This window comes from Ahaetulla prasina, chromosome 3, assembly GCF_028640845.1.
Source record: "Ahaetulla prasina isolate Xishuangbanna chromosome 3, ASM2864084v1, whole genome shotgun sequence".
NCBI classification, from domain to species: domain Eukaryota; kingdom Metazoa; phylum Chordata; class Lepidosauria; order Squamata; family Colubridae; genus Ahaetulla; species Ahaetulla prasina.
This window is the reverse complement of record NC_080541.1, coordinates 16,128,254-16,200,342: the sequence shown is the minus strand read 5'-3', so window position 1 is coordinate 16,200,342 and position 72,089 is coordinate 16,128,254.

The following is a 72,089-nucleotide window of genomic DNA, read 5'->3' as shown; positions in this document are numbered from 1 at the left end:
ATGCAAGCTATCTTGAACGATTAAAGCATCATGCATGTCTCCTGCAAACCATGACTGGAATTTGAAGAGGGAATAATTAACATTATAGCCTTCCAGAAGGCAGAAGCCTCTGAACATTATGACATGTTAGAAGAGGACTGATTTATACTGATCAAAATACAGTTTCTAACATTCCATCGTGCTTGGCTGTGACCGAGAAAGCGAAACTCACAATGTGTCTATTCAAGGAAGAGAAGATTTGATTAGTTATGGCAGGAAATAATTTAAGCCGCTCAGCGAATCCAAACACCAAGGCCCTTCTGTAATTTCCCCAAACATCTACATTTGACCATTGCAGCGATAAGATTTTGTCTGATGCAGCATTGTTTCACGAAATCGTAGAAAACCGTGAAATCGTCGGGTCTGATTCCTGAAGCAGAATAAGAAGCTTAGTGGTCATTTTGAGAGTTTTGTGTTATGTGAACATGTGTCCCAAATATCAGCCAACACTGTTCTGCATTTTCCTGCAGTTATTCTGGAGCCTTTGTTTATTGAGACCAAAATAATAATAATAAAAAACTACAAACTGCTTACTGGCAAAGCAGAATGTTGAATCTGTATAGTCCTGGTCTTTTGCTGAATCAAAAATTGTATGTGCTTTTTCAACGAGGTGAGCTGGCTTTTTCCCTTCCCTGAATCCCTAGCCACCCACATTGGATGGAAATTCTGGACGGCTTTTCAAACCTAAGCTAATTCCTCCAAATTTACACCAGTCAGGAACTTATCCTTACATAACAAGTGAGACACAGAACAGTTCCAATTTTATGAGAGTGGGTTTTGTGCATTTCTTAAAGACATAAAATTGGCAGTTCAAATCTCACCAGGCTCAAGGTTGACTCAGCCTTCCATCCTTCCGAGGTGGGTAAAATGAGGACCCAGATCGTTGGGGAAAATAGACTGACTTTGTAAATTGCTTAGAGAGAGCTATAAAAGACTGTGAAGTAGTATGTAAGTCTAAGTGCCATTGCTATATTTGCAGTGGAAAAGTCAATACCCCTCATTCTGGTGACTATATTGAACCATGGTGGCACAGTGTTTAGAATACACTACTGCAAGCTAACTCACTGTTCACTCCAGGAATTCAATTCTCAGCGGCTCAAGGTTGACTCAGATTTTCATCCTTCCCAGGTTGGTAAAATGAGAACCCAGATTGTTGGGGGCAATACAGTGACTCTGTAAACCGCTTAGAGAGGACTATAAAAGCACTATGAAGTGGTACATAAGTGCTATTGCTATATTGTTGGAATATAGCCCGTTATCCAGTGGTGAAATCCAAATTTTGGGCGTGGCTCGGTGGGCTCGGTGTGGCTTGGTGGGTGTGGCTTGGTGGTCATGGCAGGGGAAGAATACTGCAAAATCCCCATTCCCTCCCCAATCCTGGGGGAAGGATATTGCAAAATCTCCATTCCCACCCCACTCCAGAGGAAGAATACTGCAAAATCCCCATTCCCACCCCACTCTGGGGCCAGCCAGGGGTGGTATTTGCCGGTTCTCTGAACTGCTCAAAATTTCTGTTACCGGTTCTTCAGAACCTGTCAGAACCTGCTGGATTTCACCCCTGCCATTATCCCCACAATTGGACATGGTTTGAACATAAAGCATTCCATAAACCATGACGTCAGAACTGAAAAATACCAGGGCCACTTAAAATTGTTTCTTCAAAGCCAGTTGCCAATTGTACTTTCTCCATTGTTTGCAAAACGAACACCAGAATTTAAATAAAAGCCAGAGGAAACCTATTACCTTTGTTAGGATGATGGCTTATTATTGCAATCTGGAGATTATGGTTAGAATGAATGCCTGTGACAGTCGGGCTAGGAAAGGAAGGTGGGTTTTGCTTTTATTCCTGGAGGAAAAGTTCTCAGGAGAAAGTGGAAATAATATCCCTTCCAAAGCCTACTCCTTTTCTTCCGTTCCCACAACAGAATTGTATTTTAACCAAGTACCACTTTTTGACCATGAGTGAACAATGCAAGCTATCTTGAACGATTAAAGCATCATGCATGTCTCCTGCAAACCATGACTGGAATTTGAAGAGGGAATAATTAACATTATAGCCTTCCAGAAGGCAGAAGCCTCTGAACATTATGACATGTTAGAAGAGGACTGATTTATACTGATCAAAATACAGTTTCTAACATTCCATCGTGCTTGGCTGTGACCGAGAAAGCGAAACTCACAATGTGTCTATTCAAGGAAGAGAAGATTTGATTAGTTATGGCAGGGAAATAATTTAAGCCGCTCAGCCGAATCCAAACACCAAGGCCCTTCTGTAATTTCCCCAAACATCTACATTTGACCATTGCAGCGATAAGATTTTGTCTGATGCAGCATTGTTTCACGAAATCGTAGAAAACCGTGAAATCGTCGGGTCTGATTCCTGAAGCAGAATAAGAAGCTTAGTGGTCATTTTGAGAGTTTTGTGTTATGTGAACATGTGTCCCAAATATCAGCCAACACTGTTCTGCATTTTCCTGCAGTTATTCTGGAGCCTTTGTTTATTGAGACCAAAATAATAATAATAAAAAACTACAAACTGCTTACTGGCAAAGCAGAATGTTGAATCTGTATAGTCCTGGTCTTTTGCTGAATCAAAAATTGTATGTGCTTTTTCAACGAGGTGAGCTGGCTTTTTCCCTTCCCTGAATCCCTAGCCACCCACATTGGATGGAAATTCTGGACGGCTTTTCAAACCTAAGCTAATTCCTCCAAATTTACACCAGTCAGGAACTTATCCTTACATAACAAGTGAGACACAGAACAGTTCCAATTTTATGAGAGTGGGTTTTGTGCATTTCTTAAAGACATAAAATTGGCAGTTTAATGCTTTGCACTCTTTGACATTCAGAAAAAGTGCCTCTCTTTTTTGTCTCCCCCCCCCCTCCGGGCCTTTGAACAATCTCTCCACAATTGGAAAGGAGAATATGAACCTACTGCAAGAACATGGTGTAATCTAAGCTCATTGACTTTAGTTTCACCAGAAGACAGGCTGATAAGAATGATAAACATCCTCCTTAAAGCAAAAGTGGCTTAAGGAAATACCAATTCCGTTGGTTTTCAAGACTTGCTGATTCACAGGGCTAAGTAGTTTGGATCAGAACAGTCCCTGAGCTCATGCTTGCCTCACACATCAAATGATATGACCCATACATTCTGCAAAACCTGAGGGAACTATATATTTCTGTATATATATATATATATTTATAGAGGGCAATTTGCTGCTTTATTAATCTCCCCGTTATAAAACTGGAATGCCAAACTCTGTTGGGGACTGGAATAAGGAACACACTGCTCCTGCGTTTTAAGGTCTTCTTTCTTTTAATGCTACATATATTTTGGGATAACTGAGGGCTGAATAAATTCATCTCCAAGTACTTACTTGCTCCAAAAGGATCCACTACCGCAGATTTTGGCAAGAAAGATGCATCAAATGTATTTGGCATTCGATGCATCTTTCGCAGAGGTGTTATTCAGCAGGTTCTGACCAGTTCTGGAGAACTGGTAGCAGAAATTTTGAGTAGTTCGGAGAACTGGTAAATACTACCTCTGACTGGCCTCACCTCCATCTATTCTCTGCCTCCCGAGTCCCAGCTGATCGGGAGGAAATGGGGATTTTATTTATTTATTTATTTATTTATTTATTTATTTATTTATTTATTTATTTATTTATTTATTTATTTATTTATTTAGATTTTTATACCGCCCTTCTCCCGAAGGACTCAGGGCGGTGTACAGCCAAATTATAAAACAGTACAATATACAAATTAAAACAAAGACTTAAAATAAACATATTCAATAAATGGCCGAGATTTAAAATTTTGCAGTAACTTTCCCCTGGAGTGGGGAGGGAATGGAGATTTTGCAGTATCCTTCCCCTGCCACGCCCACCAAGCCACACCCACAGAACCGGTAGTAAAAAAAATTTGAATCCTACCACTGGGTATCCGCTAGCTGACTTTGTCTCCTTTATAGAGTGCAGGGGTCTCCAACCGTTGTCCCTTTAAGATTTGTGGACTTCCAACTCCCAGAGTCCCTCAGCCAGTTTTGCTCTTCAACTCTGGGAGTTGAAGTCCACAAGTCTTAAAGGGACCAAGGTTGGAAACCCCTGTTATAGAGGATTGGGTTCTACAAAGGAATCATCATTTTTGAAATACGTAGCTTAATAACCCATCGCTGATCAAGGATGTTAAATAAGTCATTTGTGGGATTTAATGTTCAGGATGTGAGCATAGCAGTGGTTCCAGGCTTCAGAACTTAAGGGAGGGTGAGATTCTCTACTGTCTAATCCAAGGGTGGGCAATGAATTTTCCCAAGGAACTGTACGAGAAACTGGGATTGTCATGGAGGACTGAACCAATAGGGCTGTGAAGGTACATAGGCACACATGTATGCACATACTAAATTAAAAGTATGTTTAATTAAGGGCCTCTGGTGGCTCAGACTGCTAAGACAGTCTATTATTAACACAGCTGCTTGCAATTACTGCAGGTTCAAATCCCACCAGGCCCAAGGTTGACTCAGCCTTCCATCCTTTATAAGGTAGGTAAAATGAGGACCCAGATTGTTGGGGGCAATAAAGTTGACTTTGTATATAATATACAAATGGATGAAGACTATTGCTTAACATAATGTAAGCCGCCCTCAGTCTTTGGAGACGGGCGGGATATAAATGCAAAAAAATAATAATTGCTGGAACGAGCTTAATGAAAAGAAGGACTAGGGGAGACATGATAGCAGTCTTCCAATATCTCAGGGGCTGCCACAAAGAAGAGGGAGTCAAGCTATTCTCCAAAGCACCTGAGGACAAGAAGCAATGGATGGAAACTAATCAAGGCGAGAAGCAACTTAGAACTAAGGAGAAATTTCCTGACAGTTAGAACAATTAATCAGTGGAACAATTTGCCTGCAGAGGTTGTGAATGCTCCAACACTGGAAGTTTTTAAGAAGAGATTGGATAATCATTTGTCTGAAGTGGTGTAGGGTTTCCTGCCTGGGCAGGGGGTTGGACTAGAAGACCTCCAAGGTCCCTTGCAACTCTGTTATTCTATTCTAAAGTCCTCGGTTCTCTGGGCAGTGTTGAGCTTTGAAAAATCAGGGTTCAAAATGATACTGGCAAAGTTAAACAAAAAGGAAAAGTTATTTCTAGGTGGGCAGCAGTGCTGGTTAACACAGGCCATGTTGTGAATTTGGAACCCTTCCAAATGTTCAAGCGTTTACATTTTCCAAGGTTGCATTGCTCTGCCACCCAGCATTGCTTATCTTAAAAATCAGGAGACCATGTTGAAAGATTACTCTCAGAAAACTGAGAGTCCAGGTAACTCCTGATCTCTTGCTTCCACATCTCCTTCTTCCTAGCAACTTATTTTGAGGACTAGGAACTTGCAAAGAGGGGGAAGTTAGCTCTACTTTAAAATGGTCAGAAAAACCAAGGTAATTTTATTCTGTCTCTTTGCTTCTTTTTCTTCTTCTTCTTTTCTTCCAAGAGGAAGAGAAAAAGAGAAAGAGAAAGAAATGTATGTGGGTCACGTTTTCTGATCTTGCTTTGCCTCTTCCACATTTCACTAAAAGCCCAATAAAGATTGGGCTTTTGTAAACAGTTTCTGTTAAGGATAATCTTGGCTCACAACCAAATCCCCTTTGAGATTATGCATGAAAGTGACTGAGAATGATTGTGGACAATAACAGTTAATATGCAAACAAACTGGGGTTTGATAATATTTTACTTTTAGGGAAAAAACAAAACCATCGTCCAAAAACAATCCAGGTGATACACATATAAAGTCAGTCCAGGGATATTTCAAGTATCAAGTCTTCTTACCAATCGTAGACTTGCACAACAAACCAGATCTTCTTCAGTCCGTTCAAGAACACAGTTCAATACACAACGGTCAGTAAATATTAAATAATCAGTAAATAGCCATGATCAAGCCATGATCATGCAAATATACAGTTGCAGCATATCAACTGGTAACAATAGTGTAGTGTCCCCACAAACCATAATTCAGCTTTCCTTAAGTACAATGTCTACAGAGCTCAGCCAATCAGGATGCATGATGATGCAATACAGCCTTAAAGCAATATAATACCTTTCTTACTGCAAACATACATAGTTGGTTTATATATTGCCTGACCAACTAGTCAAACAAATAGCCATTTCCTAACATACTCCCCTTTGGACAGGACAATATATAATGGCTTGCAATCTTAGCCCATAACTTTCACAACATGTTCTATGTTTAATCGCATCCTGAGGTTTAGTAAAATTATCAGCAGTATTATTCTCCGACATACAATATTCCAATTTTATCATCTTACTCTGTGTACTTTGCCTTACATTTAAGTATCTAATATCAGTGTATTTAGATCTCGTTTTCACAGCCAGATTCATTGCATTTTAATAGCAGCTTGATTATCCTCAAATACTACAATTGGATCATTTACATTTAAACCAATATCTATCATCAATTGTTTATAATATATTAGTTCTGTGCACATTAAAGACAGACATGAAAATTCAGCTTCCATCCCGAGCACACCATCCCAGGAGCTGATAAGTTCCTGCTCCTTCAAAAGGTCACAGCTCTTAAAATGCATTCCACTTCCTTAGGTTATGGAAGTGTTTCCAAAAGTAGAGACAACCTGGATCATTGGGGGGAAGGAGGAGAGAGGATGAGGATGAGGAAGAAGAAGACAAACAAGAGGAAGAAGAACAGGAACAAGAGGAAGGAGGAGGAGGAGGAGGAGCAGAGGAAGAAGACGAACAAGAACAAGAGGAGGAGGAGGAGGAGGAAGATGAACAAGAGGAAATAGAACAAGAACAAGAGGAAGAAGGAGGAGGAGGAGGAGCAGGAGGAAGAAGATGAACAAGAACAAGAGGGAGGAGGAGGAGGAAGATGAACAAGAGGAAATAGAACAAGAACAAGAGGAAGAAGGAGGAGAAGGAGGAGGAAGACGAATAATAAGAAGAAGAACAAGAGGAAGAAGAACAAGAGGAAGAGGAAGGAGGAGGAGGAGGAGGTGGAAGAGGAAGACAAACAAGAGGAAAACTAACAAGAGGAAGAAGAACAAGGAGGAGGAGGAGGAGGAGGAGGTGGAGGAGATTGTAGCATTTTAGAAAAACCATTCAAGGCCAACATTAATCAATTGTATTCAACCAATAATGTATTCTACCATTTCTGAACCAAAAGGAAGAGCATATACAACTGTGCCACTGGCAAAAAAAATTTGAACATCCACAGAATGCCACACTCACTGCATCCCAGGTTGAGTCTATTAGCAAGGACAAAGCATTTGAAACTGAGGAAATTCGGGGAAAAGCTTCTCTGAAGTTTTCAGGAGAATCAAAGATGTGCAAACATCAACTTGGTTGATAACTATCAAAAGGATCTTCTTTCCCATAGCCCCTTCAGCACCACTTGTTTGAGTAAGACATGGAGCCTAGCTTTATACTGCAAACTGTAACCAAGCTTTGAAAGAGATTAGAAGATGGATAGATATGGAGATAGAGATAGAAAGATAGAGAGAGAGTGGATAGAGAAATAGAGAGATTATTGGTATTGCTCTATCTCTATCTATGAATCTAAGAATCAGAATAGAGCTGGAAGGAACCTTGGAGGTCTTTTTTTTTTTTTTTAATAAAAAAGTTTTATTTTTACATTCATATCAAATAATTCATCCAATGTACAATTATATACAATTAGTCGGGCTTGCCCAGTCACCACCCCCCTTTTTAACTCTCTTCCCTCTTCTACCTTCTTCTGCCTTCTTTCCAAACCTTCCTCTCCTTCTCTTATCTACATCCTCTCCTCCCTCCACCCTCCACCTTCCTTCTCCCTCTTCTACCCCTCTTCCTTCCTCTTCTCCTCTTTCCTACCTCCTACTCTCTCTTTTCTCCCTCCTCACCGTTCTAAAATGGTAACTGACCTTGGAGGTCTTCTAGTCCAGCCCCCCCGCTCAAGCGGGAGATCCTATAGTACAGGGGTATTCAACTTTGTCAACTTTAAGACTTGTGGACTTCAACTCCCAGAATTCCTCAGCTGTCCACAAGTCTTAAAGTTGTCAAGGTTGGAGACCCCTGCTATAGTACCTATTGTCAGCATTCCAGAAAACCATTTTAGACAAATGACTATCTGTTCTAGAGATAGAGTGAACTCTATCTCTGTCTCTTTACTTCTCTCTCCCTCTCTCCCTCTCCCTCCATCTCTCCATCTCTCCCTCCCTCCCTCCCTCCCTCCCTCTCTCTGTCTCTCTCTGTCTCTCTCTCTCTCTCAATTTAATCTCTTCCAAAGCTTGGTTACAATTTGCAGTATAAAGTTATGCTCTATGTCTTAGTTTCTAGACAGACAGACAGAGAGACAGACAGACAAACAATTATAAGAGAACATACAGGTAGTCCTTGACTTACAACAATTCATTTAGCAACTGTCTGAAGTTGCAACAGCCCTGAAAAAAGTGACTTGCAAGTGTCACGACATTCTCCATGATCACATGATCAAAATTTGGCCAATGGGCATGTTTTTATAACACTTGCAGCGTTATGGGGATTACCCAGTCTTTATTTGCCACCTTCCCTGCTAGTTTCTGATAAGCAAAGAAGTCAGATTTGCTTAATGACCTCATGAGCCATTTCACAATTGCAGTGATTCACTTAACAACTGTGGCACACCAAAGGTCATAAAATCAGGCATTTTACTTAAGAACCTCCTGGCTTAGAGTCTAAAATTCTGCTCTTAATTTGTGGTCATACCAGATCAAAGGCTACCTGCAGTCCTTTTCATTTCGTCAAGGTTCAACAAAAATGCAGATTATTTTTATCCGTCTTATTAAGCAGAAATGACAGCAATGGATCCAAACCAATGTCTGAATACCCTTAGGTAGGACAAGTAGGATTAAAGCCATAGAGACCCACTCCCTTTAGAATAGAATAGAATAGAATAGAATAGAATAGAATAGAATAGAATAGAATAGAATTTTTTATTGACCAAGTGTGATTGGACACACAAGGAATTTGTCTTGGTGCATATGCTCTCGGAGTACATAAAAGAAAAGATACGTTCGTCAAGAATCATAAGGTACAACACTTAATGATAGTCATAGGGTACAAATAAGCAATCAGGAAACAATCAATATCAATATAAATTGTAAGGATACAAGCAACGAAGTTACAGTCATACAGTCATAAATGGAAGGAGATGGGTGATGGGAACAATGAGAAGATTAATAGTAGTGTAGACTTAGTAAATAGTTTGACAGTGTTGAGGGAATTATTTGTTTAGCAGGATGATGGTATTCGGGAAGAAACTGTTCTTATGTCTAGTTGTTCTGATGTGCAGTGCTCTATAGCATCGTTTTGAGGGTAGAAGTTGAAACACTTTATGTCCAGGATGTGAGGGATCTGTAAATATTTTCACAGCCCTCTTTTTGACTCGTACAGTATACAGATCCTCAATGGAAGGCAGGTTGGTAGCCATTATTTTTTTCTGCAGTTCTAATTATCCTCTTAAGTCTGTGTCTGTCTTGTTGGGTTGCAGAACCAAACCAGACAGTTATAGAGGAGGTGTAGATGACAGACTCAATAATTCCTCTGTAGAACTGGATCAGCAGCTCCTTGGCGCAGAAAGAACATTCTTTGTTGTGCTTTTTTGATGACATTTTTTATGTTAGCTGTCCATTTTAGATCTTGCCATATGGTAGAACCAAGAAATTTGAAGGCCTCTACTGTTGATACTGTGTTGTTTAATATTGTGAGAGGTGGAAGTATGGAAGAGTTTCTTCTAAAGTCTACCACCATTTCTACGGTTTTGAGCGTGTTCAGTTCCAGATTATTCTGGTTGCACCACAAGGCTACTTGTTCAACCTCCCGTCCGCATGCGGATTTATCATTGTCTCGAATGAGACCAATCACTGTTGTGTCATCTGTGAACTTCAGTAGTTTAACATATGGATTATTAGAGATGCAGTCATTGGTATACAGAGAGTAGAGAAGTGGGGAGAAAAGGAGTAGCCTGGAGGAAAACAATAAAAATGTTCTTCTCAACTCTAAAATTCTAAAGTCCCAGTTAGATCATTTGAAGCCCTGTCCTAGATCCTTTAAATATGCATCCTTCTCATGCATGCGCCAGACGTGTCAACTAGCCAGGCATCTAGATAAAGAAACCAATAAAAAGGGTTTTGATCTTGAACTCATGAAACCTGGGAGGTAGGATACACCTGGTTTCTCTCTTACCCCACCTTCCATGTTTTAATGTCCTTTAATAGCCTGCTTGCCTATACCATAGACACAAAAGCTCATTGAATAAATAGAATAATAACAGAGTTGGAAGGGACCTTGGAGGTCTTCTACTGTAGTCCAACTCTCTGCTCAGGCAGGAAGCCCTACAGCACTTCAGACAAATGGTTGTCCCACATCTCCAATGTTGGAGCATTCACAACCTCTGGAGGCAAGTTGTTCCACTGAATAATTGTTCTAACTCTCAGGAACTTTCTCCTTAGTTCTAGGTTGCTTCTCTCCTTGATTAGTTTCCACCCATTGCTTCTTGTCCTGCCTTCAGGTGCTTTGGAGAATAGCTTGACTCCCTCTTCTTTGTGGCAGCCCCTGAGATATTGGAACATTGCTATCATGTCTCCCCCTAGTCCTTCTTTTCACTAAACTAGACATAACAAATTCCTGCAACCGTTCTTCATATGTTTTAGCCTCCAGTCCCTTAATCATCTTTGTTGTTCTTCTCTGCACTCTTTTCTAGAGTCTCAACATCTTTTTAACATCGTGGTGACTGAAACTGGATGCAAGTATTCCAAGTGTGCCCTTACCAAGACATTATAAAATGGTATTAACACTTCACATTATCTTGATTCTATCCCTCTGTTTATGCAGCCTAGGACTGTGTTGGCTTTTTTGGCAGCTGCTGCACACTGCTGGCTCATATTTAAAGAGTTGTACACTAGGACTTTAGTAGCCTCCAGGCCACTTCTTTGCAGTACTTAAACCAGGGGCATCCAAACTTAGCAACCTTAAGACTTGTGGACTTCAACTCCCAGAATTCTGGCAGTTTTGTTTGTCTCTTTGGATTGGTGTGTAAATGCTGTTTATCTCTGTGTCCAGTGATGGCCAATTTGTCTGAATGCCAAACTTCCAGGAATTCCCTTGCATTTCTGAAGTTGCCTTCATCTAGGATACCCAATTGTGAGTTCTAATTCTGGTTTGGCATGAAAAGCAAGCTGGGGGACTTTGGGCCAATCATCAGGAAACTTTGAATTCTAGTCTTACCTTAGGCATGGAGGCTGGTGGGTGATTTTTGAGCCACTTACTCTCTCTCAGCCCAACTCACCTCACAGGGTTGTTTTTGTGGGGGAAATAGGAGGAGGAAAGAATATTACGTATTGTTCTGTCCCCCTTCGCCTCCGTCCAAGCGATGGCTTAATTAGCCGGCACTATCAGCTCTGGCAGTAAAATAGCGAGTGTATGCCAAGTGTCTCTGTTATCTCCCTCGACGTCGATGAGTCAAACTGTACTTCAGCTCTTAGTTAAGCAGTTAATTTGCCTGCTGCGAAGAGGCACAGCAGCTCTTTCTGCCTTTATATCCTGTGGGGTCTGGATCCATGACTCAGCACTTCCTAGGCCAGCCCTACCCCTGCTTCTGTTGTTCCCGCCTCTCCTGCCTACGGAACCTAGGGTCCAGCCAGGCCAGATTGCCATCAGCTGGGTCTGGAGGCGTGGCCTGGGGGGGGAAAGAATCAGGGGACGGAGGCCTCGTTATCTCCTCCACCTGGCCTGCCTCTGGTTCCTGGAGCTGAGCCAGGGAAGCCGGTGCTCCTGAGGTAAGTCCTGACGGCCCTTCCCCCTCACTTTCCAAGTCATTTTCTGGCAGCAGGCCCAGCTCCAAGTCACTTTCTGGCAGGAGGCCTGGCTCGGGGAGCGCAGACACAATATATATGCTTGCCTCCTTGTGCTATTTAAAAAGTAATAAAGGCAGGATAAAAATCCAATAAACAAACAAACAAATAAATAAGAATATTACCTTAAACTTCCTACATGGCTGCTCTGCCTTTTGCTTTGAGTAGCTGTATAATTATATTTTCTGAACTCTATTACTGGGACCCATTGAATTCTTTATTTAAAGTATGTTATGGGGAAAACTCTCTAGTGTTATCCCTTACAGTTCTAATCTACTACTAAGGTAATGAGCAGCTGTGGGTTTATGAATAGCCTGGATCATTCCCAAACAAACAAGTGATTGTCATTTATTTGTCTGAAACTTGACACACCTGTTTTGCAGCAAGTTAGATCTGGGTAGATTTTGGATTAGAGTTTGGGAGACTAATAGAGAACCCCAGGGCTACTGACTACCCTGGAACATCAGAAATGCATTGGTTGGGGTGGGGGGAATGGTGAACCACTTCCATACTGGCATTAAGGAAACAACACAGATATGTCATGTAGTAACCAGAAACGGAGCTTAGCGCAAGGAAGACTTTTATTCCATGATGTAGAGCAGGAGTCTCCAACCTTGGTCCCTTTAAGACTTGTGGACTTCAACTCCCAGAGTCCCTCAGCCAGCAAATCTGGCTGAGGAATTCTGGGAGTTGAAGTCCACAAGTCTTAAAGTTGCCAAGGTTGGAGACCCCTGTCCTAGAAGACATTTTGCTTCTCATAAGAAGCTTCTTCAGAACTGAAGAAGCAAAACATCTCCTAGGAAAAACGAGAAAGTCCAGTTGCCTTTTGAAAAAACAACTTTGGGACATTAAAACAGAAGATTAAAATCAGGGACACATGGGGAGGGTCATGAGGGAGGAGTGACGGGAAGTAGGATCTGTTGTTACTCGATCAACCAACTCCATTGTGCTGTTTCCACTTTGGGGCCTGAAGCCAACTGGCACAGCATGTCTTGAGACCTTTACCAAAGGATCATAGGAGGGTTTGGGGCCAACCTCACATTGGAGGGGCAAGATGTTTGTTTGTTTGTTTGTTTGTTTATTTTATTTGTCAAGCATATATAAGATAACAGGTAAAAGTATAAACATAATTTGAATACATGAAAAGAGTAAGAGTAAAAAGGAATGTTAGGACAGGGACGGTAGGCATACTGGTGCGCTTATGCATAGCCCTTACAGACCTCTTAGGAATGGGGTGAGGTCAACAGTAGACAGTCTAAGGTTAAAGTTTTGGGGTTTGGAGGAAGAAACCACAGAGTCAGGTAGTGCATTCCAGGCATTGACCACTCTGTTGCTGAAGTCATATTTGCTGCAATCGAGTTTGGAGCGGTTTACCATGAGTTTGTATCTGTTGTATGCTCGTGTATTGTTGTGGTTGAAGCTGAAGTAGTCATTGACAGGTAGGACGTTGTGGTACAATTTTTTGTACTCCACTTAGGTCAGACTGAAGTCGGCGTAGTTCTAAGTTGTCTAAGCCCAAAATTTGGAGTCTGGTGGCATAAGGTATTTTATTACGGGTAGAGGAATGGAGGACTCTTCTCGTGAAATATCTCTGGACTCTCTTGATTGTATTTATGTCTGATATGCAGTGCGGGATCCAGACAGATGAGCTGTATTCAAGAATTGATCTAGCAAATGTTTTGTATGCTCTAGTTAGTAGTACAATATTACCAGAGAAGAAGCTACGCAAGATTAGATTAACAACTCTTAGTGCCTTTTTGGCAATGTTGTTAACAATGGGCTCTGGCAGTTAGATCTTTAGAAATGAGTACTGCAAGGTCCTTGACAGAGTGACGGTCATCTACAAGGTCATGTAGGTACATAATTTGCAAGAGAGCATTTGTTGGTTGAGATTTGAAGTTGCCACAGCAACAGCAAAGAAGGCCCTCCTTCTGGACACTCACCCCCCACCCAGAACAATCAGACTGACGGAACCAACAGCCTGTCTTCTCCCCCAGCAAAGGTGTGATGGGCCAATCCCAGTGCGATGAGATGGTCCCTCAAGCAGACCCATGCCATGGAAGGCTTGAAAGGCGATCACCAACATCTTGAATTGCACCCGGAAGCACGCTGGCAGCCAATGCAGCTTGCAGAACAGTGGTGTTACAGGGGCTATTCTCGGGGCGTGCAAAACCCACACCGCCACACTCTGCACCAGCTGTAGCTTCTGGATGCTCTTCAAGGGTAGCCCCATGTACAGTGCATTACCATAGTCCAACCGCGAGATGACCAGGGACTAAACGACTGAGCACAGGGAATCCTGTTTTAAAGGAATGTAGTTCAAAATCCATGGTATCAATTTTCTGTGCCGTCTGGTACTGTGCACTCCTCTGTTCTGGCTTCAAATTTCTTCCTGTCCTGGTGAGAACTGAAAATCAATGTCCATTTGTGTTTTCCCCATGTCAGATAGATGACGATGGAGCTTAAGACTTCTGAATATTAGTCTGAAATCAGAGCTGAATCCGATCAACTTGTCTTCGTATTGGATGCGATTGATTCCCAGATATGAACAGACATCATAATCCTGAATTGTGTATTGAATCCCCCAAAGACATTCTAACAGCAGATAGCAGCGATGTCAACATTGCTAAAAGAAGCTATCAGAATATACTTTGCTGATCTACCCAAAAGGTACAATATTATGAAATTTGAGCCATTTGCAGTTGAAATCAACATTGCTTTTTTCCCCCAGCTGATTGTCCTTTCTTTGAAGGGGCTTTCTAGACAGAATCAAGCATTATTCTAATAATTCGCTCTAATCTTGATTGTAGGAAATACGACTTTTGCAATAGAGTAGTAAATGTCTGGAACACTCTACCTGATCCTGTTGTTAGTCTCTGTAATCCCCATACTTTTCACCTTAAACTCTCTATCGTGGGCCTTTCATGTTTCTTAAGAGGTCCCTAAGGGGGCGTGCATAAGCGCACCAGCGTGCCTACCGTCCCTGTCCTACTGTCCCCAACTATATGTAATCATTCTATGTGTTTATGGCTATGTTTTGCCTATTTATATCCTTTTTTTTGTGTGCCAATTTTTTCATGTGTCAATGCCTATCTCTATACTGTTACTTGTTTCCTTGTACTTGTTGACAAATAAATAAATAAAATAATAATAATAATAATAGTAATAATAATAATAATAATAATAGGCATAAGAGCACCAGCCTGCCTACCGTTCCTGTCCTAATGTTTCCTCTATTTTTTTTTATTGAAAAAGTTTTACAAAAAATTTCCTGCCCCTTTCCCCCCTCCCTCCCCCCTCCCTTCACAAACCCCCCTCCCCCGACTTCCCGGAACAAACACAAGGTATAGTTAAAAATAAAACAAACATATGCTAAAAAAAATTTCCCTCCCAACTCAGTTATACTCCTACAATTCTCATCAGTTCCTAACTGATGTATTCAATTCATGCTTACACTTATATATATATATTACCTAATAAGTTCTTGACAAATAATAAATAAATAAATAAATAAAAATTATGTGCCAAATGGCCTTTAATTTGCGTTATATTTTCACTTAGAACGGTGTTTCCTTAACGCATGTGGTAATCCACTAGTGTTTATTTCAAGTATGCATCCTCTAAATCAGGGGTGTCCAAAGTTTTTTGAGTGAGGGCCAAATACAGAAAAATAAGCAAAGGCCCGGGCCACGGGGCTAAAATTTTGTACCAGTTCTGTGGGCGTGGCTTATTTTGGGGTGTAGCTTGGTGGTCATGTGACTGGTGGGCGTGGCTAACTCCTCATGTGACTGAGTGGATGTGGCTATGGGCATAGAAACCTAAATACATAGAGACCTAAATACTGACAGCGGCTACCAGTAATCCTCGGCTTGCAACCACTCATTTAGCGACCAATACAACAGCACTGAAAAAAGTGACTTACCACCAGTCTTTGCATTTATGACCTTCGCAGCATCCCCAGTTACATCAAAAGTCAAGCTTTTGGCAACCAGCATGTATTTACTGGGATTTTCCGTCCGTCGCGAACTCTCTTCCCACTGAGGGAGACACAGCAGCCAATGGAGGGACTCCGGGAGGCCCAGGCGAGGCCCGCACCGCTTCCTCGCAGCCACTCAGGTGTGCCACGGCTCCACCCAGGCCAGAAAGGGACGGGGCTAACTAGGGGGCAAGAGTGGGCGGGCACCGATCCCTCCTCCGAACGCCGAGTGGCGGTGCGTGGCGGCAGGCGCGGCGGCCAATGGCAGCGGGCGAGCTCGGCGCGTCACGGGCCGCACACGGGCCCGCGGCGGGGGTAAGGCGGAGCGTGTGGCGGGCCGCCGCGGCGGCTGCTTCGGCGGCGCATGGAGGCGATGCCTTGCCGCGACCGGCGAGTGGTGGGCCCGGCGGGGCAGAGGCCGGGATGCCGGCGGCGGCGGGCCTCGGCAGCTGCGCCGCCGACCCGGCCCGGGCAGCGGTGACAGCCTGAGCCCGGACAGCAGCAGCAGCGCCGGCGGCAGCCGATGCTGCTGCGCTGGCGGAACGGCTGCTGTGCGGCGGCAGGCGCGGCGGCCAATGGGAGCGGGCGAGCTCGGCGCGTCACGACTGGCGGGATCGGCGGCGGCCCAGCTCAAACTCCTGCCCATGAACGACCAGATCCGGGAGCTGCAGACCATCATCCGCGACAAGTAAGCGCCCCTGAGCGTGCAGAGCGCCGCGCCCGGAGAGGATCCAGCGGGGCTGGGAAGCAGAGCGCCTCGCCCGCCTGGCTTCCGGGGCTGCAGCCCCGCGTGGGGACGATGGGCGTCGCCGCCCGCCCGCCTCTTCCTCTGTCTGGTGGGCCGGGCTGGAGCCATGGGCGTCCTGGGCGCCCCCTATAGCCCAGTGGTGGAATGGCCGGCCCGCAGCCCCGGGTGGGCGGGGATCGCCTCAGCGGAGCCACTCCGCATCTGCAACCGGGCGAGCGGCGGCTTCCTTGGGGGCCAGGACGGGGGCCGCACCCCACTGTCCACTGAGAATTTGCTGCGGGCCAATAAAAACTGACCCGCGGGCCGCAGTTGGCCCGCGGGCCGTAGTTTGGACACCCCTGCTCTAAATATTTCTCAGACACAAATTAGCATGAATAATTGTCAGCAAAGGCGTGCATGCAGAAATATTGGGAAATTCAAATTAGAAGAAGGAATTAAAATATTGGAATATGGAAGCCTTTTTCTATCATGGATAAAAAAGATGTGATGACGCAGTGGTTAGAATGCAGTATTGCAGGTTAATTCTGCCGACTGGCCAGCTGTTCGATTCTCACTGGCTCAAGGCTGACTCAGTCTTCCATCCGTCTGAGATCGGTAAAATGAGGACCCAGATTGTTGGGGGCAATATGCTTAGAGAGGACTGTAAAGCACAATGAAGTGGAATATGAGCATAAGTTCTATTGCTGTTGCTAAAAATAAATCAGTGCTATGATTTTGACAGGTGCAAAGGATCAGGACTATACATTAAGTTGCAGTTCGAAGATTTATTGTTCCAGCCTATCCACAAGAAACTAGTTGACTAATGTTCAATACTAAACTGGTGCCGGATAAGGGTCAATGGAATTCAAAAGGGGCTGGGCTTGGACCATTTGTGGCAACGTAAAGATGCTAAACTGATGACATGCTTAACTCCTTCCCCCCAGCTCTGTTTGCTTTTCTCCTAGATATTTTCTGCCTCTGCCATCTAGTAAGTGCCTGCCTTGGCTGCATCCTGAAATATCCCAAACTTTCCTGCTGAAGAATTGCTAACTACTAAACCAAAAGACTCAAAAGCCCTAAAAGAAGAAGAAGAAAAAACCAGAAGTCAACTACAACATACAATGTAACGATTATAACAGCCACTATGTAGGACAAATAGGAAGAAGACTAGAAGAGTGCATCCATGAACACCAACTACTATTCAGAGGACATGATGAAAATTCTTTAATTTCACAGCATATGGACAGACTTCACCATAGTTTCAATAGGGAAACTATGAGCATCCTACACCAAGCAAAACACCAGTTTTTAGGGTTTTTTTTGGCTCTTCATGTTATTCTCATTAGTCTTCTCCAACACTAAAGTTCAAAGACATCTATACTCTTTCTATTCTGCTTCTTCACACTTCAACTTTCACTTCCATAGAATGTCACAGGAAATTCCATGGCATGTGTGATTCTGATCATGAACGGTGGTGGTGGACAGTGGTTAGAATGCAGTATTGTAGGCTGATATTGCCCAATGCCAGGAGTTCGATCCTCACTGGTTCAGGGTTGACTCAGCCTTCCATGCTTTTGAGGACAGTAAAATGAGAACCTAAATTGTTGGGGGCAATAGGCTGATTTCTGTAAACCACTCAGAGAGGACTGTAAAGCACCATGAAGTGGTATATAAGTACTATTGCTATCTTTGTAAGTATAGACACATTACAACATTACAACATCTGTCTGGAACCCGCATTGCATATCGGACATAAATACAATTGAGAGAGTCCAGAGGTATTTCACGAGGAGTCCTCCATTCCTCTACCTGCAATAAAATATCTTATGCCACCAGACTCCAAATTTTGGGTTTAGAAAACTTAGAACTATGCCGACTTCAGTCTGACCTAAGCGTAGTACATAAAATTATCTACCACGATGTCCTACTTGTCAATGACTACTTCAGCTTCAACCACAACAATACACGAGGCAAATAATAGATACAAACTCAAGGTAAACCGCTCCAAACTCGATTGCAGAAAATATGACTTCAGTAACAGAGTGGTCAATGCCTGGAATGCACTACCTGACTCTGTAGTTTCTTCCCCAAACCCCCAAAACTTTAAGCTTAAACTGTCTACTGTTGACCTCACCCCATTCCTAAGAGGTTTGTAAGGGGCATGCATAAGTGCACTTGCATGCCTACCATCCCTGTCCTAATGTTCCCTTTTTACTTCCTCTTTTCATGTATCCAAATTACGTTTATACTTTTACCTGTTATCTTATATAGGATTGACAAAATAAATAAATAAAATAAATAAATAAAACATTTGAATAACTATTCCATGGTCTTCATGGCTGTTCTACCAAGTGCTAGTCCACAGCATAGTTCTTCACTGCTTCTTCCTTTATGGTTGGTGGTTGATCCTAAGAGGCGGGAACCATTTTCTACTTTAATGCCTTCACTGTCAGTTCTAAGGCTGAGTGTTTGATCTGTTGCCATAAGTTTGGTTGGCTTTAGTCCCATTTTTTCAATGTACTCTTTGACTTTTAGTACAGGTAATTCTTGACTTATAACCACAATTGAACCAAAATTTCTAGTGCTAAGCGAGAAAGTTGTTATGTGAGTTTTGCTCCATTTTACAATCATCTTTTTGCCACCGTTGCTAACTGAATCACTGCAATAGTTAAATTAGTAACATGGTTGTTAAATGAATCTGGCTTCCCCATTGACTTTGCTCATCAGAAAGACGCAAAAGGGGATCACATGACCCCAAGACACTGCAACGGTCATCAGTATGAACCAGCTGCCAAGCGTTTGTATTTTGATCATGTGACCATGAAGATGTTGAAATGGTCACAAATATGACAAAGTCATATTTCACTTTTTTCAGCGCCATTGTAACTCCAAACAGCCATGAATGGTTGTAAATCAAGGACTACCTGTATTAGAGCTTGGAGATCCTTTGTAGAGTCATCAGCAACCACACTTGGTAAGGCCACACTTGCAAAACTGCATCCAGTTTTGGTCACCACGATGTAAAAAAGATGTTGAGACTCTAGAAAAGAGTGCAGAGAACAACAACAAAGATGATGAGGGGACTGGAGGCTAAAACATGTAAAGAACAGTTGCTGGAACTAGGTATGTCTAGTTTAATAAAAAGAAGGACTAGGGGAGACATGATAGCAGTGTTCCATATCTCAGGGGCTGCCACAAAGAAGAGGGAGTCAAACTATTCTCCAAAGCACCTGAAGGTAGAACAAGAAGCAATGGGTGGAAACTAATCAAGGAGAGAAGCAACCTAGAACTAAGGAGAAATTTCCTGACATTGATAACAGGGGTGAAATGCTACCGGTTTACACCAGTTCGAGTGAACCGGTAGTAATAAAAGCTACTGGTTCGGGAGAACCAGTAGTAAAAAAAATGCTACCAGTTCATCTGAACTGGTATTTCCAACGATCAGCTGTGTCGTGCGATTTATATTCTAAATCTAAATCATGCGGCACAGCTGTTCCCACCCTCGCTGTTCTACTGACTTTCTTAAGCCTCCTTTTCCCGTGTGAAGTGCACATTTGGTGCGTACTGCACGTGCATGTGAAGCATGTGTTTGGCATGCACTGCACATGCATGAGTGCAGTGCATGTTTGATGCGCACGGCGCATGCGCGCATGGTGAACCGGTGGCAAACCTCAGAGGATTTCCCCACTGATAGAGAACAATTAATCAGTGGAACAACTTGCCTCCAGAAGTTGTGAATGCTCCAACACTGGAAGTTTTAAAGAAGAGATTGGACAACCATTTGTCTGAAGTGGTGTAGGGTTTCCTGCCTGAGCAGGGGGCTGGACTAGAAGATCCCCAAGGTCCCTTCCAACTCTGTTATTCTATTCTATTCATTTTGTACACCCATGAGATGTCTTAATAACTTTGAATAATCTTACAGGACTCCTCACCTCTAAATTTTCCAGTGGGACACCCACTTCCCTACCGTATTTTGCCTATTGCTATTCTGAGGAAAAATGCACTCCTGGATTCATTTTCCTGTTTATACAGTCCAGGGTCATTTCAAATAATGAAACAGACCATGGTGGATAATTCCACCTAGGTCTCGTAAAGTTATTAATGACGCACAGCTGCTTTTAAACAGGGAGCAACCTGACTTCCTTTCTTTAATCAGCATCTTTTAAATGGAAGAAGCCAATAACATCTTTTGTCCGTTTTCACATCATAGAGTCACACCGTATCCTTTCACTTCAGAGTCAGACCTATTAATCATGCAGATACTAGCCAGCTTCAGGGAGGCCCTCTTTTTTTTAAAAAATTAAAAAAAAAATAGAGCTATTAAGGTGGAGAGCAAATGCTTTTGTGGCAGATAATGAGAACTGCAGACGAGGAAGTCTTGTGTCAGTGTGATTAATTCTAGGTTTTAATAAAATATTCATGAGAGGAAATGAGAATTATTGCCAAATCAAATGGCTGTGAGTTTGTGGGTCTATGCTTCTCTCTCTCTCTCTTTCTCTCTCTCTCTCTCTCCCCATCTCCCTCCATCCCTCCATTTCCCCTCTCTCTGTGGGGGGGGTGTATGTGTGTGTGTTTGGGAGAATCTGCCTTCAAAATAGTTTGGTCATCGCTTGGCCCTCTTTATATTTATTTCCAAAAAGCTATTTTAAAAAATAATAATAATGATCTATAAAGGGATCTTCAGTGTTTTCTGAGCTTGGCTGTTTTCTGGCAGATGTTTCTGCAAATGTCTGTTGATGTCACCTAGTTTGGGGAATGAAACATCTGCCAGAAAACAACCAAGCTCATAGAGCACTAAAGAACCCTCATTTCAGGGGTGAAATCTAAAAATGTTCCCTACGGGTTCTGTGGGCGTGGTTTAATTGGTGGGTGTGGCTTGGTGGTCAGATGGCTGGATGGGCGTGGCCAATAACAATAAATAATAAAAATAATAAACAAAGTATAAATTTAAGTATAAAATAAAGTATAAATCAAGTATAAATCAAGTATAAATCAAGTATAAAAAACAATAAGAGGTACCAAAAACCAACTTTCACACTTTACACACACACACCACAACACAACACAACACAACTGACTCACATACAATGTAAAAGCAGCTGCACTTCACACTTCACACAGCCACAAAAAGCTCTAAAACCAACTTTCACACTTTACACACACACAACACAATTGACACACACACACACACACAGAAACACACACACACACACACACACACAAAATGCCACATACAGCTTTCTGAGATTTTGTGTGTTTGTGTAGTTAGAGTGAAACACTACAGAAACACACCAAATGTCAGAAAGCGGCACAAATATTTTATTTTATTATTTTATTTTATTTTATTTTATTTTATTGTGGACTTCAATTCCCACAGTTCCTCAGCCAGAAAAGCCAGACAGCATTAGTTGATCACTGAGGAAATAGATTAGCTAAGCAATTGATTCTGTCCAGGCTGAAAGTGAAATTGCTTTCGGGCTGGGAAAAAAGCCATGCGTTTATCAGTAATCAGGTAAGTGCATTAGAATCTCTACTCTTACTGGTAGAAAACATGTTTTCTACAAGTAAGAGTACAAGTAAGGTTCTGCTGATGAGGAACTCAGGTGAGATTGCCAGAGGAGACTTAATTTTTTTTTTTTAAGTTTAAAGGCTCTGCCGATCTCAGCTAAGGGACGGGATCCTCAAAGGCTTTTTTTTTTACTTTTAAAGTCTGTTTTCAGCTGAAGAAAAAACGGCTTTTAAAAGTTTTTTTAAAAAAACCCTCTGCTGATGGTGCGGCTCAGCAGAGGCGGGGAAGCAGGGCCAAAGATTTTTGCTACCAGTCCTCCGAACCGGCAGACATCATCGCTACCGGATCGCGCGAGCCGGTCCGAATTGGGAGCATTTCACCCCTGCCTCATTTCAACCCTGAGCTACTTATATTCTCCTTTATTGATAAGGATATATGCCATCCAGGGTGGGCTTCAAAAATTTTAGCAAGGAGTTCACTGCCCAGTTGCTGGGTGGGCATGGCCATGGTGGGCGTGGCCTACTCGGCCTCATGCACCATGGCAGGTGGGGAGGAGTGCTTTTGCCCTCCCCGGCTTTCGTCAAGCCTCCTGGTGGGCGAAAACGGCCTCACCAGGCTCTGGAGGCCCTCTGGGTCCAGATACAGGCCCATTTCTGGCCTTCCTGAACTTCCGGTAGGCCCGTTTTTCGCCCTCCCTGAGCTTCTGTGCACACCTTGCACTTACTTGCATCCAAAACGGGCTGCATGGGGTCTCCTGGGAGGGATGGGGTGGGGTTGGGTGGGCGGAGCCAGCCAGGAGTGGGATTTGAGGGTTCTCCGAACTACACAGAATCTTAGCTAGAGGTTCTCCCAAACCCCCAGCAGCCCACCTCTGATGCCATCTCCATTCAAACATCTCAGAAGAGCTTCCAGCCTTCGTTTAGAATTCTGTACAGCTTTTCTTTTCTTTTTTTGTCACACAGTATATATAAGCATAACCATGTAATAACTATACAATATATTAGCATATATATAAGTATGAGTATGTAATAACTATATTAATTGGATATAACAAAAGGAAACAATAGGACAGGAACGGTAGGCACGCTTGTGCTCTTATGCACGCCTCTTAGGAATGGGGTGAGGTCAATAGTAGACAGTCTTTGGTTAAAGCTTTGGGGATTTTGGGAAGAGACCACAGAGTCAGGTAGTGTATTCCAAGCATTAACAACTCTGTTTACTGAAGTCATATTTTCTGCAATCAAAATTGGAGTGGTTCACATTAAGCTTAAATCTATTGTTTGCTCGTGTATTGTTGCAATTGAAGCTGAAGTAGTCTTCGACAGGAAGGACATTGCAATAGATGATTCTATGAGCTAAAATCATTCTTTGCAATGCTGGTTCCACAGCTACTGGTGGAGAGTAGAATGGTGGGTCACTCCCAGCTGGGATGAGAAATCCATAGCTCAGGAGCTCCATGGGTTTCTCAGTAACCATTTAGCATCTTTTAGCAAAGCCACGGAGAAGACAGAACAAGAAGCAAAGTAATTACGGAAAGTAATCAAGGAGAGTAATCCAAACTAGAACTAAGGAGGACTTTCCTGAGAGTGAGAACAATTAATCAGTGGAACGATTTGTCTCCAGAAGCTGTAGATGGTCCAACACTACAGGTTTTCAAGAAGAGACTGGACAACCGTTTGCCTGAAATGGTACAGGATTTTCTGTCTCAGCAGGGCTTTGGACTAGAAGATCTCCAAGGTGCCTTCCAACTCTGTTAATCTGAGGAGCCAAACTATTCATAAATTTGACAGAGAAGTTCCTTAAGTCTTCAGCAGAAGCATTTCATTTACCTCCAGAAGCCCACTAACGTTAGATCTTCACTGTGGCCTTAATAATGGCATCTAGAGCAGCGGTTCTCAACCTGTGGGTCGCGACCCCATTGGGGGTCGAATGACGATTTGCCAGGGGTCGCCTAAGACCATCGGAAATATGGGAAGCATACTTGCGAGTCGAAGAATCGCGAATTCGGCTTCAGGCGCGATGAATTAAAAAAGAGAGAAATCTTTGCTCTGATGTCTCCCTCTCAAGCCAGCTGCAATCAGTCCCAATCGCTAGCCTAATCTGGCTTCAGGCGCAATAAGTTTAATAGGGGAGGAGTCTCCGCTTTAATGCCTCTGTCCTCAAGGCAATTGCAAGCAGTTCAGATCGCTAGCCAATACGGCTTCAGGCGCGATAAATTAAAAAAAAACAGTTTGTCGCTTTTTTCCCCCTTCTGCGGCTGCTCAGGCGGCTGAGATCGCTGCCTAAAAAATAATAATTTTACGGTTGGGGTCGCCACATCGTGGGGAATTGTATTAAAGGGGTCGCAGCACTATAAAGGTTGAGAACCACTGATCTAGAGGGAAGGGAGTCCACAAGGCAAGAGGACAGCTGCAATGTCCTGCTTGAAGGCCCACTCTTTTTAATGTGCACTGCATGTAAACCGGTGAGCGTGTGATTGTACCACCACAGCTAATATTTTTATTTGGTTTTTTTTCTGACCCTCCCATTCCTTGAGCTTAGTTTCTTAATGATTTTGCCTGTTGTGATTGATCATGCTTTGTTATTTTAGCATTGCATTTTAAGCTTCTTATTTTAGCAAGTGAAACAAGCCATTCCTTTCCTACTGGATTGGGACAGTACGTGAATCCAGGTAGCACTCTGTGATGGAGAAGGGTGGTAAAGAGAGAGAGGAAAAAGAGAGAAGAGAGAGAGAGAAGAGAGAAAAGAGGGGGGGGGAGAGAGGAGAGGGGAGAGAGGAGAGAGGGGGAAAGAGGAGAGGGAGAGAGAGAGAAAAGAGAAAGAGAGGGAGGGAGAGAGAGGAGAGAGAGGAGAGAGGACGGAGGGATAGAGAGGGGGTAGAGAGGGAGGAGGGAGGAGAGAGGAGAGAGAGGGAGAGAGAAGGAGAGAGAGGGAGAGAGGGACGGAGGGATAGAGAGGGGGGTAGAGAGGGAGGGAGGGAGGGAGAGAGAGAGGGGGGGGGGAAACGCACTTTCCTGGCCTGTGTAGTTATTTTAGGGTTTCATGTATCATGGTAAGCTTAAGCCTGCTGTTCCCAGAGGTGAATTTTAGAAACAGGTTCCTTGATTGTGAGCTCTGTGCCTTGCTTTTTTTGGTTTTTTTCTTCAGCCTCTGAAAGCCTCCGAAACAGAACTTCAGAAAAAAAAAGCCTCTGAAGCTCTGTTTGGAGGCTTCTTTTCTGAAGCTCCATTTGGGGCTTTTTTTCTGAAGCTCCGTTTCTGATGCTTTTTTCAGCCTCTGAATCCTCCCTTTGAGAAGCTGGGTGGGGCTACATTCGGAGTATCAGATGCACCCAGATTTTCACCCTCTTTTTTGGGGGAAAAAGATGCATCTTATACTCCGAAAAAGACGGTATATCAAGGGTGTCAAACTGGTGGCCGCGGGGCGGATGCGTCATGCGCAGGCCACGCCCACCCCAGTTCCCGCGAAGGGAAAAAACATCACAAAACATCACGTGACGACAATGTGACGCCATGAGTTTGACACCCATGAGATATATGAACCAAACTATGGATGCGAAATAAATATATAAATCTATTTTTACAATGACAGCTGTTGACAGTGCAAAAATCCCCATGATTTCTCCCTGCTGCAAACCTCTGTTTTTTTTAAAAAAAAATTCTTTTAAAAAGTAGCCATTTTCATTTGCAGGCATTTAATGTTATAAACGGATGTGAATTTTAATGTAGGCCTAGTACAGTCTGATAGAAAAGCCATCCAGGCAGTAAGAGGCAGAGCTAAGGCCTCACGTGAACATTTGGTGTTTGCCGTCCAATTAAAAACATGGTGGATAGGCAGCTATTTATACAGGATTAGTAATGAAGTACACAAGATAGCGTGAGAAAATTTATCACGATCCTCATTCATTAAATGTGGCTTAATTGTCTAAGCCAGGGGTGTCCATATTTGGCAACTTTAAGACTTGTGGACTTCAACTCCCAGAATTCCCCAGCCAGCCATAAAGTCCACACATCTTAAAGTTGCTGAGAAACCCGCCTCTAGATTTTTGCCTGAGATCCATCCTTAGCGGCATCCTTGGAAACCCTATTCCTCAGTTTTCTGTCCAGTTTTTAAGGAAAGTAGGACATTGTACACTTCCAGGAGGTTGGAAATTCTTATGAATGGGCAGAAAAAATGCCTATGAAGCAGCCACAGGTTTCTTTAATGGTCTGTAATTCTTGCTTTTAGATTTCTAAAAATAAGTATTAAAGGGTATATGAGTAAGGTTGTGCTTGTTAAATGTTAATTCAGCAGATTTCCCTTCCTTTCCTTTCCTTTCCTTTCCTTTCCTTTCCTTTCCTTTCCTCTCCTCTCCTCTCCTCTCCTCTCCTCTCCTCTCCTCTCCCCTCCCCTACCTTACTTTACCTTTTCCTCCCCTCCTCTCCTTTCCTCTCCCCTCCTCTCCCCTCCCCTCCCCTCCTCTCCCCTCCCTTCCCCTATCTTACACTCCTCTCCTCTCTCCTCTCCTCTCCTCTCCTCTCCTCCCTCCTCTCTTTCCTCCTCTCCTCCTCCTTTCCTCTCCTCTCCTCTCCTCTACCTATCCTTCCCTACCCTCCTCCTCTCCTCTCCCTACCCTACCTTACCCTTCCAAACCCTCCTCTCCTCTCCTCCCTCCCTCCTCTCATTTCCTCTCTCCTCTCCCATCCTCTCCTCCTCCTCTCCTCTCCTCTCCTCCTCTCCTTTCTTTCCTCTCCTCTCCTCCTCTCTCCCCTACCCTATCTTACACTCCTCTCCTCCCTCCTCTCTTCCTCTCTCTCCTCTCCTCCTCTCCTCTCTCCTCTCCATTCTTTCTCTCCTCTCCATTCTTTCTCTCCTCCTCCTCCTCTCTTCCTCTCCTCCTTTCTTTCCTCTCCTCCTCCTCTCCTTTCCTCTCCTCCTCTCCTCCCTCCCTCCTCTCTCCCTCCCTTCCCCTATCTTACACTCCTCTCCTCCTCCTCCTCTCCTCTCTCCCTCCTCTCTTCCTCTCCTCTCCTCCTTTCCTCCTCTCCTCCTCCTCTCTTCCTCTCCTCTCCTCCCTCCTCCTCTCCTCTCCCTACCCTACCTTACCCTTCCAAACCCTCCTCTCTCCCTCCTCCTCCTCTCATTTCCTCTCCTCTCCCTCCTCTCCTCCTCCTCCTCCTCCTCCTCTCCTTTCTTTCCTCTCCTCTCCTCTCCCCTCCTCTCCTCTCCCCTACCCTATCTTACACTCCCCTCCCCTCCCCTCTCTTTCCTCTCCTCTCCTCTCCTCTTCTCTCCTCTTCTCTTCTTTCCTCTCCTCTCCATTCTTTTCTCTCCTCTCCTCTCCTCTACCCTATCCTATCCTACCCTACCCTACCCTCCTCTCCTCTCCCCTACCTTACCTTACCCTACCCTACCCTCCTCTCCTCTTCTCTCCTCTCCTCTCCTTTCTTTCCCCTCCTCTCCACTCCTCTTCTCTACCCTACCCTACCCTACACTACACTACTCTACTGTCCCCTTTCCTTTTTTTCATTCATTTACCAATAGTTGAGCCTGACATTCAGACCAATTCCTAATCTTTATTGTGAGAGGCTGGGAAAAAAGTGTGTAAACAGATACACACACTACAATATGGGATGCTGGCTTCTGGTGACTCTAAATGTGTCTGTCCTAGTCTCCTTCAAGGTTGCACAGTTTTTGGATCTGGAAAGCTGAACACAGCTCAGCATGGCATCCAACCAAGGACTGGATTAACCTGAACTGCCTCTTGGAGCCTATGAAGTTGCCAACCAATTTGCACAGCTGATCGGTTGCACAGAGTTCTAGCTTGGAATGTAAAATGAGATCCTTCGATGGGGATGTACTGATCCCTGGCTCTCTTTGACCTGCTCATTGATGGATGGGAGCAACGAGATCAAAGCAGAGTCAACAGAGAAGCAATTTAGGTAGTCTTTTTGTCATGCCGGTCCTCATGAAATGAGGATAGTTTGCTGCTTTGTGATTTTAATGGGAGTGCTGTTTGTTGGCATTGAATTAGAGTGTGCTACATCGAATTTTGGCTGTTTGCTTTATACATTTATATGGCTTCCCCCATTGACTTTACTTGTCCAAAGCCAGCTGGGAAGGTTACAAATGGCGATCACATGACCCCAGGACAGCGCCACTGTTTTAAATAGAGGTAGTCCTTGACTTAAAACAGTTCATTTAATGACCGGTCAAAGTTACAACATTATAGATGTACATTACAACTATATTCACTTCACTTCTTTTTTTTTTATTGAAAGAGTTTTTAAAAAAAAAAAAAAAAAACAAAAACATTTTCCCCCTTTTTTCCCCCTCCCTCCCAAAAAAAAAAACAAAACAAAACACCCCCCTCCCTCCCCCACCCCCGGCTTCCCGGGTCAATCACAAGGTAAAGTCCAATCCAAATAACCACATCCAAAGCTTTTCGTCTCCCAACCCCCTCCCCATTACATAAAATAACTTTCTAATTATTCAAAGGCAATCTGATATTTCTTAATCTGATATCTGTTTTGTAGATAATCAATCCATTTTTTCCATTCAATTAAATATCTTTCCTGCGTATTGTCTTTTAAAACGCTGAGATTTTAGCCATCTCAGCCAAGTTAATAACTTTCAATATCCATTCTTCTATTGTAGGTATCTCTTCTTCTTCCAGTATTGTCCAATCAACAGTCTTGCTGCTGTTATTAAGTTCAAAATCAGTTTAGTCTCAATCCTGTACAATCCATTATAATTCCCAAAAGGAAAAATTGTGGCAGGAACTTTATCTTCTTCTTCAGTACATTTTGAATAATCCACCAAATTCTTATCCAAAAGACCTTAATTTTCTTGCAAGTCCACCAAATATGAAAATATGTAGCATCATCACAATCACACCTCCAACATTTCGCTTGGATATTAGGATACATACATGATAATTTTTGGGATCTAAATGCCATCTATAAAACATCTTATAAAAATTTTCCTTAAATTCTGTGCTTGTGTAAACTTAACATTTCTAACCCAAATTTTCTCCCATGTTTCCAACATTATTGGTTCCTGAATATTCTGTGCCCATTTTATCATACAATCCTTTACCAAATCCTTTTCGAATCTATTTCAAGCAACACATTATACAATCTCTTTATATGCTCCTGGGTCTGATTTCTAATTTGCTTTATTAAATTTTCCTCCCTTTGCATTATACCAATTTTTTGATCTTCTTTCCATCTAGCACTTATTTGCCCATATTGAAACCAAGTATAATTCCTCCCTTCTTCATTTAATACCTGTAATGATTTTAATTGCAATCTACCTCCTTCAGCATACAAAAGTTCTTTATATGTAATCATTTCCTGTTTCTGTTCTATATTTATATTCTCTATTGCATGTCTAGGGCTCGCCCATATAGGAATCTTATAATCTAATTTATAGGAATATTTATTCCAGACCAAAAAGAGCACTTCTCAACACATGATTCTTAAAAGCCCTATCCACTTTTTTCCATAAAATAAGTACGCATGCCATCCATATAACAAGTCATAACCTTCTATATTCAAAATTCTTTCCTCTGTTAAGTTAAACCAGTCACTTATTACTGAAAGGGTTACTGCTTCATAATATAGTTTAAAATTAGGCATTCTTAAACCACCTCTTTCCCGTGAATCCTGTATTATTTTCATTTTAACCCTCGCCTTTTTACCCTGCCATATAAATTTATTAATCCCACTCTGCCAATCTTCCAAATTTTTATCCTTTTTAATTATAGGTATCATCTGGAACAGAAACAAAAATCTAGGTAACACATTCATTTTAATAGCCGCAATCCTTCCCAATAGGGATAACTGCAATTTCTTCCAGCCATTCATATCATTCTGAACTTTTTGCCATAGCAAGTCATAATTATTCTTATAAAGTTTCTTGTTCGATGAGCTAATATAGACCCTAAATATTTAACCTTTTTACTACCTCAAATCCTGTCATTTCCTCTAGTTTTTGTTTCTGTTGTATAGACATATTTTTAATTATCACTTTTGTTTTATTCTGATTTATTTTAAATCCTGATACCTTTCCATATTTATCAATTACTTCCAACAAAAATCTACTTGAATTTATAGGATTCATTAACGTAACCACTACATCATCTGCAAAAGCTCTAACTTTGTACTCATATTGTCTAATCTTAATTCTCTCTATTTTCATTAATTCTCGTATTTTATCTAATAATGGTTCCAGAGTCAAAACAAACAATAATGGTGATAAGGGACATCCCTGTCTTGTTCCTTTCGCAATCTTAATGACTTCTGTCAAACTACCATTTACTATAATCTGTGCTGTTTGCTCTCCATAAATCGCTTTAATTATTCTAATAAAACAGTCTCCAAATTGCATTTTCTATTAATTTAAATAAAAATCCCAATGCAATCGATCAAAGGCTTTCTCTGCATCCAAAAAATAAGTGCCGCTGAAGTATTCTTCTTTCCAAATATTCCAATATATTAATAATCTGTCTAACATTATTCCTCATCTGCCTCCCTTTTATAAAACCAGATTGATCAGTATGAATTCTTTGTTGTAAAACTAACATTAATCTATTTGCTATTATTTTTACAAAATCTTATAATCATTATTTAAAAGTGAAATCGGCCTATAGTTACCAGGTTTAGAGCAGTCTTGCTCCTCTTCGGTATCAGTGAAATAAAAGATGTTTTCCATGACGGGGTATTCCACTCCTAATTGTATCTGATTAAATAATTCTTTAAGTGGGCCTAATATTTCATCCTGTGTTTTTATAATAAGTTGCTGTAAGACCATCTGTACCAGGGTTTTCCCATTTTAATTGTTTAATTGCCTCCACTATTTCTCCAGTAGCTATCGGCCGGTTCAGCTCCTCCTCTGTTCTAATGTTAGAATATTCACCTTATAATCTTTCAAATAATCATAAATGTCCCTATCCAATATTTTGTCTTTTGCATATAGTGCAGTATAAAATTCTGAGAATGCCTTTTAATTTTATCCTGTTGATATGTCTCTTTACCTTTATATTCTATTTTTTGTATGAGACGTGCTTTCTGTTTCTTCCTTAAATTATATGCCAACCATCTCCCAGGTTTATTTGCATTACAAAAGGTATTATGTTTAGCATATTGTATATTCGTTGCCACCTGGTCTGCCATTAACATATTAAATTGACTCTGTAATATTTTTATAGCCTCTTTAAGTTTATGATCTTGTGGGTTTTGAATTAATAATTGTTGCTTCCTTGAATTTCTTCTTCCAAATATCTACGCTGCTTTTGTTTATTATTCCTTTGCCTGTTGTCCAAATAAATCAATATCCTCTAATAAACGCTTTGCTCGCTTCCCACACAGTTCCTATAGGTGTCCCTTTGTACATATTAAAATCAAAAAATTCTTTTAACTGTTTCTTACAATAAGTTACATTATCCTCATATCTAAACAGATTTTCATTCAACCTCCATGTTCTACCACCTTTTTTCCCTTGTAATAATTCCATCCATACTGGGCTATGGTCAGTTAAACACCTCGAAAATATCTTCGTTTTCTTCACCCTAGAAAGCAAGTCATTAGAAATTAAAATAAAATCAATGCGTGAAAAAGATTGATGCCTATCAGAAAAAAAAGTAAAATCTCTCTCATCTGGATTCCGTAACCTCCATATATCTCTAAACTCAAAGTCTTCCATCATTTCAAAAAAGGATTTTGGTAATTTTGCATGTATAGGTATCTTCTTGGAGGAGTTCTCTTATCCTTCTTGTATCAATTACTCCATTCCAGTCTCCTAATAAAATAAACGAACTATAATCCCAGAGGGTCAACCTCTCATGTAACATTTTGTAAAACTTTTCTTGTTGCTGATTAGGTGCATAAATACCTATCAACAAAGTCTTTTTTGCATCTATCACCAGTTCAATAGCAATAAATCTTCCTTGAATATCTGCCTCAATTAGCTTAGCTGGTATATCCTTCCTGATATATACAACAATTCCATGCTTCTTTTCCAAAGCTGATGCAACAAAATGGTTACCCAATTTTGAATTAATTAAATATTTTTGGTCTGATAATTTTATATGTGTCTCTTGCAAACAAATCACATCATTTTTAAATTGTTTCAAGTAGTGAAATATTTTCCTTCTTTTCTGAGCTGAATTCAAGCCATTAACATTCCATGACAAGATTCTATTTGCCATTACTGGCCTCCTGAAGCTTTGAAGCAGACAACGGAAGCTCCTCCTCCGGTATCTTCCGTCTAGCTCCTCCCACAGCTTCCATAATGGGATCCTGACTTTTACTTTGAGACTGTTGCTCTTCTTTACGCTTAAGGGCTCCTCTTGTCACCCTTTGCTCTTGTGGTTCCTCTAATACTGGCAGCAATAAAGGCTCTTGGGTCACCACGCCTTCTTGAGTCTCTTGAAGTTTTTCTATCACTTCTATTTCGACTTTCAAAACTGTAGAAAGAAAATCCTTTGCCTTTAAAACCGTGTCAATTCTATATCTCCTTCCTTGATAGAATAGTGTCAGTCCAACTGGCACCTCCCATCTGAATTGAATCTGATGTTTTTTAAGTTCTTGTGTAAAAAGCAAATTCTTCCTGTCTCTTAACATCTTTGAAGGAATCTCTTTCAACACCTTCAACTCCTGTTCTCCAATTTTTAAAGTTGTCTGATATGAAACTTGCAGAATTTGATTTCTCATAGTCCTTTTCACAAAATAAACCACAATGTCCCGAGGAAGCTTTCTCTGTCTTGCAATCCAAGAATTAACTCTATATATTTTATCAATTTGGTAAGCTACCTCTTGGGGTCCGCTTCAATAAATTCAGCCAATGCTTCTGATATAATTTTTCTTAAGTCTTCTCACGCTCTTCTCGCATACCACAATTCTAAGAGCTCCTTCCATAAGTTTATATTGTAATATCACAACCTGATCTTCATTTTGATCCACTTTTTTCTGAACACCTTTCATTTCATCTTCTAAATACTTATTTGACTGAGAGATCTGTTGCATTTCCACTTCCAATCCTTCAATTTTTACTCAGTCCTTGAACTGCCATAAGAATATCTTCTTATTTTTGCATTAAAATTCTCCATCATCTCTTTTGCCTATCTTCAGAAAGTTTTAATTGTTCTTTCAATATTTCCTCAAGACTTGGTTCAGATCCTTCTTCCAGAAGGCTTTAAAGGTTTAGCTGCCATTCTGTCTTCAAAAGAATCAGGAATTCAAACTTAATAACTCTCCTTCCCTCCTTTCAGTATAAAAACTCCGTTTGTAACAATCCACAAGTAACACTGCTTCATCGTACTAAAAAATTTTACTTTCACTTTTAGACGCCATTTTAAAAGTCAATTAATCAAAGACAAAGAAAGGTTTCAAATTTCAAAAAGGGAGTCGGTACTTGCCGTGCTGATTCTACATCAAAGATCGAACGCTTGTGAAATTCCCGTCTGCTTGGAATATCAATCAATTTAATAAGTTCTCTAGAGCAGAAGCAACATTCCTCTCCTTTTCCCTGATAAAAACAGGGGCGTGCTGAAGTTGGAAGGAGTGGAATTCGGTGGGGTCATAAATCCAGGAAAATTCGCTCTTAAGAGCAAACCCCCTGTCAGACCTGCCACTCTTCCACAATTCTGATAATCTCTTTCACCCAGAGATTATGCTAAGCTCAGTGAACAGTGATTTATTTTCTGTTTCACTGACTTTTACAATCTTCTAACACGGAGTGCTCTGTTTGAGCACCCAGCAGGAGGGTGACGTCACTGGAGCTATATTCACTTCACTTCAATATTCACTTCAATAAGTTTTGCTTTCACTTTTTTTAAAAAAATCCCCTTGGAAATTGCCCCTCTCCTGGGGCCAACCTCCTTCTCTTCTTCTGATTCTCAGTGAACTTACTTCTGAACAAGGTTCCCCGAACTGCCATTTTGCTATTTCCAATTTTATAATCATGCACCATATTATCCCAAGTTTTCGTTGGAAATTTAAAACCAGCACTGCTATTTAAGGAGTATTTTGAGGGTTTCTTTCTTAGGAAAAAAACAAAGTGAAGACTTAGGAAAAACAAAGTGAAGGCTGAGCAACAAACCCATCCCAATGGCCCACTTCATTATTGTGGCATTCTAATTAAGACCATTATCCTTATAGATAAAGGGGTGGGGGGGTGGGGAAACCCATCGCTAGGCTTCTTTGGTGGCAAAGCTCATGAAAAATGATATTTTCCTAAACTAGCAGCTGCATAAACAGCCACTAACTTCATCAACAAGTTAAGTTTCACACTGTTCCCCTTATTAAATTCATGTTGGCAGAGCCGGAGTTTTTCATTACCGCCTTGCAAACAAACAAATAAATAAAAAAAAGAGGCTGAGAAGGAACACTAGGATAAGAGACAGAGGATGGCTTCCTGCCCCATAAAACAGCTACAAATGAAAGCTATTAAATTTACTGATAAGTCATTTCTCTTCCCTACAAAAAGGTCAATCACTTCTCCAGCCATGCCAGCCTTTATAAAGCAAGTGACATTCAGAAATCCATCCCTCCGAGGAAATGAAATATATATGGGTAGGTTTGTGTCACATAGTGTGTGCTGGTGGGTGGGTGGGTGTACTGTAGATACCCCTCCCTTAGCTTTCTTCTTCTCCCACCCATATATTTTCAGCATCGACTGTTCATTTGTTTGGGTTGTATCCAACAAATGTGCAGTTGTGCTTCCTGTTCCATCAACTACAACAGGGGTAGTCAACCTTTTTATACCTACTGCCCACTTTTGTATCCCTGTTAGTAGTAAAATTTTCTAACCGCCCAGCGGTTCCACAGTAATGCACCGTGTATCATCGTCTACGCATGCCTCTTGCACATCGTGGATTGGGTTTGGGGGGTGGCCACCGGCTACCCGCTCTGCTTGTCTGTTACAGCTGGGTAGTGTGGGGGGAGATGCGTGAGCTATTCTGGGATGAGTCTCTTTTGTTTGCGGTCGCACTATAGCGCCATTTAGTTTCACTTAGGTACACGTGAACTAACCTTATGCGCGGGCGATACAAATAGTATATTTTCAGAAATTTAAATTGTCACGGGGTATTTTATGAAAACCTAATGAAAATGTTTTTAAATAATGCTATGAATTTTTTTTAAAAGTCAATAAAATAAAAAAAAGAGAAAGTGCTTCAGTATCGGACAAAACCCCTACCACCCACCATGAAAGCTGGAACGCCCACTAGTGGGCAGTAGGGACCAGGTTGACTACCACTGAACTACAATATTAACTAAAATGGACCAATCTGGAGAGATTACTTGTGACTCTTCGGTTCTAGCTCCCCAAGTTCTGTACAAACATCTTTTCTCTTCAATTGCTATCTTGGCAAACTTGTGCAGCTGATTCAGTGGTGAGATTCAAAATTTTTTACCGGTTTTGTGGGCGTGGCTTGGTGGGCGTGGCAGGGGAAGGATAACGTAAAATCTCCATTCCCTCTCCACTCCAGGGGAAGGATAACGTAAAATCTCCATTCCCTCTCCACTCCAGGGGAAGGATATTGTAAAATCTCTATTTCCTCCCAATCAGCTGGGACTCAAGAGGCAGAGAAGAGATGGAGGCAGGGCCAGTCAGAGGTGGTATTTACCAGTTCTCCGAACTACTCAAAATTTCTGCTACCGGTTCTCCAGAACTGGTCAGAACCTGCTGAATACAACCTCTGAGCTGATTCCTTCCAAAGTTTTTCCCCAAATTTGGGTAAAAAAACCCTCTTCTTTTCTGCCACAAAGAATTAACAGAGTCAGATTAACAGAGTTGGAAGGGACCGTGTAGGTCATCTAGTCCAATCCCCTGGCCAAGCAGGAGACCCTAAACCATTTCTGACAGATGGCAGTCCAATCTCTTCTTGAAAGCTTCTAGTGATGAAGCGCCCACAACTTTTGAAGGCAAGATGTTCCGCTGGTTGACTGTTCTCATTGTCAGAAAATTTCTCCTTATTTCTAGGTTGAATCTCTCCTGGAAGCAATGGATGGAAACTAAGGAGAGATCCAACCTGGAACTAAGGAGATATTTCCTGACAGTGAGAACAATTAATCAGGGGAACGCGCTTCAGAAGTTGTCCAGAAGGTTGTTCAGAAGGTGCTCCATCACTGGAGGATTTTTGAGAAGATATTGGACAACCATTTGTTTGGGTTGTATCCAACAAATGTGCAGTTGTGCTTCCTGTTCCATCAACTACAACAGGGTAGTCAACCTTTTATACCTACCGCCCACCATGAAAGCTGGAACGCCCACTAGTGGGCGGTAGGGACCAGGTTGACTACCCCTGAACAATATTAACTAAAATGGACCAATCTGGAAAGATTACTTGTGACTCTTCGGTTCTAGCTCCCCAAGTTGTGTACAAACATCTTTTCTCTTCAATTGCTATCTTGGCAAACTTGTGCAGCTGATTCAGTGGTGGGATTCAAATTTTTTTACCAGTTCTCCGAACTACTCAAAATTTCTGCTACCGTTCTCCAGAACTGGTCAGAACCTGCTGAATACAACCTCTGAGCTGATTCCTTCCAAAGTTTTTCCCAAATTTGGGTAAAAACCCTCTCTTTCCTCTCCTCTCCTCTCCTCCTCTCCCTCCCTCCCTCCTCTCCTCCTCTCCCTCCTCTCCTTTCCTCTCCTCTCCCTCCCTCCTCTCCTCCTCTCCTTTCCTCTCCTCTCCTTTCTTTCCTCTCCTCTCCTCTCCTTTCCTCTCCTCTCCTCTCCTCTCCTCCTCTCCTCTCCTCTCCTCTCCTCCTCTCCTTTCCTCTCCTCTCCTCCTCTCCTTTCCTCTCCTCTCCTCCTCTCCTCTCCCTCCTCTCCTTTCCTCTCCTCTCCTCTCCTCCTCTCCTCTCCCTCCTCTCCTCCTCTCCTCCTCTCCTCTCCTCCTCTCCTCCTCTCCTCCTCTCCTCCTCTCCTCCTCTCCTCCTCTCCTCCTCTCCTCCTCTCCTTTCCTCTCCTCTCCCTCCCCACCGTTCTAAAATGGTAACTGGGCAGACCCGACCCTACATTAATTCTTCAATAATCCCTGTACATTAACCATCACTCCATCTCTACCTCAACCCCCCGTTCCTCCCCTTACCCCCACTCCCCCACCCCGACTTCCCAGAACAAAATGCAGGGTATCAAAACTAACAATCATAATCCAAAATAATTCCTAAATTATAATCTCTAGTCACTCCACACATAATCACACTCTCAATTCCCCTCTCCTTCAGAAATATATCTAATACAAAATATTTCCTAAATTTACTCATATGCTATTCGATATTTTTTTATCTGATACTTATTTTGAATATAATCAATGTGGTTCCTATTTTTCTAATTGCACTTTTTACGTGCTTTTGAACAGCTAGGTTGGCAGAAGCTGGGAGCTCACCCTGTTATGGGGCATTAGGGATTCAAACCGCTGAACTGCCGACCTTTTGATTGACAAGCTCAGCGTCTTATCCACTGAGCCACCACGTCCCTTAGCTGATGCTACACTCACCCTTTTCTAGCTAGGTGAAGATCAGATGGTGCACACCAAAGCCGACACCCAAAAGTCTTCAATGAAGAGATAAAGTTGCTACCAAGTGTGTGTGGTGTGTGTGTGTGTGTATGTAGGTCTTTGGTTATTCGGGTTTTCTCCTGCGTAAAATTGGAAGTGTCTTGGCGACATTTCGGCGAAGTCTCGTTCGTCATCTTCAGGCTGGTGTTTTCAACTTTGTGCTTCTAGGAGCAATGTGTGATCGCAGCTGTTTCTTCTATATATTCATTAATATATAAATTAATGTAGTGGAGGGGCAGAATGATTAAAAATATGATAGAAAATATATTAGCTGCATTTAATTTCATTTAAATAAAAGCATAGATAAAATTGGTTGGAGTTTATTTACCATGGTTCTAGCTAATACGTTTTGGAACCCAACTCCCGATACCCTGCCAATAAGTTAAGGGTGGTCTTCAGTTTGAAAAAAAATTGGACACCTTGGTCTACTATATCATGCCTCAATGGTTCTCTCTGAATACTCTCCATGTGATGAAACAGAAAGGTTCTCCTGGCGGGGCATCATTTGTACACAACCATGGATAATTAACCCTGAGTTATGGCCCCTGGCTATTAACAGTGGCAACTGAACAAGTCCACAGCTTTGGAAAATACGACATCAGCCAAGTTTTCACAAACTTTGTAAATGGCAAACCCAGGGATGTTAGATTCGAACAGTTGGTCTGAGCGACAAGTACATAAGATAAAAGCTTAGATGAAAGAGTGGTAGGATCCAACAGCGTCAATATGTGACACAATCCTTCTTTTGCAAAAAAAAATAGGGGTGGCTGACCTTGGTTGAGAGTTTTATTTTTACTTTATTCACTTATTTAGTTTGTCAAAAATGTACTAGATAACAGGTATAAGTATAAGCATGGACATGAACACAGGAAATGAGTACAAATAAATGGGGACAGTAGGAAAGGGAAGGTAGGCACGCTGGTGCGCTTATGCATGCCCCCTTTATGGACCTCTTAGGAATGGGTAGCGAGTTTAAGCAGTGGTGAAATCCAAATTTTTTAATATCGGTTCTGTGGGTGTGGCTACCTGGGTGTGGTGTGGCTAGGTGGGTGTGGCTTGGTGGGCATGGCAGGGGAAAGATACTGCAAAATCTCTTCCCACCCCACTCCTGGAGGAAGGATATTGCAAAAATTCCGTTCCCACCCCACTTTGGGGCCAGCCAGAGGTGATATTTGCTGGTTCTCCAAACTACTCAAAATTTTCGCTACCAGTTCTCCAGAACCTGTCAGAACCTGTTGGATTTCACCCCTGAGTTTAAGGTTGAAGCTGTAGGGGGTTAGAGGCTGTAACAACGGAATCAGGTAGAGCATTCCAGGCATTGACCACTCTGTTGCTGAAGTTGAATTTTCTGCAATTGAGTTTGGAGCAGTTTACTTTGAGTTTCTATTTATTGTTTGCCTGTGCATTGTTGAGGTTGAAGCTGAAGTAGTCATTGGCAGGTAGGACATTGTAGTAGATAATTTTATGTACTATGCTTAGGTCAGACAGAAATCGGTGTAGTTCTAAGTTGTCTAAGCCCAAAATTTGGAGTCTGGTGGCATAAAATATTTTATTGCAGGTAGAGGAGTGGAGGACTCTTCTCATAAAATATCTCTGGACTCTCTCGATTGTATTTATGTCCGATATGCAGTGCAGGTTCCAGACAGATGTTGTAATGTTGTAAAGTGTCTATACTTACAACGATACCAAGATGAAGCTGAAGTAGTCATTGACAATGTAGGTCATTGTAGCAGACAATTTTGTGTACTACGCTTAGGTCAGACCATAGGTGGGGTAGTTCCACGTTGTCCAAGCCCAAAATTTCGAGCCTGTTGGCATAAGGGATTCTATTGTGAGCAGAGGAGTGGAGTACTCTTTTCATGAAATACCTCTGTACCTGCTTGATTGTATTAATGTCTGATATACAGTGTGGATTCCAGGCAGATGAGCTGTATTCAAGAATTGGTCTGGCAAATGTTTTGTATGCCCTAGTTTGCAGTACAATGTTACCGGAGAAGAAGCTTCACAAGATTAGGTTAACAACTCTTAATGCTTTTTTGGCAATGCTGTTACAGTGAGCTCTGGGGCTTAGATCATTTGAGATGAGTACTCCTACGTTCTTGACAGAGTGAGGGTCATCTATGAGGTCGTATCTGCCCAGCTTCAAGTTAAAGGTATGTAAGTGAGATTGAAATGAAATGTGGTGGTATGGAGAACACCCCTTCAGCTTCCTTTACGCCATTCTTACCTCTGGCTTACTGTTTCTGAATTACCTTCCGTAGTAAATAGCCAACAACTCATGGGTCGCCAGGAGTATTTTCAGCCATCTGGTCCAACTGATTTTCCTTCTACAGGAAAAGGAAATATTTATGCTTTGGCAAATATTGAGTTGTCTTCACGCTTCTTCATACTTCCCTCCTGTCAGTAGATCGAGGGCATATAAATTTAACTTCTTAAGCCAATTTTGGAAGTCTTGCATTGTTCAATTTGTAAATGTCTTCAATCAGTTTGCTTAATTTCTCCACTAAAAGCCGGGCAGCTCTACCCCGGTGGATGAAACTAATTAAACTTAGACCTCACCACACCCAATTTTCTCCTCCACTACTTGTCTCCTCCTTCTCCTTCTCCAACCTTTCTCACCTGAAATACCACCTTTTTTTAACCTAATGATAAAACTGGTTCTGTAGATACATTAATACTGTCTACACTGCACATTTTCCTCCCATTTCATCGGCTAGGATTCCTTCCAAAATATAACCCCCTATACAGTTACTGCTGACCTAGCAGTTCGAAAGCATGCAAATGTGACTAGATAAATAGGTACCACTTCAGTGAGAAACGAACAATATTCCATACACCTCTGGCAATATAGCCATGCTGGTCACATGACCGCAGAAATGTCATCAGACAATGCTGGCTCTCTCCCCCAAGAAACAGAAATGAACACCCTGCCCAGAGATGGAATTCACATAATTTACCTACTGGTTCGCCCAGCACCGAAAATGTGAGCACATGCAACCCTCCACGCAAGCACCCAGCCTTCCATACATGTGCTTTGCTTGCGTGCGCATCTTCCATAGATGCTCCTGGACTCAAAAACATACTTAAATAGGACAGCATAGAGCCAGGGCAGGGGTGGTGGTGGCTGGTGGGGGAGGGGGCGGGCCCACCTGTGATTTCCACTTCCGGTGAAATTTTTACCTTTATATAGTTACAGAGCCCCTGCTTTAGATTTCATGGTTAGCCATCATTGTCATCGGCCATTCAGTCATGTCCAACCCTTGGCCACCCAATGGATCATAACTCCCTATGCACCTCTGTCTCTCACTGCCTCCTTCAGATCCACCATGGCTATCCCAGTGTCATCCTTTATCATCCAGCCAATGGGTATTAGGCTGGCCCCTTCTCCTCCCAGCATGATTAACTTTTCAAGTGAGTCGACTCTCTTGACATGACCCAAGAATGACAGCCTATGTTTGGCGATCTGAGTTTTGAGTGATATTTTGGGTGAGATATGGTCTAGGACTTCTTTGTGATTTTTGTGGTCCATGGGATGCATAACAGTCATCTCCGGTATCATAATTTGAAGACCTCCATCCTTCTCCTATCTATCTTTTTCAGAGTCCGAGTTTCATAGCCCTAAGTAACAATTGGGAAAAAAAAAATTGCATTGACTAATCTACACTTGGGGACTCAGTGGCTCAGTGGCTAAGACGCTGAGCTTGTCCATCAAAAGGTCGGCAGTTCAGCGGTTCAAATCCCTAGTGCCGCGTAACGGGGTGAGCTCCCGTTACTTGTCCCAGCTTCTGCCAACCTAGCAGTTTGAAAGCATGTAAAAAATGCAAGTAGAAAAACAGGGACTACCTTTGGTGGGAAGGTAACAGTGTTCCGTGCGCTTTTGGTGTTTAGTCATGCCGGCCACATGACCATAGAAATGTCTTCAGACAGCGCTGGCTCTTTGGCTTTGAAATAAAGATGAGCACCACCCCCTAGAGTCGGGAACGACTAGCACATATGTACAAAGGTAACCTTTACCTTTACCTAATCTACATTTGGCTGGTAATCTTTCAGATGTTATTCATGCTGGACATTGCAGTTCTTCCAAGTGCTATATACCTTCTTATCTCAGGGCTGCAGTCACCACGTTGATTGCTTTTTTAGAGTCCAGGAATCTGAATTCTTTTATTGTATAAAAGAGATTCAGACTGGGAAAGTGATGTTCTTGTTCCTTATAGTTTGAAATGGTATTATTCCAACTTTCTCTCGTCATGGATCTGTACAGCAATGTTCATGAAATTCAGAGATCACCTCATTTAAACATCTCTTCCTTGCATTTCCATCTTCAACAGTGTGGCGTTTTACCTAATTTTTTTTTTTTGGCAAGTAAGATCATCATTATAGCTGCAAATATCTTTCCACACCCTCTATTTTTAAAGGTTTTTCTAAATTTTAAAAGATGTAAGCTCCATCCACTAATATTTGCCACTTGAAATATTTTATGTAACTGATGCCATAATGGCAGCAGCTCTTGGCAACAACGTGTTAGTCGGGAATGTTCAGTTGAAATCTCCGAGTGCAAAGAAACTCAGGGCAGTCCAATGAAAATCCATTTTTAGGTGCAGCATTTATCATTTTATTCCCCAGTTTGCATTTTTCGTTTGAGGGTTGCTTGTGCAAGATCACTCTTCTACTTACTATAGCATCTGTTGACTATTGTCTGTTTTATGAATTTTAGTCCTTACTTTGTTGCTTACATTAGCATTAATAGAGTCAGTGATCCAGATCCATTTTCATGACCCATAGTTACCTAGCAGGGGAGAGACTGGACAACCGTTTGTCTGAAATGGTATAGGGTCCCCTGCTCAAGCAGGGGTCTGGAGTAGAAGACCTCCAAGGTCCCTTCCAATTCTGTTATTCTATGCTTTATGTTCTAAGAATCTGCAAAACTTGATGCTGAAGAAGGTTTTCTGACTGAGATGGGTGGCTATGAAAAATAAATAAATAGATAGAGCAATAGATAGATAGAGATAGATAGATGATAGATATATATAGAGATATAGAAAGATAGATAGATGATAGATAGATAGAATAGAATAGAATAGAATAGAATAGAATAGAATAGAATAGAATAGAATAGAATAGAATAGAATAGAATAGAATAGAATAGAATAGAATATAGTGCAGATTCAGTAAATAGTCTGACAGTGTTGAGGAATTATTTGTTTAGCAGATGGATGGCCTTCGGGAAAAACTGTTCTTGTGTCTAGTTGTTCTGGTGTGCAGTGCTCTATAGCGTCGTTTTGAGGGTAGGAGTTGAAACAGTTTATGTCCAGGATGCGAGGGATCTGCAAACAGATGACAGATGGATAGTGATAGCTAGCTAGCTAGCTAGGATAGGATAGGATAGGATAGGATAGGATAGGATAGGATAGGATATAGACCAGTGGTGGGATTCAGCCGGTTTGAGCCAGTTTGGGCAAACCAGTAGTTAAATTGCTGGCTGGCTGTGCCCCTCCCCTCCCCGCCCCTTCTAGGAGTCCCCATGTGCCCGATTTTGGCTCCCAGGTAAGTGCAGGGAGGCCTAGGCCCAAAACGGGGGGAGCGGGGGGGCAGGGCAGCGGCCCATTTCCCCCCCTGCGGCCTGTTTTTGCTCACGGGTGGTGCAGGAGGCCGAGTGCTGCCTGTCACACCCCCTGGCCACACCCACCATGGCCACTCCCACCCACCCAGTCATTAGGGCAGCGAACCGGTTGTTAAATTATTTGAATCCCACCATTGATCCAGACAGATAGATCTCATTGCTAGTAAAGTGAGTGCTTAGAAAACACAGAGCTCTAGTATGGCCATCTGGCCAGTTTGGTCTTGGTCACATTTAGTCTGGCCAACTATTTGCCAGTGAACAAAGGGAAGAGGCAGACTGAGCCAGCTGTGGCCAGTGATTATAATAGGACTTGGTGGACCAGAGTTGGTCTCTCTTTTCAGCCCAATTGCCCATTGAAATTAAAAAAATATATATTTCAAGAGAAGGCATGTTTTCCTAGAGTTTGCCAGCCTTCACTTCCCATTGCTTCCAACCATTATCTAGGGTCAATAAAAATTGGAATCTAGCAACAGTGGAAACTCTGTGGGCCTCTGTGGCTCAGATTGCTAATGTAGTCTGTTATTAACAGCAGCTGCCTGCAATTACTGCAGGTTCTAGTCCCACCAGGCCCAAGGTTGACTCAGCCTTCCATCCTTTATAAGGTAAGTAAAATGAGGACCCAGATTGTTGGGGGCAATAAGTTGACTTTGTATATAAATATACAAATAGAATGAAGACTATTGGTAACATAGTGTAAGCTGCCCTGAGTCTTCGGAGAAGGGCGGGATATAAATGCAAATACAAAAAAAAAACCATGGATATGTAGATATGCCTCTCCTTGCCTAAGTAAAAGTAAGCATTTCAATTTAACATTTTCAATAATTTTATCTGGAAGTGGCTTTAGAAAACGAAGTATACCTCAATATATATCCAAAGGTAGTTCTAGCTAATTTAAGAAGACCTAATCTATTTGCACTGGTATCCATTGCACATAAAAGAAGCTATGTACACATTTCCCTTTGTGGATCAGATATATTTTACAAACATGAATAACTTCAAAAGTATCCTTAGAGCTGGCATACGCTCCCTACAAATTTGCTCAAATTCTTTACCTTTGCACTTAGAAAATCCAATATGTTTCCCCTACTTCCCTCTTTTAGAATTGCTAGTCCAAAATGGGTGGAGATGATTACATTACTCATATTTATTATTGATTTCAAGGGCAGAAATGTATTCTTCCAATGTTTTTTTTTTATGCTTTTCCCATATTACATTGTTCCTGCAACTTTCTTTTGCCTTTTAATAGGTGTGTGCTTTCTTAACAGGTATTGATTGAAATGTATTCTGCTGTATTTCACGTAAAGATTTCCTGACAACTGAAAATAAGAATCTCGGAGCAGAAAGTACTTTGTGTAGAACTGGTGTTTTAGAGGGGTCTTATCGTCGAAATAATAACAAGGCTACGCGTATATGGCACTTTTATAATTCTGCAGTAGAGTCATCAAACGAAATGGCCAAGTGCTATTACCATTTTACAACAGTTGGCATATAAAACAACTTTAAGGTTTTATTATGGTGTCTTCAGAAAGCATTTCATTATATAGCTATTGCATATTACAGCTTTGTTCATGGTGTCTGCTGCTTGGAAGAAACATATGGAGTTGCTGAGTGGTAGTTCTTTCTGAATGACATACAACCTAATCCTATGGAAGTGTACTTAGAAGTGAACTCAAATAGTCTTCCAAATAAGCTTATATAGGATATGATTTAAGCGTCAATGAAGAGCAGAGGGGGAGAAGGGAGGGACACACAATTGGGTGGAAATTTGCACAAAGCATTTACAGATAAGGATGTGCATTGTCAGGCCGAAAGAACCAAGAGTGACATGTGGAGATCCATCTGCGTGGTTTCTTTGTTGTTCGCCTTCAGACAGAATCTTGCCAGACTAAAGCAATTCTCTACATAGCAATAGCATTTAGCAATAGCATTTAGACTTGTATGCTGCTTCACAGTGCTTGACAGCCCTCTCTAAGTGGTTTACAGAGTCAGCATCTTGCCCCCAATAATCTGGGTCCTCATTTTACCCACCTCGGAAGGATGGGAGTCTGAGTCATCCTTGAGCCTGGTGAGATTCGAACTGCCAAATTGCAGGCAGTCTGCAGTCAGCAGAAGTAGCCTGTAGTACTGCATTCTAACCACTGCACCACCACGGCTCGGTGTTTCTCAACCTTTTCTTCACCATGGACCCTTTTAAATACCTTTTGGTTGCCACAGACCATAGCCAGAAACCCCCAAGTCTTAACACAAGATTTAAATCATAACATTTCTTCAAGCCTTCACAGACTCCCTGTGGACGAATTTGCAGGATGTGGACCATAGGTTGAGAACCACTGCTCTACATAACTGTAGATATACTCAGTGAATTGCTAGGGACGGTATGATGTTGCTCACTTCTTACCCACCAGACATTCCAAGCTCCGCTGTCATTTTGCTCCAGCGGTGGGATTCAAATAATTTAACAACCAGTTCGCCCAGAGTCAGATTGGCTATCGTGGGAGGCATGGCCCATCCCCGTCCCCCAGCTCTGCTGCACATGCAGGACGAGCCTCCCGTGACAGCCAACCTGACCTTGGGTGAATCGGTTGTTCAATTACACCCACCCAGCTCGCTATCAAAGTGGATCCTGGGTGCTGCGCTGCAATGGAAAAACGGGAAACGGAATCGCCAGCATGAGGGGAGGAGGAGGAGCAGGGAGAAGAAAGAGGGAAACTGGCTTCCTCCTTCCCTCACACCGAGCACTGTGTTTCCCATTTCTCCATTGCAGTGCTGTGCCCAGGACTCATTTTGATAGCGCGGGCGGGGTGGTGGTGGAGAAAATTTAACAACCGGTTCACCCAAACTGGTGCAAACTGGCTGAATCCCACCACTGCTTTGCTCTCTCGGAAATACCCTTTCCCTCCTCTCACTCCCCACTACATTCTAACACATCCATGGTGTCGTGTCCCACTCCTCCGCTGACGGCCGGGTCAGGGAAATCCGAATCAGGCGTGCCTCTGCAGCTCTGCCAAAGTCCTAGCAAAGTCCTCAGGGCAGGCAGGAGACCAGAAAGTGACTTCAGCAAGATATGTTTAGACTTTGCCTGACTCAGAGAATGCCAGAAAGCAGGTCCTTTATATAGGCCATGGGGTGTGGCTCCATGACTCAGCACTTATCCAGGCTTGCCCCTCCCTTCCTTCTGTTGCCTCCGTCTATCAAGTCTTCTGACGCGTGGGTCACTCCAGTCTGCAGCTGTTGGCAATTGACCTCCCTCAGGCTCACATGCTGTGGAGGAGGGGGAGGGGTCTAGTTGCTCCGTTTGCCTGGGCATGGAGCCAGAGCTGGGGGCTGGAGATACTTCCTCCTCTTCAGCCTGTCTGGGCATGGAGCCAGGGCTGGGGCCGGGAGGCATACTAGGACATTCCTCCGTGTTCGGAAGCAGATAAGAAGGCCCCGGCTGTGGTGAGATCAGACGAGACACAACACATGGATCATAGGACCATGTCTTCAAGGATTGTATCATTAGTTCTTCTAAATTCAGTATTTTCCATGCCAGCCTCCCTCAACAATGTCCTTGCTGGTCGATGACTACTTCAGCTTCAACCACAACAATAGAAGAGGACACAATAGAATTAAACTTAAAATGAACCACTCCAATCTTGATTGTAGAAAATCTGACTTCAGTAACAGAGTTGTTAATGCCTGGAATGCACTACCTGACTCCGTGGTCTCATCTCAAAATCCCCAAAACTTTAACCAAAGACTGTCTACTGTTGACCTCACCCCATTCTTAAGAAGTCTGTAAGGGGCATGCATAAGAGTACCAGCGTGCCTAACGTTCCTGTCCTTATGTTCCCTTTGGTTGTATTCAATTTGTGTGGTAATTTCATGCTTATATATTGTTGTGTTTGACAAAATAAATAAATAAATAAATAAATAGAATAGAATAGAATAGAATAGAATAGAATAGAATAGAATAGAATAGAATAGAATAGAATATTGGCCAAGTGTGATTAGACACACAAGGAATTTGTCTTTGGTGCATATGCTCTCAGTGTACATGAAAGAAAAGATACCTTCATCAAGGTACAATACTTGCAATACTTAATGATAGTCATAGGGTACAAATTTAACACTTAATGATACAACACTTAACAATAGTCATAGTTTGATAGTCATAGATAGTCAATGATAGTCATAGATAGTCATAGTTCATAAGGATGAAAGTGTTCTGTCCTCTCTCGCCTCCATCCGAATGATGGCTTAATTAGCCGTCACTATCAGCTTTGGCAGCAGAATAGCCAGCGTATGCCAAGAGTCTCCGTTATCTTCCACAACGCTGGTGAGTCACCTAGAAACAAACTTCAGCTCTTAATTAGTGGATTTGCCTGTTACAAAGAGACACAGCAGCTCTGGCTGCCTTTTATATCCTGTGGGGTGTGGCTCCATGACTCAGCACTTCCTAGGCCAGCCCCACCCTTGCTTCTGTTGTTCCCTCCTCTCCTGTCTACGAAACCTAGGGTCCAACCAAGCCTGATTGCCGTCAGCTGGGTCTGCATGTGTGGCCTGGGGGGGGGGAAGAGTCAGGGGATGGAGGCCTCGTTATCTCTTCCACCTGGCCTGTTTCTGGCTCCTGGAGCTGAGCCAGGCAAGCCGGTGCTCCCGTGGTAAGTCCTGATGGCCCTTCCCCCTCACTGTCCAAGTCACTTTCTGGCAGCAGGCCCGGCTCAGAGGGCGCAGACACAACAGAAAGTATGATCATTCTATAGATATGGAGCTTCCAACTTTAGATTAGGCTTCACCAGCGAAGGTAAAAATCCGGTTGGTCGGCATCCTTTTGGGGTCACAAGAAACCTCCATCACTTAGAGGTATTTATTTATTTACTGTATTACATTTCCATCCTCCTTTATTACTTTATAATGTGATTTATGATATATTTTCTGGAATCTGGAATGAGCACATCACAGAGAGCAATAGGCTTGCTTAATTGAGTGCAGCATTCATTTAATGACCATGGCAAAAAAAGGTCGTAAAATCAAGTCCTGTCCTATGATGATCCACTTCATGACTGTCACGACTGATGACCATAATTGCCAGCCTCAATTCCGGTCATAACTTGCCTTGCAAACTCACTCTGGAACACAGCCACTATTTCCCCCTGAAATTGTATTTTGCAGGGAATAATACCATGACGAACAAGCTGTTGTTCGCAGACATGTAACTGATCTGCCCTGCAAACCTGTAAGTTAAGTCAGTCATCAATTAACCAGGAAAAAAAAAAGATTCTATCTCTCATTACATTAAAGAAAACAAAACAGAGCAAACCACCAGCATTTGCTTTAAACATTTTAAATTCACAGCTAGCTATTAAGTCTTTAATAGTATCTTAAAACATTTAATAGCTATGCGGAATCTTCAACATTTAGATATACCAGCACTTAACAGTTAATGGGGAAATTGTGCAAATTAGTCCGGTTTGCACACAGCCAACAGAAACTTCTAGATTCGATTCACCCAAGTGTTAAATGCTGGAATGTCGTTAGACAGGTCCAAAGACCAAGGCAGAACACAAAGAAGTAGAAGAAGGGGAGAATATGAACCATGATTTTTAATCTAGCAGCTCTCAAAGACCAGCAAATAGTTCAGATTTTAGATTTGCACATAGCCAACATTCTTCTCCAATTGTTCTTCAGATTTTGAGACTCGTTCTCACAATGGTTGTAATGGTTGCTGGAATTGGGTACGTCTAGTTTAATGAAAAGAAGGACTAGACAGGGTAGCAGTGTTCCAATATCTCAGGGGCTGCCACAAAGAAGAGGGAGTCAACCTATTCTCCAAAGCACCTGAAGGCAGGACTAGAAGCAATGGGTGGAAACTAATCAAGGAAAGAAGCAACTTAGAACTAAGGAGAAATTTCCTGACAGTAAGAACAATTAATCAGTGGAACAACTTGCCTGCAGAAGTTGTGAATGCTCCAACACTGGAAGTTTTAAAGAAGAGGTTGGATAACCATTTGTCTGAAATGGTGTAGGGTTTCCTGCCTAAGCAGGGGGTTGAACTAGAAGACCTTCAAGGTCCCTTCCAAGTCTGTTATTCTATTCTATTCTATTCTATTCTATTCTATTCTATTCTATTCTATTCTATTCTATTCTATTCTATTCTATTCTACTCTACTCTACTCTACTCTACTCTACTCTATTCTATTCTATTCTATTCTATTCTATTCTATTCTATTCTATTCTATTCTATTCTATTCTATTCTATTCACCGCAAATTGTAGATGAGCCAAACAGTTCTCCCTCCAGCAACTCAATGGAGGTGAATCCAAACCTCTATTCCTTTTATTTTATTTTATTTATTTATTTATTTTTGTCACACAGTATATATAAGCATAAGTATGAAATAATTATACAGTATATAAGCATACATATAAGTATGAGTATGTAATAACTATATTAATTGGATATAACGAAAGAAAACAATAGGACAGGAACGGTAGGCACGCTTGTGCTCTTATGCACGCCCCTTACAATTTTTTTACAAAATTAATTACAAAATTACAAATTTTGGACAAGTAGTCCTTGATTTACAACCATTTGTTTAGTGACCGTCCACAGTTACAACAGCATTGAAAAAAGTGACTTGACCATTCTCCATTCTTACAACCATTGCAGCATTCCCACGGTCACGTGATCATGCTTGGCAACTGGCATGTATTTAATGACAGTCGCAGCGTCCCAGGGTTATGCAATAACCTTTTGCGACCTTCTGACAAGCAAAGTCAACCGGAAATCCAGATTCACTTAACCATCATGTTACTAACTTAACTTGCAGTGATTCACTTAACAACTACGGCAAGAAAGGTTTCTAAAACGGGGCATAACTCACGTGTTTAGCAAAGGAAATTTTGGGCTCAGTTATGGTCACAAGTGAAGGATTACCTCAGCGGTGAAATCCAATTTTTTAATACTGGTTCTGTGGGCGTGGCTTGGTTGGCATGTCAGGGGAAGGATACTGCAAAATCCCCATTCCTGGGGGAAGGCTATTGCAAAATCTCTATTCCCACCCCACTCCTGGGGGAAGGATATTGGAAAACCGCTTAGAGAGGGCTGTAAAAGCACTGTGAAGCAGTATATAAGTCTAAGCGCTATTGTTATTGCTATTACAGCTACTTCAGCCTCCAAGCTGCAGGCCTGCATGTTCCCAACAGCATATGTGTCAGAGCCCCCATCATAATTCTCAGCCCTCTCTGCCTGCAGCCAGCACATTTCATAGAATGTGCGTGTCTCGGACATCTCTTCTTAAAGGCAGCTGTCCCAACATCAGGAGCCAAGAATGCACCAGATGAGACGGTTGGCTCTGTCCCTATTTTCACAGCCCTCCAGGAAAGCACTGGAAACCCTGTTGCTACCTGCCACTTGCTCTTCTCCCTGACTTTTTCTGCAAGTCAATGAACATCATCCGACATAGTATAATCTCAGCTGGCATCTATGTAAAAAAAAAAAGATGGGAGGGAATTCTAACCTCTCCCATTTATTTCTGCCCATGCCCAAGGTGGTGAATGCTGGAATGGAAAAACTGGGGCTTTTCACAAACTGTCATCTTTGATCTCTGACGAGTTAGTTCCCTCCAAGAGCAGTTTACATGAAAACAGCTGGTCCGGGCAGTGAGTTTAGCCATCAGAGAGAACTAAATCTAACTCTGGAAGCTCCCTTGGCAGGCTCAATCAATGCCATTCCCCACTTCAATCAAAATAGAGCTGGAAGGGACCTTGGAGGTCTTCTAGTCCAACCCCCTGCTCTGTTGTGGTCTGCCAGCAGCCTGCAGAGCTGGCAATGGAGTCGGACAGCGATGAGGCTAAGGAAGAGCGTAGGCCAGTCCTGGAGGCTGGGGAAGGCCTGGATGAGGGCTCTGTGTCGGAGGCTGAGGTGGGGCCAGAGCCATCGGGGAGTGAGGTGCAGACTCCAGAGCCTCCAGAGACCGACTAGTGAGGCAGAGGAACAGGAGGAGCCTGTTCCTAATGCACACATGAGAAGAGCTGCCAGAAGGCAAGAGCAGCTCAAGCAAAGAGGACAACTTGGGAGTAGGGCCAAGAGATGATTGGCCCCTCCCATAAGGCTTAAAAGACCAGCAACCGTGTTTGCGCTCTTTGTCGGAAAACGTTGATAGCTTCGTCTTGTTGCATTTATTTCGTATCGGCGTCTTCTGAACTTTTGCCAAGAAAGGCCTTAGGCAGTTTGCCTAATTGGACCAAGGTTGGTGATAGGACTGAGGAATTGTGTTGGGAGGAATTTGCTTTAATTTAGTTGAACTACGCTGAGAATGAAGTAATTCTCAGCTGTTCAAATAAAGTTTGTGTGTTTTTATACTTGGGCCTGGGTCACAACATGCTCAAGCAGGAGACCCTATACCAGGGGTGTCAAACTCAATTTCATTGAGGGCTGAATCAGGGTTGTGTTTGACCTCAGGGGGCTGGGGTGGGCATGGCCAGCTCAACATCACTCATGTCAAGGGCACCTATGGTGGCTCGAGCGCTCTGCCAGCCAAAACGGGCTCCCAAGCTCAGTTTTCACCTGCGACGGCCTTCTGCAATTGTTTGCCAGTGAAATGGAGCTCGGGAGGGCCTCCTGAAACTCTCTTGAGCTCTGTTGTCACTGGCAGAGGCACTGCAGGCCGATCCTTCATTGTTTCCAGGGCGACCCTACAGCCCAGATCTAAGCATCCCGTGGGCAGGTCTGGCCTCCAAGCCTTGAATTTGACACCCCTCCCTATATTATTTCAGACAGGTGGCTGTCTAGTCTCTGCTTAAAAACTTCCAGTGATGGAGCACTTACAATGTCTGTGTTGTGGTCTGTCAGCAGCCTACGAAGCTGGCAACGGAGTCGGACAGCTATGAGGCTGAGGTGAGGCCGGGGCCATCGGGAAGTGAGGTGCGGACTCCAGAACCTCCAGAGACTGATAGTAGTGAGGCAGAGGAACAGGAGGAGCCTGTTCCTAATGCATGCATGAGAAGAGTTGCCAGAAGGCAGGAGTAGCTCAAGCAGAGAGGACGACTTGGGAGTAGGGCCAAGAGATGATTGGCTCCTCCCATAAGACTTAAAACAGACCAGCACCGGTGTTTCAGCTTTGCTGGAAAACAACGATGTAGCTGCGTCTTCTGCTCCGTCTTCTGCTTCGTGTACGTCTTTGTTTTTGTGTCTTCTGGACGTTTGCCAGGAAGGGCCTTTGGCAGTTTGCCTAATTGGACTAAGGTTTGTGAGATAACGGAGGAATTTGTGTTGGGAGGCATTTGTTTTACTTTGAGTTGAACGACGCTGGGAATGAAATAATTCCCAGCTGTTCGAATAAAGTTTGTTTTTCCATCGACTAAGTTTATTACTACCTACTTGGGCCTGGGTCAGAACAATCTGAAGGCAAGCTGTTCCCCTGGCTGATTGTTCTAACTGTTGGGAAAAGTCTCTTTAATTCCAGGTTGCTTCTCTCCTTGATTAGTTTCCATCCATTGTTTCTTGCCTTGCCTTCTGGTCCTTTGGAAAATAAGTTGACCTCACCTTTGTGACAGCCCTTCAAATATTGGAATGCTGATCATTGGTGGGATTCAATTTTTTTTTACTACCGGTTCTGTGGGCATGGCTTGGTGGGGATGGCGTGGTTTGGTGGGTGTGGTTAGGTGGGTGTTGCACTGGAAGGATACCGCAAAATCTACATTCCCACCCCACTCCAGGGGAAGGTTATTGCAAAATCTCCATTTCCTCCCGATCAGTTGGGACTCGGGAGGCAGAGAATAGATGGGGGTGGGGCCAGTCAGAGGTAGTATTTACCGGTTCTATGAACTATTCCAAATTTCCACTACCGGTTCTCCAGAAGAGGTCAGAACCTGATGAAACCCACCTCTGATACTGATATCATGTCATCCTTAGTCCTTCTTTTCTCTAGATTAGCCATTCCCAGTTTCTGCAATTGTTCTTCATATATTTTAATCTCCAGGACTTTTAAGCGTCTTAGTTCCTCTTCTCTGCCCTTTTTCCCAAAGTCTCAATCTCATTTTTTTTAATAATGTGGTGACCAAAACTGGGTGCAGCATTCCAGGTGTGGCCTTACTAAGGTTTGCACAAAGTGCATCCGATTGCCGTTCACCCCCCCCCGCCCCTCCGTGCCGTACTCATTTGTGAACAAAGCTTCACAATCCACTGAAGCCCCAAGGTTTTGTTGACTCAAGCATTGAAGAATAGTTGATGGGCTGCAAACTATACTGTACCCTGAAGTGTGTTTTTGACAGTTGACAAATATGTCCCTAAGATATCAGGGAGATGCTCTGTGTACACAGCCCTCCCTCCCCCACATCCTTTTCTGATGGATTGGCAGTGACTCTGTAGCCACAGAAGCAGAGATGTAAAATGTGTCAAGGAGGAAAATAGTGTGTAATTGTTTATATTCTCAAAGCTGTTCTGAATTATAGAGGTTTTAGCTGAAGTATCATGGTAATGGAAGCATCGGAAAAATCAATACAAGTGACCGGCCTTCCAAACACAACAAAGAACTATATATATATATATTCCCCCTCCAGAATTATTCTTATCAGCAGCCAGCCAGTTGTGATTGTAATATATTTGAGATTTGATGGCATTGCCATGGAGGCTGAATGGGTTATCTTTCTCTTAGAGATGTTATTTAAAAAAAACACAACTACTACTGAATCTTGAAGGTTTTTGTGAGGATCCAAGATGTTTAGTTGCTGAAGCAAATCACCCTCTACTGTCTGTGATTTGTCAATTGGTAGGGATTAAACCTGACCCACCAGAGTGGGAAGACAGAGAATGGATTCCACTGGTAGGTTTCCATTTCTGTATCTTCTATAGCAGGGGTCACCAACCTTTCGGACCTCAAGTACCACTAAATTCATAATTTTAAATCCTGTGGACCACTAATATGATCTGCCTAATGACCAGCTGGGTGGGCGTGGCTAGGTGGTCATGTGACTGGGTGGGCGTGGCCAACCCAATGTCACTCCTGTCGAGGGATGCCTTGCTGGCCTCTACTTGCTCCTCCCCTGCCAGCCACTCCTCGCCTCCCTGCCTGGGATCCTTAGGGACCCAACAGGAAGCAGTTGTTGAAGCTAAGCAGCCACCATGAGAAAGAGTCGGCAAAATAGTTGGCTCAGTTCAAATTGGATCTGACCGAGAAGGAGGCTCAGCAGAAGCACCTCATTGAGGACTACAAGCATAGGCTTTTCAAGCAGAGGAAAGACCTGTGGGAATGCAAGGCCAGGTACCAGTGCCTGGAGCCTCATTGGGCTAAGTTGGTCAACCAGTTCCAGGCCATGATGCTGTCCCACTGGAACAAGGCCCTCCGGCTCTTTGTCACCAGCGGCACTTCCCTCCAGCCTTTGCCCAAAGCCCCGTACCAGGAGGCTGAAGCAGATCCCAATTCGGAATTTCTGCCCCCCTCTGACCCACACAAAAAGACACCAAAGGGGGAGACTCTCTGCAGCAACAGAAGCATTCATTGAAACATATCCGGCCCAGGGGCTGTAGTTTGAGGACTCCTGATTTAGTGCAACATAAAAAATGCAAATAATTTTTCTGGGCACCACTAGGACTTTCTCACGGACCATCAGTTGGTGACCGTTGTTCTATAGGAGATATGAAAGGAGTCCCTAAGTGGGTGGACGCAGGCAACAGTGATGTCAACAACAAAGGCTTTCAGCTCAGAAGCACCTCAGTGCTTCTGACATGAGTTTGATGTCATCTTCTACGCTGTGTGTGGGAAGAAATATCCATCTGGTTCAGTTCCAAGTCAGGAGGAAGACACTGGAAACATGAATGCTGATTGGAAAGAAGGTTTAATGATGAAGCAGAACCACATGGGTTATGGGCAGCTGACCACATGAACTAGAGTGGATTGTTTTTTTTTAATACCTTCTCTTGGGTTTTGCACTTGAGCTTCCTGTTCCTGTGCAAGAACCTGTATTCTATTGGCTGTTGTAGGGGTCATAGCTGGCTCTATAGGTTGTCTGAACTCTCAGGTTTGGTTGAAGTTTGCTGGGGGTGATGCAATGAAGGGGCTCATGTTCTGAAAGGATGTTGGGCAATTCCTATTGTGGCTTAATGGCTTTCATCCTGTTTTGGGTCTTGGGTGATGGCTGCTTCTAATCCTACCATTCTGCCTTTCTTTCAAAAATATCTTTTCTTAAATGGATTACCAAATCTGCATTTCTAAAAACTTCCTGAAGTATCTTCTGAGGCTAGTAAGAAAAGTGGGGGTTGCTCTCTGCCTCTAAAAACAAAAAAAACAACAACCTGTTTTTCCCCTTTTCCCTTTTGAAGAAATATAATAATCTTCTCTTTTTAATATTCGTCAAAATATTTCATTCTTCTAGGATGGAGGTGGCTTCCCGTGGCTGCATCCATCCTTCTTGAGGAGAAAAAATGGTCTGATCATGATCTTCTAATATATTAGGGAGCCGATTTGGCAGCTCTGAACTAGAACTGGAAGAACAAATCATCTGACCAAGACTAGAAAGAATGCAGCAAAGAGAAACAAAGACGATTAGGGGACTGGAGGCGAAAACATATGAAGAAAGGTTACAGGGATTGGGTATGTCTAATTTAATAAAAAGAAAGACTAGGGGTGACATGATAACAGTGTTCCAACATCTAAGTGGCTGCCTCAAAGAAGAGGTGGTCAACCTATTCTCTAAACCAGGGGTCTCCAACTTGGTCCCTTTAAGACTTGTGGACTTCAACACAAGTCTTAAAGGGACCAAGGTTGGAGAGTCCTGCTCTAAACCACCAGAAGACAGAAGCAATGGATGGAAACTCATGAAGGAGAGAATGTCTATGGAGATTCTCAACCATCCATGTCATGGTTGTCCCAAAGATGCTTTTTCAAGAGGCAATTGGGCTTTCTGGTTTTTCTTTGAAGATGTTTTGCTTCCCAACCAAGAAGCTTCTTCAGCTCTGAAGGAGAGAAGCGACCTAGAACGAAGGAGAAAATTCCTGACAGTGAAAACAACCAATGAAACCAACGACTTGTCTCCAGAAGTAGTGGGTGCTCCAACATTGGAGATTTTTAAGAAGAAATCGAACAACCATTTGTCCAAAATGTTATAGGGTCTTTTGCTTGAGCAGAGGGTTAGCCTAGAAGACCTCCAAGGTCCCTTCCAACTCTATTATTCTGTTATCCTTTTAAGTAGGAAACAGCTTTCTATATTGTCAAAGAATGAAATCTATTTTTGCTGTTTAGGTGAGGTTACAAAGAAATGTAATCTCTGAACTCAAGGGCAAATCACAACACAGGACTCATTAATGCAATTTTTAAAGCTTCCAAGTCTTTGCCTCACCATGAATTGCTTACAGTGTTAATATTTAATGAGTTTTTTTATTTATTTGTATCCTGCCTTTATTATTTTTTTACAAATAATTGAATGCAAGCTTCAGCTGCTTAAAATCAGAAATTAAAAGAAATGGATTTTGAGCTCTTACGTGCATCTTCTTCTCTCTCTTGGAAGCTCTTACCCATCGGTACATTTCTTCATAACCAGTTTAATTTAGAAAGCATTTCCAATTTTTTGGGAAGGTTTCCACAGGTTATTTTTCAGCATAAACATCTTGTGGAAAGTAGAGTGCGAAACACAGATTTAGAAAGCTGTCAGTTTTCTTGAAAAGCATTTCCTTTCAACTTTCTCCAGAAAATAAATAAATAAATAAATAAATAAATAAATAAATAAATAAATAAATAAATAAATAAATAAATAAATAAATAAATAAATAAATAAATAGATTAAAAATGAAGCCATTATCTCCCACTCCAGATGACATCCTCATGGCACCACTATGTGGTGGCTTGCTAGCAAAGCTGGCAGCCCAGGTTTGAGACCCGAGCACCGCGCAACAGGTAAGCTCCGTTCCTGCCACAGCTCCTGCCCACCTAGCCGTTCGAGCACATGCAAATGTGAGTAGATTAATAGGTACCACTTAGGTGGAAGGTAACAGCATTCCATGCACCTTCCAAGCATCGCCACACTTCCCACATGACCACAGTAAATCTCTCGGCCAAGAAACAGATATGAACACCGCACCCTAGAGTCAGACATGACTAGACAATGAAACCTTTACCTTTAATGTCAACTACATGGAGGGCACAATGGTTTAGTGGTTAAAGATGCTGAGCTTGTCAGCTGGAAAGCTGGCAGCCCAGGTTTGAGACCCGAGCACCGCGCAACAGGTAAGCTCCCGTTCCTGCCACAGCTCCTGCCCACCTAGCCGTTCGAGCACATGCAAATGTGAGTAGATTAATAGGTACCACTTAGGTGGGAAGGTAACAGCATTCCATGCACCTTCCAAGCATCGCCACACTTCCCACATGACCACAGTAAATCTCTCGGCCAAGAAACAGATATGAACACCGCACCCTAGAGTCAGACATGACTAGACAATGAAACCTTTACCTTTAATGTCAACTACATGGAGGGCACAATGGTTTAGTGGTTAAAGATGCTGAGCTTGTCAGCTGGAAAGCTGGCAGCCCAGGTTTGAGACCCGAGCACCGCGCAACAGGTAAGCTCCCGTTCCTGCCACAGCTCCTGCCCACCTAGCCGTTCGAGCACATGCAAATGTGAGTAGATTAATAGGTACCACTTAGGTGGGAAGGTAACAGCATTCCATGCACCTTCCAAGCATCGCCACACTTCCCACATGACCACAGTAAATCTCTCGGCCAAGAAACAGATATGAACACCGCACCCTAGAGTCAGACATGACTAGACAATGAAACCTTTACCTTTAATGTCAACTACACACCCATCTGGAAATTTCTGGGAAACAGGGAACTAGATAAGTGTCCATGATTCATGGCGAGCTTCTGGTCTCAGGATTGCAAAGATGGACCAGATAACCATCACATCGCACTGAAATGCCATTACCTTCTTGACTAACCTGGAACCTCAGTTCTAGGTGCTCTTAAGAAAGGAAACAGCAGTGCACGATATCACAATGATGTGGCCATGCAGAAAACCCTTTCTGCATCGCTGTAGCAATAAAAAGATGTTGATGGTCCTCCCATTGATTTCCTTGGTTATCTGCTGCTTCCTTGCTTTCAAGCAAGATTGGGGAAGTCATGATCATATCAGTTGGGAACATGTAGCTCCAAAGTGCCATTTGTTGACAACCCCTCACCCCCCCGATGCTTCAAAGCCTTCATCAGAAAATCATGAAATTATTGCATCGTGATTTTGTACCAGGGTTCTGCAGGAAATTACAGGAAACATTTTAACTTATCTATGAACCTTAAAAACAAGATTAGAGATGATCCTAGAAGCGAAAATAAATAAATAGATTAAAAAAATGAAGCCATTATCTCCCACTCCAGATGACATCCTCATGGCACCACTATGTGGTGGCTTGCTAGCAAAGCTGGCAGCAGATTCGGACAGTGAGGAGGTTGGGGAGGAACATGGGCCAGTCCTGGAGTCTGGGGAAGGCTCTGATGAGGGCTCTGCATCGGAGGCAGAGAGGGGGCCAGAGCCATATGCCAGTTATCAGCTGCCTTTGGAATCAGATATCAGTGAGGTAGACAAACAGCTGGAGCCTGTTCCCAGAGTTGCTAGATGAAGGGAGCATCTAAAGAACAAGGGTTGACTTGGGAGTAAGGCCAGAGGTGGATGATGAATGGCCCCTCCCACAGGGAAAAGAAAAGGAGTGAAAGGAGAGTGGAGTTTGCAGGAGACAATTAGTTCGCCTAATTGATTTGGGACTCTCTGAGACTCTTTGCCAAGTTTTGAAGATATCGGCCTGGCAGCTCTCCAAGCTCTGTGACTTGGGGTGAAATCCAGCAGGTTCTGACAGGTTCTGGAGAACTGGTAGCGGAAATTTTGAGTAATTCGTAGAACCAGCAAATACCACCTCTGGCTGCTCCCAGAATGGGGTGGGAATGGGGATTTGGTGGTATCCTTTCCCTGCCACGCCTACCAAGCCATGCCCACAGAACTGGTAGTAAAAAAAAAAAAAAGATCTTCACCACTGGTCTGTGACTGTAAATTCTCCCTTGACAGACTTTGCTGAAGGTGAATGAGAGGAATTCACAGTTTGTTTAATAAAAAGGGTTTTGTTGGACCAGGATTCTGCTCTGTGCTTTTTGGGGAAGCCGAGGTCAGAACACAGTTTACCCCAAGGATCATCAATTGCCATGAAAGTGGTTGGTTGCAAAGGTTTGCCCACTTTTGTCCTAAAGGATTAGACATGTTGGCATCCAATTCCTTGTAAGGAAGCCAAGCAAGTACCTATGTTAGCCAGGTGGAGGGAATGGCCTGGAATTTCAGAAAGAATAATCACCACCAAAAAGAGCCCTGGGGGCACAGGGATTAGAATGCAGTATTGCAAGCTAACTCTGCCCACATCCTGGAGTTTGAATCTGACGGGGCTGAAGGTTGACTTAGCCTTCCATCCTTCCGAGGTGGGTAAAATGAGGACCCAGATTGTTGGGGGCAATAGGCTGACTCTGTATACTGCTCAGAGCGGGCTGTAGAGCACTATGGGGCAGTATGCAAGTCTTAAGTGCTATTGCTTTTCCTGTCACTATCAAAAAAAGAGTCAGATAAGAGGGTCCTTAATCCAGGATAAGAACCAACTGGAATTAATCCTCCAACACATTCCTTCCAGGATAAACTTCGAGGGATTTTGCATAACCAACTTACTGTTGGTTGGGATGGAGTTGGCCGTCAACCTTTCAATGTCATTTTTGCCTTGTCCCCATTGTGACTGCCATCTTGACATTTTTTTTTAACCATACCCTGTAGACATTCTGCTTTTAATTCAACATGCTGAGTTTGCCCTTTGCAGAGATCAATCCGTCTTGTAAGCATAACAAAGGTTAAAAGGCTGGTTTCATATAATCTTTTGAACCTTTTCAAGGGAGGCAGGCAGGCAGGCAGGCAGGCAGGCAGGCAGGCAGGGAGGGTGGTAAGGAAGGAAGGAAGGAAGGAAGGAAGAAAGGAAGGAAGGAAGGAAGGAAGGGAAAGAAGGAAAGAAAGAAGGAAGGACAGAAGGAAGGAAGGAAAGAAGGAAAGAAGGAAGGATGGAAAGAAGGAAAGACGAAAGGACAAAAAAAGGAAGAAAGGAAGGAAGGAAGAAAAGAAGGGAAAGAAAAAAGGAAAGAAGGAAAGAAGGAACGAAAGAAGGAAGGAAGGGAAAGTAGGAAGGAAGGAAGGATGGAAAGAAGGAAAGGAGAAAGGTAGGAAAAAGGAAGGAAGGAAGGAAGGAAGGGATTCTCAGAAGTGAATAAAATTGCTTCAAAATCTCCATGGCCATTTCAAGCCACCACTGAAAGAAATTTCTATTTTTTTTAAAGAAAACAAAATGTTCAATTTTGTCTAAGAAGCAGCTGTAATGTTTAAAAAGAGCACGCCTTATGATGCTTCAAGGAAATGAAGACAACAGAAGGATGCTTTTAAAACTAGATTGGAGCCTTTTATGACTTTCTTTCACAATTAGTCTTGTCCTTGAGAAGGGAATAGCTCTCAAGATAATCTTGGTCAGCTGTTTGAAATGCTGCAGCTAATGAAAATGAATGGAGGAATGATAAAAAGAAATGTTAGAATTAAGTTACACTGTCTGGAGTAAGAGCAAACATACTAATAATGAGTTAGTATCTCATGTTCTATAATAATGATGGTGGCTAAATATGGGCAGCCGGTTGAAATGTTATGTTAATATTAGCAGTTGGCAATTGGATATTAGAAGTCTATGAATAAAAATAGACTAATTCTAATTCAAGGACTAGAGCCATACAAAGCTTTTATTTGAAAATTGAAGCTGAAGGCAATTAGATGGCAGAGGTCGGCCCCGAGGCGCCTCACTTGTGGGGTGCCGCAGGGTCGATCCTCTCGCCTTCTGTTCAACATCTATATGAAGCCGCTGGGTGAGATCATCAGTGGTTTCGTGTGAGGTACCAGCTGTACGCGGATGACACCCAGCTGTGCTTTTCCACACCGGACCACCCCAACGAAGCTATCAAGTGCTGTCCCGGTGTCTGGAAGGCCGACGGTCTGGATGGGGAGAAACAGGCTCAAGCTCAATCCTCCAAGACAGAGTGGCTGTGGATGCCGGCATCCCGGTACAGTCAGCTGAGTCCGCGGCTGACTGTCGGTGGCGAGTCATTGGCCCCGATGGAGAGGGTGCGCAACTTAGGCGCCTCCTGGATGAACGGCTGTCTCTGAAGATCATTTGACGGCCGTCTCCAGGAGAGCTTTCTACCAGGTTCGCTGGTGCGCCAGTTGCGCCTTTCTAGACCGGGATGCCCTATGCACGGTCACTCACGCCCGTGACGCCTCGCCTGGATTACTGCAATGCTCTACATGGGGCTCCTTGAAGGGCATCCGGAGGCTGCAGTTAGTCCAGAATGCGGCTGCGGGTGATAGAGGAGCCCTCGTGGCTCCCGATGACACCTATCCGCAGACTGCACTGGCTACCTGTGGCCTTCCGGTGCGCTTCAAGGTTTTGGTGACCACCTTTAAAGCGCCCATGGCATAGGGCCGGGTTACTTACGGGACCGCCTACTGCTACCGAATACCTCTCACCGACCGTGCGCGCCTCACAGAGAGGGACTCTCAGGGTGCCGTCAGCGAGGCAATGTCGCCTGGCGACGCCCAGGAAGGGCCTTCTGTGGGGGCTCCCACCCTCTGGAACGAACTACCCCAGGACTTCGCCAACTTCCGGACCTCCGGACCTTCCGATGAGCTTAAAACACACTTATTTATTTGCGCAGGACTGAATTAGTTTTTAAATTTATGGGTTTTAAATGGGTTTTATTTTTATATTGTTTTAAATATTCGGCTTTTAGAATAAGTTTTTTAATTGTTTTTACTCTGTATTTATGTGTTTTTATGTGCCTGTGAACCGCCCTGAGTCCTTCGGGAGATAGGGCGGTATACAAATACGATTAATAAAATAAATAAATAAATAAATTTTTCAATTTACAAGGCTCCTATTTTAAACCAGCAATAGAAATGGCAAAAACGTCTGAATATTAATACAGGTAGCCCTTAGACTTCTGACCACAATTGAGTTCAACATTTCTGCTACTAGTTGTTAGGCAAGTTTTGCCCCATTTTATGACCTTTGTTAAGCGATTCACTGCGGTTGTCGAACTAGGAACATGGTTGTTAAGTGACTCTGGCTTCCCCACTGACTTCGCTTGCAAGGGAAGCTGCAAAAGGGGATTGCACGACCCTGAGACACTGCAGCCGTCATAAACATGAGCCAGTTGCCGAGTGTTTGAAGTTTGACCAGGAGGATGCTGGAGCAGGAAAAATGATCACTTTTTTCAGTGATGCTTTAACTTTGAATGGTCACTAAATGAATGGTTGTAAGTGGAAGACTACCTGTAATGATCTGTAGAGATTCTCAGTCACCCAGTTCATGGTTGCCCCAAAGCGGAGGTGGTATTCAGCAGGTTCTGACCAGTTCTGGAGAACTGGGAGCGGAAATTTTGAAATTTGAAAACCGGTAAATGCCACCACTGACTAGCCCCACCCCCATCTATTCTCTGCCTCCGGAGTCCTAGCCAATCGGGAGGAAATAGGGATTTTGCAGTAATCTTCCCCTGGAGTGGGGTGGGAATGGAGATTTTGCAGTATCCTTCCCCTGGAGTGGGGTGGGAATGAAGATTTTGCAGTATCCTTCCCCTGGAGTGGGGTGGGAATTGAGATTTTGCAGTATCCTTCCCCTGGAGTGGGGTGGGAATTGAGATTTTGCAGTATCCTTGACCCTGGAGTGGGGTGGGAATGGAGATTTTGCAGTATCCTTCCCCTGGAGTGGGGTGGGAATGAAGATTTTGCAGTATCCTTCCCCTGGAGTGGGGTGGGAATGAAGATTTTGCAGTATCCTTCCCCTGGAGTGGGGTGGGAATGGAGATTTTGCAGTATCCTTCCCCTGGAGTGGGGTGAGAATTGAGATTTTGCAGTATCCTTCCCCTGGAGTGGGGTGGGAATGGAGATTTTGCAGTATGCTCCCCCTGGAGTGGGGTGGGAATGGAGATTTTGCAGTATCCTTCCCCTGGGGTGAGGTGGGAATGGAGATTTTGCAGTTGTTCTGGTATGCAGAGCACTGCACACCAGAACAACTAGACACAAAAACAGTTTTTTCCCGAAGGCCCTCACTCTGCTAAACAAATAATTCCCTCAACACTGTCAAACTATTTACTAAATCTGCACTACTATTAATCTTCTCATCGTTTCCATCACCAATCTCTTTCCACTTATGACTATATGACTGTAACTTTGTTGCTGACAATCCTTATGATTTATATTGATATATTGACCATCATTTGTGTTGTAAATGTTGTACCTTGATGAACGTATCTTTTCTTTTATGTACACTGAGAGCATATGCACCAAGACAAATTTCTTGTGTGTCCAATCACATTTGGCCAATAAAAAATTCTATTCTATTCTATTCTATTCTATTCTATTCTATTCTATTCTATTCTATTCTATTCTATTCTATTCTATTCTATTCTGGAGTGGGGTGGGGTGGGGTGGGAATGGAGATTTTACAGTATTTTCCCTGACTCACCAGGCTTCTCCGGTCCCTCGGCGTGTGGTTCGATCTGTCTGGCTGCCGCTGGAGAGGTTTGTGGCCTCTCGGACATGCGACAGCCGAGAACGGGCCGAGGGACGGAGTGGCGGTCCGGAAGGGGGCGGCCATTTTGGAGGAAGCGAGGACGCGATGGAGGCGAGGGAGGCGAGGGAGGCCTGCTGTTTGTTGTGGGCTTCGGCCTCGGCTCTGGCCCTGCCTTGCCCAGCGGAGCGGAGCGGAGCGGAGCCCTGCCCAGCGGAGCGGAGCGGCCCTGCCTTGTTCAGCGGAGCCCTGCCCAGCGGAGCGGAGCCCTGCCCAGCGGAGCCCTGCCCAGCGGCCCAGCGGCGAGCCCTGCCCAGCGGAGCCCTGCCCAGCGGCGATCCCGGCGATCTTGGCCAAATTCCAGCGGCGTGAGATCGTCGGTGGTCTCGGCCTGGCTCCGACGGCTCCGACGGCTTCGGGGTGTGGATTCGGCCTGGTTTCAGCTGGCGCGAATCCCGGCCCGTTTTTGCCTGTCGGTGGGCCTGCCGGCTCCTTCGGCGCCAGTTCCATCGGCGCTGGTTGCGCCCGGCGAGGCTGTGTGGACTGCGAGGCTGTGTGGACTGCGAGGCGCCTGTCCAACGGCGCCCTGTATTTGGCAGCCCCACCGAGGATGGGTGTGGTAAGGCCTCGGTGGGAGAGGAGGCCGGAACCGTGGCTGAGGTTTGTCCCCTCTTTTGGCCTGTTTTGTCGCATCTTTTCATCGCGTGTCATCGAATGGCCCCTGGTGGCCTGGCTTGCTCCATCTTATTTTCCTTTGTGGCCTTATGGCCTGGCTTGCTCCATTGTATTTCCGCCCCCCCCTATCCCGGACCATGGGTCATCTAAACTGGGCGGTCATGCATGTCCATCTGCGGGATGGAGTGGATTGGACTGGATTGGACTAGCTCGGACTGGTCTAGGGACTTGGGCAGACCGCTAGCCACGTCTACTTGATTAAGACCTATTGTAGAACTGCTCCCCATAGGCACGCTATGGAGACTGTCGGCCTGTCTGTTCCTGTTTTGTCATCGCTATCCGGTTCCTGCTCCATTTGTCCTTTGACCAACTGGACTCCCGCTGGAAGATTCACCATTTCTATTACTTTGGGATTTTACCATCTTAGCATCCCTCGCGATTCGCACTTTCCTATGCGCTACACTGCACGTGAACTCTTGCGCCTGCAGGTGCCCCCGCCGCAGGAATGGCCCATATCGCTACCAAGGGCCGGCCTCAATGACGGGTCTTGGGACCCACAGAGGTGGCATGCGAGAAGAAAGAGCCTTTGGGGTTTTAGACAGGGCATTTTAAGGGGTGGGAGGGTAGGGCGGGTGATGGGGTAGCCCGTCGGGAGAAACCAGTTCAAGCGCATGCTCGTGGCGATTATCAAATGGGTTCGGAGGTTATGGGGGAGGTGTTCCTTTGTGTGAGGTGAGTCTATTGGCACGGTAAGTGGGAGGGGCAGATATGGCGGAAGGGGGATCGTATCGACATAGGGGTCACGCGTTCGATGTATGCAGGCGATCGCGTGCCCGATCTAACTTTACCCGTTCCCGGATGGTCAGGACCCTCAGAGCCTGGGCCTTCGTCTGATGTTATGCAACGCACGGTCCGTGGCCAATAAGGCCCCCTAATACATGATCTAATTCAGGGGTGCGCGGATATTATAGGCGTTACGGAGACCTGGTTGGGCAATGAAGGGGTGTGCCCTGGTTGAGATGTGCCCACGGGTTTCCGTGCATTCCATCAACCGAGGCCCAGGGTAGGGGTGGAGGGTGGCGGTTGTGATTAAAGAGTCTAGAGCCGAGGAGACCACTGTACCTCAGATAGCGGTGTGAATCCTCTTTGTGAGGTGGGGTCATAGATGTCAGATGGGCTTGCTGGTGGCGTACCTGGCTCCTTGCTGCGTGACAGCTGCCCTGCCCGAGCTCCTAGAGGTGCTTGCCGGGTGGCGGTGGAGACCCCAGACTTTTAGTCATGGGGACTTTAACCTGCCATCTGCCGGCTCGTCATCGACGGTAGCTCGGGAGTTCTTGGCTTCCATGACGGCCTTGGACCTGACTCAAGTAGTGGATGGCCCCACTCACATCGGGGGTGGCACACTGGACCTGATTTTTGTCTCTGGTCAGTGGTTGAGAGATCTGGACTTAAAGGAAATAGTCATTGAACCTTTGTCATGGTCAGATCACTCTCTCCTTCGCCTGGACTTTCTGCCCGCTACCCAACACCGCAGGGAGACGGAACCATTACGTTGGTACCGTCCCAGGCGCCTGATGGACCCAGAGAGGTGGGGGATTGGGAGTGGGAGGCACCGTTTATCGGTGGTTCTCTTCCTATCTCTCCGACCGGTCGCAGACGGTGTTGACGGGGGGGCAGAGGTCGACCCCGCGACGCCTCACTTGTGGGGTGCCGCAGGGGTCGATTCTCTCGCCCCTTCTGTTCAACATCTATATGAAGCCGCTGGGTGAGATCATCAGTGGCTTCGGTGTGAGGTACCAGCTGTACGCTGATGACACCCAGCTGTACTTTCCACACCGGCCACCCCAATGAAGCCATCAAGTGCTGTCCCGGTGTTTGGAAGCCGACGGGTCTGGATGGGGAGGAACAGGCTCAAGCTCAATCCTCCAAGACGGAGTGGCTGTGGATGCGGCATCCCGGTACAGTCAGCTGAGTCCGGCTGACTGTCGGGAGCGAGTCATTGGCCCGATGGAGAGGGTGCGCAACTTGGGCGTTCTCCTGGATGAGCGGCTGTCTTTTGAAGACCATTTGACGGCCGTCTCCAGGAGAGCTTTCCACCAGGTCCGCCTGGTGCTAGTGCGCCTTTCTGAACCGGGATGCCTTGTGCACAGTCACTCACGCCCTTGTGGCGTCTCGTCTGGACTACTGCAATGCTCTCTACATGGGGCTCCCTTGAGGGGCATCCGGAGGCTACAGTTAGTCAGAATGCAGCTGCGCTGGTGATAGAGGGAGCCCTCGTGGCTCCCGAGTGACACCTATCCTCGCCCGGCTGCACTGGCTACCTGTGGCCTTCGGGTGCGCTTCAAGGTGTTGGTGAATGTCTTTAAAGCGCTCCATGGCATAGGGCCGGGTACTTACGGGACCGCCTGCTGCTACCGAATACCTCTCACCGACCGTGCGCCTCACAGAGAGGCTCCTCAGGGTGCCATCGCGACAGTGTCGTCTGGCGACACCCAGGAAGGGCCTTCTCTGTGGGGCTCCGCCCTCTGGAACGAACTCCCCAGGACTTCGCCAACTTCCGGACCTCGAACCTTTCGGAGCTTAAAACCTACTTATTCATCTGCGCTGGACTGGGTTAGTGTTTTAATGGGTTTTAATGGGTTTTAGTTCTAAATTTTAATTCTGGCCAATTTTAATAAGTTTTTTAACTGTATTTTAATTTGTATTTATAGTATTGTATTTTTACTTGGCTGTGAACCGCCCTGAGTCCTTCGGGAGAAGGGCGGTATACAAATTTAAATAATAATAAATAAATAAATAAATAAAATAAATAAAGTATCCTTCTCCTGGAGTGGGGTGTGAATGGAGATTTTGCAGTATCTTTCCCCTGGAGTGGGGTGGGAATGGAGATTTTGCAGTATCCTTTCCCTGGAGAGGGGTGGGAATGGAGATTTTGCAGTATCCTTTCCCCTGGAGTGGGATGGGAATGGGGATTTTGCAGTATCCTTTCCCCTGGAGTGGGGTGGGAATGGGGATTTTGCAGTATCCTTCCCCTGCCACGCCCACCAAGCCACGCCCACCAAGCCACACCCACAGAACCAGTAGTAAAAAAATTTGAAACCCACCACTGAGTAGCCTGAACGGATCCCAGGAGCAATGTGGGTGAACACACTGGGGGAGATGTTGGTCCCTGAGTTAGAGGCTCTCTTCCAAGGGGGTTCAGAAGGAGAAACTTTGGCCAAGTGAAATCAGATTAAAGCTAAATGGTCCAATCTCGTGGATTATTTTTTATTTTTTGCCCAGGACATCTGAAGAACGATAGATAGGCAGAGAAGGCTCTCTGTTGTCACTAGAATAACAACCTATCCAGCCTACAATTTGAGTAGTATTCTGGCCAAAACTAGCCATCGCCATCATACGGATTGTGGGCAGGAAAAAAAAAGGGGGATCTAACATTGCTAGGCAGAACAATTCTCTTCTCTGTTTTTCTACTGGTTCTCATTCAGCTGGAGGCAAGTTTGTTTTTGAGCACTGCTTCCAAAGAAAAAAGAGAATTGTGATAATGTTCTCCTGGATAGATAGATACGGTGTTCTTATTTAGCGCTCGCTGGGCACTCTGAGTGATTTCTGAATGTCCTGCCTTCCACGGAACAGTCCTTGCCCAGGGATGGGAAGCTGGTGGTTCTCCCACCCTCAGTTCAAGGAAGATCTGAGGGGGTTGAGAGGGGCCCCTTATCTCCTGGGTGTTTTTCAGAAGCGGTGTTAGCATTCCTGCTAAAAGGAGAGTCCTCCTTCTCCTTGCCTCTCTTCTCCTTCTCCTTCTCTTTCTCCTCCCCAATGTCTCCTCCTCTTTCTCCTTCTCTATCTCCTCCTTCTCTATCTCTTTCTCTTCCTCCTCTCTCCTCCTCCTCCTCTATCTCCTCCTCTATCTCCTCCTCCTCTTCCTCCTCCTCCTCCTCCTCCTCCTCCTCCTCTATCTCCTCCTTCTCCTCCTCTCTCCTTCTCTTCTCCTCCTTCTCTATCTCCTTCTCTTTCTCCTTCTCCTCTCCTCCTCTATCTCCTCTCCTTCTCTTTCTCCTCCTCTTTCTCCTTTTCTATCTCCTCCTCCTTCTCTATCTCTTTCTCTTCCTCCTCTATCTCCTCCTCCTCCTCCTCCTCTATCTCCTTCTCTTTCTCCTTCTCTACCTCCTTCTCTTTCTCCTCCTCCTCTATCTCCTTCCCTTTCTCCTCTTCCTCCATCCCCTTCCCTTTCTCCTTCTCTATTTTCTCCTCCCCCTCCTCTATCTCCTTCTCCTTCTCTATCTCTTTCACCTCCTCCTCTATCTCCTCCTCCATCATCATCATTTTCTCTGCTCACAAACCGGGTGGAGAATTGCAAAACACCATCACTGAATGCCAAGCTCCAGCCTGAGCCAATCTTTATTCTAAAGTGCTGCACATTTCCTAAGGAGATGGAAAACACACACACACACACACACACACACACACACAGAGATACACAAACGGTCCAGCCAGATGACTGATGCCAAGTGACCAGCCTTGCACTGCCTTACATCAGCCTGGCTGAGTGACAGCGCGATTCTGTTACAATCGCATTCATTTTCAGAACCTCCTCTGTCACCATTGCTCAACCTCCAGGCAATCGTTTCCTGCCTGCTACCGCCTCCTCTCTTCTCTCCCCTCCTTCCCAACCCCTCTTTTCTCTCCTCTGCCTTGACTTGGGATGTCAGCAGAAGCTGCTGAGGGTGCAGCAGCCCTTTCCAAACCCCACTGAAGCGAATTGGGGGTGGGGGTGGGGGTCAGATGCAAGGCCTCCCGGGGCCACTTTCCTGCCAGATGCAAAGGACTGACCTCTCAGATTTATGAAAGCCACGCCTGCAGGCGAGGCCCAAAGAGGGTGAGGAATTGCTGCTGAAGAACTATCTTCTGTTCAGTTGTGTTCCTCAACCTGATCACATCCGTAAGCTAATAGGAAAAAAAGGAAAAAGGAAAAAGGAAAAAGGAAAAATCAAACCGAAGTTCATTAGGACCAACGCCTTCCAGCAGGACCAGCTGGCTGTATGAAATATTAATAGAAAGGCAAGCTCTCGGTCTCGGTCTCCTCTGGCTGCTGTTGGTAGTGATGGTGTGGGGGGAAGAAGACTACACTGTCCTCAGTAACATATTGTCCTGCCCGTTCTCTGGCAGGGCATTTCCACTTCTCCAGATGGCTGGCTGATGGCACTTGTCCCCTGTGCCCTGACATGACAAGGCTCGTGTGCTCAGCGTTGAGGCCTAAAACGATCCGCTTCTCCACCTGCCCTCAGCAGGGGAAGGGGCTTCCGGGGCATCCTGGGGGCAGGACAGCCGCAAAGATGGGAGCTTTGGGGGGAGGGGCCGGGGACAAAAGGGACTCAGTTTCACCTTAAATATATGTACTGGTATACATACATACATACATACATACATACATACATACATACATATAAATAAATATAAATAAACTCATTAGCAACTCCTTCCTTCCTTCCTTTCTTCCTCCTTCCTTCCTTCTCCTTTCCTCCTTCTTGCTTCTTCCTTCCTCTCCTTTTCCTTTTTATTCCTCTCTCCTTCCTTTCTGCCTGCCTTCCTTTTCTTTCTTTCTTTCTTTCTTTCTTTCTTTCTTTCTTTCTTTCTTTCTTTCTTTCTTTCTTTCTTCTTCTCTTCTTTCCTTCCTCCTTCCTTCCTCCTTCCTTCCTTCCTTTCTTCCTCCTTACCTTTCTCGCTTTCTCCTTCTCTTTCTCCTTCTCTACCTCCTTCTCTATCTCCTCCTTCTCCTTCCTCTCCTTCCTTTTTTCCTTTTTATTCCTTCTCCTTCCTTTCTGCCTTCCTCATTTATTTCTTTCTTTCTTTCTTTCTTTCTTTCTTTCTTCTTTCTTTCTTTCTTTCTTTCTTCCTTCCTTCCTTCCTTCCTTCCTTCCTTCCTTCCTTCCTTCCTCTCTTCCTCCTCCTCCTTCCTCCTTCCTCCTTCCTCCTTCCTCCCTCCCTCCATTCATTCATTCCTTTCTTCCTGATATTTCTGTTGAACATTCAAAACTGCAGTCAGGGCAGAAAGAATCTTATATTTTGTTTCTGTTATGAAACTAAATTTAAAGACATAGATTTTATGGGTTGTGACAAAATGACTTGTATTTTAAATCCATGCCTGCCATCTGGAGAACAAATGCACTCTCACACAGAGACACCAGCTCCTGACCTTATTCCATGTGACATCCTATCAGGTATTTGAAGAATGCTATCATATCCCCCCTTAGTCATCTTTCCTGAAGGCTAAACAGACTCCTGCCCTTCAATGTCTCTTCATAAGACCTTCCCAGTCCCCTGATCATCCTGTCTGCCAGTCTTTGAATCTATTCCAGATTCTCTGCAGTGGCTTTCTTTGCAGCTATCACACACTGCTGATTCATGGGCGATTTGCAATTAATTGCAACTTCATTTCCCCCCCCCCCCAGTGAATGCTGTTTTTTGTGAGTGAAAAACTTTGCATTTGTCTCTAACTTTCATTCTGTTATTTATATTCTATTTCTCAGTCCTATCAAGATGGTTTTCATCTCTCCTTCCTCCTCCCTCCCTCCTCTCGTCTTCCTTCCTAGACTAGACTAGACTAGACTAGACTAGACTAGACTAGACTAGACTAGACTAGACTAGACTAGACTAGACTAGACTAGACTAGACTAGACTAGACTAGACTAGACTAGACTAGACTAGACTAGACTAGACGAGACTAAACTAGACTAGACTAGCCTAGACTAGACTAGACTAGACTAGACTAGACTAGACTAGACTAGACTAGACTAGACTAGACTAGACTAGACTAGACTAGACTAGACTAGACTAGACTAGACTAGACTAGACTAGACTAGACTAGACTAGACTAGACTAGACTAGACTAGACTAGACTAGACTAGACTAGACTAGACTAGACTAGACTAGACTAGACTAGACTAGACTAGACTAGACTAGACTAGACTAGACTAGACTAGACTAGACTAGACTAGACTAGACTAGACTAGACTAGACTAGACTAGACTAGACTAGACTAGACTAGACTAGACTAGACTAGACTAGACTAGACTAGACTAGACTAGACTAGACTAGACTAGACTAGACGAGACTAAACTAGACTAGACTAGACTAGACTAGACTAGACTAGACTAGACTAGACTAGACTAGACTAGACTAGACTAGACTAGACTAGACTAGACTAGACTAGACTAGACTAGACTAGACTAGACTAGACTAGACTAGACTAGACTAGACTAGACTAGACTAGACTAGACTAGACTAGACTGGACTGGACTGGACTGGACTGGACTAGACTAGACTAGACTAGACTAGACTAGACTAGACTAGACTAGACTAGACTAGACTAGACTAGACTAGACTAGACTAGACTAGACTAGACTAGACTAGACTAGACTAGACTAGACTAGACCAGACCAGACCAGACCAGACCAGACCAGAATAGACTAGACTAGACTAGACTAGACTAGACTAGACTAGACTAGACTAGACTAG